At 43.5% G+C, this 60,948-nt stretch overlaps 1 protein-coding gene and 1 pseudogene across 2 annotated transcripts; one reads left to right on the plus strand and one right to left on the minus strand.

Annotated features, from left to right (window-relative positions):
* Nucleotides 1-8,845: 8,845 nt before the first annotated feature.
* On the minus strand, nucleotides 8,846-9,002 carry LOC130277970 (U2 spliceosomal RNA; annotated as a pseudogene).
* Nucleotides 9,003-10,917: 1,915 nt separating this feature from the next.
* Nucleotides 10,918-59,415, plus strand: FADS1 (fatty acid desaturase 1). Of its 2 annotated transcripts, XM_056526794.1 has the most exons (13): nucleotides 10,918-11,079; nucleotides 11,225-11,439; nucleotides 18,956-19,066; nucleotides 19,146-19,343; nucleotides 29,480-29,581; nucleotides 30,407-30,535; nucleotides 46,555-46,615; nucleotides 46,702-46,778; nucleotides 51,391-51,488; nucleotides 52,959-53,055; nucleotides 57,169-57,248; nucleotides 57,326-57,451; nucleotides 59,115-59,415. In XM_056526794.1, the coding sequence occupies exons 2-13, from the start codon at nucleotides 11,251-11,253 to the stop codon at nucleotides 59,164-59,166; spliced, it is 1,320 nt and encodes a 439-aa protein (XP_056382769.1). In that variant the 5' UTR covers nucleotides 10,918-11,079; nucleotides 11,225-11,250; the 3' UTR covers nucleotides 59,167-59,415. The 2 variants fall into 2 exon arrangements, with proteins under 2 accessions (XP_056382769.1, XP_056382768.1); XM_056526793.1 differs by having other exon boundaries at nucleotides 10,919-11,439.
* Nucleotides 59,416-60,948: the final 1,533 nt, after the last annotated feature.

A 60,948-nucleotide genomic window follows, 5' to 3' on the forward strand; every position in this document is an offset into this window, starting at 1 on the left:
CCACTCATCCTCAACCGTTTTTCTCCCAAATCTGTTCCTCCCACTCCTGTTTCCGGCTCCTCGGACATCTTCTCTGTCAAAGAGATCTTAGCCTCTAAAAAGGTCAGAGGGAAAACTTTTTTTTTAGTGGACTGGGAGGGTTGTGGTCCTGAAGAGAGATCCTGGGAACCTGAGGACAACATCCTAGATAAAAGTCTGCTCCTCAGGTTCTCAGGCCCTAAAAAGAGGGGGAGACCCAAGGGGGGGGGTACTGTTACGCCGAGCGCTCCGGGTCCCCGCTCCTCCCCGGAGCGCTCGCTACACTCTCTCCGCTGCAGCGCTCCGGTCAGATCCACTGACCCGGGGCGCTGCGATTCTGCTGCCAGCCGGGATGCGATTCGCGATGCGGGTAGCGCCCGCTCGCGATGCGCACCCCGGCTCCCGTACCTGACTCGCTCTCCCTCGGTCCTGTCCCGGCGCGCGCGGCCCCGCTCCCTAGGGCGCGCGCGCGCCGGGTCTTTGCGATTTAAAGGGCCACTGCGCCGCTGATTGGCGCAGTGATTCCAATTAGTGTCTTCACCTGTGCACTTCCCTATATCACCTCACTTCCCCTGCACTTCCCTGCCGGATCTTGTTGCCATTGTGCCAGTGAAAGCGTTCCTTGTATGTTCCTAGCCTGTGTTCCAGACCTCCTGCCGTTGCCCCTGACTACGATCCTTGCTGCCTGCCCCGACCTTCTGCTACGTCCGACCTTGCTTCTGTCTACTCCCTTGTACCGCGCCTATCTTCAGCAGCCAGAGAGGTTGAGCCGTTGCTAGTGGATACGACCTGGTCACTACCGCCGCAGCAAGACCATCCCGCTTTGCGGCGGGCTCTGGTGAAAACCAGTAGTGACTTAGAACCGATCCACTAGCACGGTCCACGCCAATCCCTCTCTGGCACAGAGGATCCACTACCTGCCAGCCGGCATCGTGACAGTGGGCACACTGCTTGCTAAAGTGCCCCCTGATTGTTGCCTTATGGGCATATCATAGGGTTATATCTGATACATCGTTATGAGTAAAATATTGTTGAATGTTATCTACTGTAGATTGGAGATAGACTATGTTGTGTAATACATGCGTATTTAAACACCATGTTGAGTCACATGAATATGGTACTTGTTCTTTAAAAGAAAGTAAAATGGGGCTATGATTAGACCAATATATGAGGCCAATTTCCATTGACTCCACCATATGAAGACACTGTCTTTCTACCAGATAGAAATCTACTCTAGAATACATCTCATGTAGTGGTGAATAAAATGTTTAATCTCTTTTGCCTGGGTGCTAAACCTGCCAGGGTTTAACATACAGGGTGGCCTCAGCAACCAGGCGTGGATTAGTGGAGTCCATGGAGGGTCACTGGGCTTTATTAAAATCCCCATTTATAATTAATATTCCTTTTATAATGTTGTTAATGGTTTTTAACATTTATGTTGTTTATGGTTTGGACTATACAATGAGACTAAAGTATACATTAGGTTATTGATTCTACAAAGTACTATTACATCCCGACTGTGGTGGCCCAGTACAGGAGTTGCACCCCTGTACCCTAGCTGCCCTGTCCAGCAGACTCCATACAGTGCCCCCTGCCCCGCCCCCTGCACCTGTTCCTTTGTATATCTGCTTCTATGCTTGTTATATAGAGTATTGTATATAAAATGTGTTATGCCTTTAAGACCTGTTGTCATGTGATTGGAACCCAATGAAGTACCAGTGAACATGTGACCTAAGGGTGACCTATGGGACCCCACCAGAGTCTCCCCCATATAAGCCCTGGGTGGAGCCTCCTCACTCTCTTTCTCTTTAAGTCTTTGCTGAGTTGCAGTAAGGTCAAGTCCTAGGTGTGTGTCTGGAGTCCTAAAGAACCCTAAAGTCTACCACACAGCCACAAATCCTAAAGTCCAGTACCCCACAATTCAAGTCAAAGCCTGGAAAGCTACAGAAGTCAGTCATAGTCTGCCATAGTCAAGTCAGTCCAAGTCAATCTGTCTTCAGTCAGCGTGGCTCTGCAGCAAATTGTCCCAGTCCACCATAAGTCCCAGCAAGCCCTGAGATATCTGAAGTCACTGGTCACTTCTGTGGGCCTAGCCAAGCTGTATAGACTGTTACACCTGTCTGACTCAGTAAAGCTGCCTGTGTTCCGTAACTTGGCGACGGAGTCATTATTTGCAACCGTGCCTAGCCCAGGATTCAGCGTTATTCCTTCAGGTGGTGTAGAGGATAAACCACGCCTTGGCGTCACGAACACAAGGGGTTCATGCTATCTGCCCCTAGGGTAATTCAATCTGCCCTCATCACACCCTCACCACACGACCTTCTGCATTCTCTCTCTGACCCATTGTTCTACTCAGATCAAGTGAAAACTAGAGCCACGACATACTTTGCATAGGTGACATGTCATAATAGGAGTGGAAAACCAAGGAGACCAGATCATTTTAATGTTGTGACTTAGAGACAGACACATGTATACCTTAACAATGTACTGGCATCTCAGGGTGTGGATACATATTCTATACACAGTTTTTATTGTAACTACTCAGATATTCATTGTTATCAGGAACTTTCCCTAATGGAAGGCTATAAGGCTATATATGACATACAATATGATATGGTATAGATAAACAAAGACACGTGATAACAGAGGTTAATATAGTCTATTCTATGTTCATTGGCTCTGGTCTGTGGTCATATTTAGTTCAAAGGCTACACCTAGACTCATATAATCATTTGCACCTTTCTTTGCAATGAATAGGGAAAATGGAAAGACACTATATTATATGCCGTGCATAGTGGAATAATCACTGCTCGTATATGATTGTCCGCGTATGCTGGGAGGTTTAGTTTTGCAACAGCTGGAGACACACTGTTTGGAAACCACTGCTGTAGATCTTAACCCCTTATGGACCCAGCCAATTTTCACTGCAGGACCCGGCCATTTTTTGCACATCTGACCACTGTCACTTTAAACATTAATTACTCTGGGATGCTTTTATCTTTCATCCTGATTCCGAGAAAGTTTTTTCGTGACATATTCTATTTTATGTTAGTAGTAAAATTTTGTCGATACTTGCATCATTTCTTGGTGAAAAATTCCAAAATTTCATGAAAAATGTGAAAATTTTGCATTTTTTTTTTTTACTTTGAAGCTCTCTGCTAATAAAGAAAATCAATATTCCAAATAAATTATATATTGATTCACATATACAATATGTCTACTTTATGTTTCCATCATAAAATTGACATGTTTTTACATTTGGAAGACATCAGATGGCTTCAAAGTATAGCAGCAATTTTCCAATTTTTCACAAAATTTTCAAAATCAAAATTTTTCAGGGACCATTTCTGTATTGAAGTGGATTTGAAGGGCCTTCATATTAGAAATACCCCATAAATGACCCCATTATAAAAACTGCACCCCCTCAGAGTATTCAAAATGACATTCAAGAGGTTTGTTAACCCTTTAGGTGTTTCACAGGAATAGCAGCAAATTTAAGGAGAAAATTCAAAATCTTCATTTTTTACACTGGCATGTTCTTGTAGACCCAGTTATTGAAATTTTCCTAAAATGTGTAACCCAGTTTCTCTTGCGTAAGAAAATACCTCATATCTGTATGTCAAGTGTTCGGTGGGCGCAGTAGAGGGCTCAGAAGGGAAGGAGTGACAGTGGGATTTTGCAGAGTGAGTTTTTCTGAAAAGGTTTTTGGGGGGCATGTCACATTTAGGAAGCCCCTATGGTGCCAGAACAGCAAAAAAATAAAATAAAATAAACACATGGCATACTATTTTGGAAACTACACCCCTCAAGCACGTAACAAGGGGTTCAGTGAGCCTTAACACCCCACTGGTGCTTGACGACTTTTCGTTAAAGTTGGTTGTGTAAATGATTTTTTTTCCCACTAAAATGCTAGTTTTCCCTCAAATTTAACATTTTTACAAGAGATTATAGCACAAAATGCCCCCCAAAATTTGTAACCCCATCTCTTCTGAGTATGGAAATACATGTTAGGACGTAAAATGCTCTGCGGGCAAACTACAATGCTCAGAAGAGAAGGAGTCATATTTGGCTTTTGAAAAGCAAATTTTGTTGAAATGGTTTTTGGGGGGCATGTCCCATTTAGGAAGCCCCTATGGTGCCAGGACAGCAAAAAAAAAAAAAACACATGGTATGCTATTTTGGAAACTACACCCCTCAAGACACGTAACAAGGGGTCCAGTGAGCCTTAACACCCCACAGGTGTTTGACAACTTTTCGTTAAAGTTGGATGTGTAAATTATTTTTTTTCCACTAAAGTGCTAGTTTTCCCTTAAATATAAAATTTTTACAAGGGATAATAGGACAAAATGCCCCTCAAAATTTGTAACCCCATCTCTTCTGTGTATGGAAATACCCCATGTGTGGACGTCAAGTGCTCTGCTGGTGCACTACAATGCTCAGAAGAGTAGGAGCGCCATTGAGCCTTTGGAAAAAAACATTTTTGGAATTGAAGTCAGGGGCCATGTGCGTTTACAAAGTCCCCCGTGCTGCCAGAACAGTGGACCCCCCCCCCACATGTGACCCTATTTTGAAAACTACACCCCTCACAGAATTTAATAAGGGGTGCAGTGAGTATTTACACCCCACACACCCATTTTTCATTTTCACGGACCACTGTTCCAAAAATCTGTCAGACACCTGTGGGGCGTAAATGCTCACTGTACCCCGTATTACATTACATGAGGGGTGTAGCTTCCAAAATGGGGTCACATGTGGGGGGGGGGGTCCATTGTTTTGGCACTATGGGGGCTTTGTAAACACAAGTGGCCTTCAATTTAAAAAAAAAAAAAAGCCCAATGGCACTCCTTCTCTTCTGAGCATTGTAGTTCACCCGCAGAGCACTTTACATCCATATATGGGGTATTTTCTTACTCAGAAGAAATGGGGTTACAAATTTTGGCGGACTTTTTTCCTATTTAACCTTGTGAAAATGAAAAATGTAGGGTAACATCAGCATTTTAGTGAAAACATTTTTTTTTTCATTCTTCCATCCAACTTTGAAGAATTTTCATTAAACACCTGTGGGGTGTTGAGGTGCACCATACCCCTTGTTATGTTCTGTGAGGGGGTGTGGTTTTCAAAATGGGGTCAAATGTGGGTATTTCTTTTTCTGCGTTTATGTCAGAACCGCTGTAAAATCAGCCACCCCTGTGCAAATCACCAATTTAGGCCTCAAATGTACATAGTGCGCTCTCACTCCTGAGCCTTGTTGTGCGCCCACAGAGCATTTTACGCCCACATATGGGGTATTTCCATACTCAGGAGAAATTGCGTTACAAATTTTGGGGGTCATTTTTCCCTTTAACACTTGTGAAAATAAAAAGTATGGGGCAACACCAGCATGTTAGTGTAAAATTTTTTATTTTTTTACACTAACAAACTGGTGTAGCCCCCAACTTTTCCTTTTCATAAGGGATAAAAGGAGAAAAAGTTTGTAGTGCAATTTCTCCCGAGTACGGAAATACCCCATATGTGGCCCTAAACTGTTTCCTTGAAATACGACAGGGCTGTGAAGTGAGAGAGCGCCATGCGCATTTGAGGACTAAATTTTGGATTGCATAGGGGTGGACATAGGGGTATTCTACACCAGTGATTCCCAAACAGGGTGCCTCCAGCTGTTGTTAAACTACCAGCATGCCTGGACAGTCAGTGGCTGACCAGAAATGCTGGGAGTTGTTGTTTTGCAACAGCTGGAGGCTCCGTTTTGGAAACACTGCCATACAATACGTTTTTCATTTTTATTGGGGGGGACAGTGTAATGGGGTGTATATGTACCCTTCATTTTGTGTTAGTGTAGTGTAGTGTTTTTAGGGTACATTCGCACTGGCGGGTTACTGTGAGTTTCCCGCTAGGAGTTTACGCTGCGGCGAAAAATTTGCTGCAGCTCAAACTTCAAGCAGGAGACTTACTGTAAACCTGCCCTGTACATTCACATGGGGGGGGGGGGGGGGGGGGCAAACCTCCAGCTGTTTAAAAAGTACAACTCCCAGCATGTACTGACAGACCGTGCATGCTGGGAGTTGTACTTTTGCAACAGCTGGAGGCACACTGGTTGGGAAACCTTCAGTTGGGTTCTGTTACCTAACTCTGTTACCTAACTGTATTTTCCAACCAGTGTGTCTCCAGCTGTTGCAAAACTACAACTCCCAGTATGTACTGATCGCCGAAGGGCATGCTGGGAGATGTAGTTACGCAACAGCTGGAGGTGCGCAACTACAACTCCCAGCATACCGAGACAGCTGTTTGGGCATGCTGGGATTTGCAGTTTTGCAACATCTGGAGGGCTACAGCTTAGAGTCCACTGCACAGTGATCTCCAAACTGTGGCCCTCCAGATGTTGCAAAACTACAAATACCAGCATGCACACACAGCAAACTGCTGTATGGGCATGCTAGGAGTTGTAGTTTTGCAAGATCTAGAGGGCTACAGTTTGGAGATGACTGTGCAGTGGTCTTTAAATTGTAGACCTCCAGCTGTTGCAAAACTACAACTCCCAGAATGCCCAAACAGCTCTCTGGGCATGCTGGTAGTTGTAGTTTTGCAACATCTGGAGGGCTACAGTTTAGAGACCACTGTATAGTGGTCTCAAACTGTAGCCCTCCAGATGTTGCTAGGCAACTCACTGGCTTCTGTAGGATCCAGGGAGCCAGCCACATGACATCGCCGCCCGCCGATCACCGTCGCCCACAGCCTCCGCAGATTGGTAAGTGACCTTCAACGCCGGTCCCTGTCGGTTTACCCATCCTGCCTCACCTATTGTGGGTGGGCAGAACGGGGAAACCGAAAGTAAACTCCCCCACCTCCGATCTGCTATTGGTCGTCGCGTCTATACGACCAATAGCAGGGATAGGAGGGGTGGCACCTCTGCCACCTCACTCCTATCCCTTCAAGGGGATTGTCGGTGTAGTGGACAACCGCGATCCCCCTTATATTCCGGGTCACCGGGTCACCATAGACCCGTAATGACCCGTAATCGCGGAAATCACAAGTGTGAATACACTTGCGATTTGCCGCCTTCGCCGACATGGGGGGGGGGGGGGCCCTGGGCGTTTGCACGAGAATGCCTGCTGAATGATTTCAGCAAGCATCCCGGTCCGATCCCCGCCCGGCGCACAGCAGGGACCGGAATTCTCCATGACGTACGCGTACATCATGGGTCCTTAAGTACCAGGGTGTCATGACGTACGCGTACGTCAAGGGTCCTTAAGAGGTTAAAGGGATACTCAGCCCCTAGACATCTTATCCCCTATTCAAAGGATATGGGATAAGATGTTTGATCGCGGGGGTCCCGCCTCTGGGGACCCCCGCGATCTCGGCTGCGGCACCCCAGACATCCGTTGCATGGACCGAACTTCACTCCATGCTGGATGACTGGCAATGCAGAGCAGAGGCTCGTGACGTCACGGCCATGCCCACTCAATGCAAGTCTATGGGAGAGGGCGTGTCGGCCTAGCGGCGAGACCCCCACGATCAGATATCTTATTCCCTATCCTTTGGATAGGGAATGTCTAGGGGTGGAGTACTCCTTTAACTAAAGAATAGCCATTTATCATCCTATCATTGGAACAATAAATGGCCCAGACAGGATGGGTTTAGGGAGATCAATGACTCTGTGATATAATTAGCATATTGTCTTTCTAAGGGAACATTATTCATATTCTTATTTTACTTTGACTGATGTGGAAATTGTCTAGAAGTGAAAAGTCCAAAGAGACCACACTATGTTACTGTGACTGTGGAATGGGGCTCATATGCATTATTGTGAGAATAAATGCATTATATCTGGAATATGTAATACAATATCTCCACATCATCCTATAAACCCAATAGTGAACACATTACATCACTCAGGAAACCATTTCTACCGTGATTACGGATCTGCTAAGTTCTGCCTAATGCTGCACATGGGACTCTATACAGCAGCTGTGAACTACACAGAAAAGAGGAACATTCTGCAGAACTCCATAGCAACCAAATCATGTGTCAATAGTCAAATGAAAGGATCGGTGAAAAGTGTCTTATCACTGGGATCCCCACCGGTCATAAGAACAATTTTTTTTTTTTAAGAGCCGAGGCAAGTGCTCTCTATCACCCAAAGTGCAAGAAAAAGTGCAAACGTGTCACACTAAAGAAAATGTGCACAAAGGATGCGGTCTATTGCTAATTCCTTCTCCAACAGGATAGAGGCCCCCAACAAACCTACCCTTCACCTCCGGGCCAAAAGGCACCTGCAAGGATCCAGGTTCGATGCCCCTTTTTGCAAAAGCTAATCAGGGGCCACAAATGCACCTGGCTTCAACCTAGGCGTTAACCAGGGTATCAGCCAAGGAGCCATATACTGGTGGCATCTCGACCAAAGCCAGGATGCCCAGGGGTTGCAGGGAGGTGAGGAACCTGATGGTCACACACACCTCCCCTAGACCACCAGGAGGGACAACCAGAAGGGCTACCGCATCCTGACAAATCCTGTGTACAAACAAACACGTAAAAGTGGCACAGTGACATACAAAGAAAAAAATAAGTGGATGAGTGCAGATATACAGCCCGGTCATCTGGACGGATCTATAAAAATGTACCTGATCCTAGCCAGAAGGCCGGGATACCAAGGGTGAGTGCCAAAGGTGAAGAGTATATGGTGCAGTGCATTCACTCAGTGAGCTATAACACCCAGTGAGTTTCAGCACCTCAGGGTCACCACTCCCCAGGCACAAAAGTACCTCGGCTCTACACCCCCCAACCTCATGGCGAGACCCGGAGGAAACAGGTCACATCAGGGCAGCCGTTGAGCTGGTGTTGTTGCACCAGCCCTGGAATGCCCCGGTACACCTGCCCCCTCCATGCAGCACCCATCCCCATCAGCCTCACACCGGCGTGTCTGGCCACCGGCATGAAACTGATAAGAACAGATAATACACTTGATCTTAGCCAGAACGCCGAGAAGCGAGAACCGGTCATAAGAACAATGGTCTTGTGTCTCTCATTTATATTCAAAGGTGGTTGGCCACATGCACTGCTGCTCCACCAATAAAGACATCTGACCACACAGCACTTTGCTATCACTTTACATGGACAAGTGGTGCACATGCCCGACCACTGGCCTGTTCTTGTGATCCCCAGAAATATTACATAGTCCACAATCCTGCAGAGATCAACAATGATCTGAGATGGTTGGCAATTCATATGTAACCATAAGGCAGCATAGACCAAGGAGAAAAAAACTTTTTTTTTGTTTTTGTTTACATATTATGTGGCACTATGTATGCAGGCACTCTGACTTTTTCCAATTAAGGAGAACTCGGACCCAACTTATGAGGGCATTCTGACTAGCTTCATTTATGTGGGTACTTTAATTTATGGGGGAACTTTCACTAGCTCCATTCATAGGGATGCTTTGACTAGCTCCATTTATGGGATCACTCTCACTTGCCCCATTTATGGGAAACCGCTGACTAGTTCCATTTATAGGGCATTCTAACTCTATTTATTGGGACATTCTGATTAGTTCCATTAGTTCCAGTGTCATTCTCATCTGTCACACTTTGACATTCTCAATTTACAGTGGCACTCTGACTAGCTTCCTTAAGAGAAGCACTCTGACCAGCTCCATTTATGGGGGGGTTGTGGGGGGAGGTGGTACAATGACTACCTTCATTTATAGGGACACTTTGAGTAGTTCTATTTAGGGGGACACGATGACCAACTCTAATAATGGGGTCACTCTGGCTAGCTCCATTTATAGGGGCACTCTGATTAGCTGTTTATTAAGGGCACCCTCATTAGATCAATGTAGGGGAAACTGACTGGCTCTATTAATGAGGCACTCTACATACTATTAATGAGGCACTCTAAATACTATTAATGAGGCACTCTAAATACTATTAATGAGGCACTCTAAATACTATTACTGAGGCACTCTAAATACTATTAATGAGGCACTCTAAATACTATTAATGAGGCACTCTAAATACTATTAATGAGGCACTCTAAATACTATTAATGAGGCACTCTAAATAGTTCAATTCATGGGGGCATGCTGATTCATGGGGAAACACTGACTATCTTAATTCATGGGGATCTCTGACTTGCATTTATGTGGGCACTCTGACTAACAATGCGAGCACTCTGATGAGTTCCATTTAAAGGGGCACTCTGACTGGCTTAATTAATAGGGGCACCCTCATTAGTACAATTTATGGGGACACTCCTATTCGTTTAATTTATGGTGGCATACTAAATATCTTAATTTATGGTGGCAGTCTGACTAGCTTCCTTTATGGGGAGACACTATCTTCATTTATCAGGGCACTTTGGCTGCATTTATGGGGGTAGCTGACTAGCTCCATTTATGAAAGCACTCTGACTGTGAAAAGCAATCACATATTGAATCATAGCCGTGACCTGTACCACAACCTGTAGCCTGGAGCTGAGGCAGACACTTGATGTTACTCTCTACAATGTGGGGGAGATTTATCAAAACCTGTCCAGAGAAAAAGTACCCAGTTGCCCATAGCAACCAATCAGCTTGCTGCTTTCATTTTGCAGAGGCCTTGTTAAAAATGAAAGAAGCGAGCTGGCTGGTTGCTATGGGCAACTGGGCAACTTTTCCTCTGGAAAGGTTTTGATAAATCTCCCCCTGTAATCACGCACGGTGAGACACACCGCCACCTGCCGGTCACATAATTCCATGTCATTGCCCGTATTAATAAAGTTTGAGTCATTCAGATTTGACATAACGGGTTTTCATGAATAATCGGGTCCTTACCTGTATGTGGATTGGTTGGAGCGGTAAAACAGTCATCCATATCTAGCCAATCACAGACGGGGGAGGGTATTAGAAAAAAAAGGGACTTTGAAAGGCTAATGCAGGAACCAATAGACGCCGAGCTGGGCGTGTCACTCCGCCGCAGTCCAAGAAGTGCTGGTGCTGAAGCTCAGAGCTCTATAGCCGGGCAGGGGGACGGGAGAGCTGCGTTACTGACGGCTGTAGGGGCCGCTGGGGGCGTGTATACGGGCCTTTATACGGTATGGGGGATTCCTAGACAGTGGGAGCGGATGCAGTGACGTGTATGGGGTCTGGGAGCATGTCATGTGACTGGTTTTGGGGTATGAGCAGTGTATACATGAATGCACTTGTAGTGGAGTCTGATCATTATACAGTGTCTTGTAGGGGGTAGAAGGTGCATAGACATAGTCATGGCCGATAATTCCTCGTGTCCCGGAGGAGAACTGAAGTACTATACCTGGGAAGATGTACAGAAGCGCTGCACACGTGACGAGAGATGGCTGGTCATCAAGCGCAAAGTCTATGACATCACAAGGTTCTGCTATCGACACCCCGGGGGACCCAGAGTCATCAGCCACTATGCTGGCCAAGACGCTACCGTAAGTGTTGTCATAGGGTCCTCATTGGCACATCACTCATGGAGTAAGTGCCTGTAGATCAGTGTTCCCCAACCTGTGGCTCTTTAGTTGTTGCAAATCTACAACTCCCATCGTGCCCCAACAGGCGTCACCTGGAGAGTCACAGGTTGGGGATCACTGCCATAGAAACCTTCAGCTGGAGGCCCCAGATGATGGGAGTTGTAGTCGCAACGTTAAGATCTCATTCACACTTTGGTGCTCTGATGTCCAAAAAAAGGAATCTCGGTCCAGCGTAAATTTTTATTACCATAGAAATGTGTTTCCCAACCAGGGTGCCTCCAGCTGTGGCAAAACTACAATACCCAGCGTGCCCGGACAGCTGAACTCTGGGCATGCTGGGAATTGTAGTTTTGCCACAGCTGGAGGCACCCTGTTTGGAAAACACTGTCATAGACAGTATGGCAGGATAAGGGCTGCCAGACACATCTACGAGGATAAGCAGATGTCAGAAACATCTGACACTACTGAATTTATTAAAGGGGTACTCCGGTGGAAAACTTTTTTTCTGTCTGGGCATGCTGGGAGTTGTAGTTGTAGTTTTGCAATTACTGGGAGCCCACAGGTTGGAGATCACTGCCTTATAACTACAGCCCTGCCATTCCTTAACCCCTTACATTTACGGTGCATGTCCTTAAGGGGTTAAAGGGGTACTCCGGTGGAAAACTTTTTTTTTTAATCAACTGGTGCCAGAAAGTTAAACAGATTTGTAAATGACTTCTATTTAAAAAAATCTTAATCCTTCCAGTGCATATTAGCTGCTGAATACTACAGAGGAAATGGTTTTCTTTTTGGAACACAGAGCTCTCTGCTGACATCATGACCACAGTGCTCTCTGCTGACATCTCTGTCCATTTTAGGAACTGTCCAGAGCAACATATGTTTTCTATGGGGATTTTCTCCTATTCTGGACAGTTCTTAAAATGGACAGAGGTGTCAGCAGAGAGCACTGTAGTCATGATGTCAGCAGAGAGCGCCGTGTTCCAAAAAGAAAATAATTTCCTCTGTAGTATTCAGCAGCTAATAAGTACTGGAAGGATTAAGATTTTTTTAATAGAAGTTATTTACAAATCTGTTTAACTTTCTGGCACCAGTTGATTAAAAAAAAAAAAAAAAGTTTTCCACCGGAGTTCCCCTTTAAGGAATGGCAGGGCTGTAGTTATAAGGCAGTGATCTACAACCTGTGGGCTCCCAGTAATTGCAAAACTACAACTCCCAGCATGCCCGGACAGCCGTTGGCTGTCCGGGTATGCGGGGAGTTGTAGTTTTGCAACAGCTGGAGGTCCACAGATTGAAAATAACTGTTATAGGGGGGTGCAGAGGTAGTGGTCACACCTTTGCCCATATCTGTGAGGGAGCCAATGAGCCAATGAGGAATTTGTTACAGATTTTGCATTGGAGCCTATGAGCATAAGGTCACACCCCCGAGGATCTGACAGTGTTTTCCCCAATAGCAGACATCAGTGGGCAGCCTCCCTGTGCCCATATATTTTTTTGTTGCTGGATCCTATCAGTTTCTTCCATCTTAAAGGGATTATCCCCATTTATTTATTAGGGGGAAGGGCTGCTGGGACCCCATTTGGGTCACAAGACTGAAGGTCCCTTGTCTTCTGAATAAATGGAGTATGAATACCCAATCACATTACCTAAAATAGCTGATCGCTGGTATTAGTTACTACCCTGATCTAGCCCTCTGGGCCCCTGCATTCTTCTTTAGTGCAGAGAACAGTTGTTGGATCAGTGGGAATATATCAGTGTAGCCCAACAAAGGTGCCTCCAGCTGTTGCAAAACTACAACGCGCAGCATGCTGGAAGTTGTGGTTTTGCAACAGCTAGAGGTGCACTGGTTGGGAAACACTGGAAGAGATTATCACTGAGAATGGATATATTTTATTTATTTCAAGGATCCAGATACTCTGACTGCACTTCACTGATCTACTAACAGTCATACCTGGAATATATATATATATATATATATATATATACATTTGTGTTTAAATATATACTCCAGGTATGACTGGTAGTAAATAAGTGAAGTGCAGTCATAGTATCTGGATCCTTGAAATAAATAAAATATATTGCGTATTACTATAGTCTTTTGTCTTTAAGTTTTGTCCCCTTTAAAAACCCTGCTGTAGAACAATATAGTGACAGAAAATCAGGGCGAGGATGATGGAAACAATGGGGGAGATTTATCAAAACCTGTGCAGAGGAAAAGTTGTCCAGTTGCCCATAGCAACCAATCAGATCGCTTCTTTCATTTTTCACAGGCCTTCATGAAAATAAAAGAAGCAAGCTGATTGGTTGCTATGGGCAACTGGGCAAGTTTTCCTCTGCACAGGTTTTGATAAATCTCCCCCATTGTGTTTAAATGACATATAACGTAATGGACCTGACAGTAGTCACCATAGAGACAAGTGCAGCTTCAGTGTTCTTCTTGTTTACAGATAGATATATATATATATATATATATATAGATAGATAGATAGATAGATAGATAGATATTAGATAGATAGATAGATGGATAGATACATATATATGAGATAGATACTAAATAGATATTAGAAAGGTTGTTTAAAGGTAGATATGAGATAGATAGATATGAGATAGATAGATATGCGATAGATAGATATGAGATAGATAGATATGTGATAGATAGATATGAGATAGATAGATATGCGATAGATATGAGATAGATATGAGATAGATAGATAGATATGAGATAGATAGATAGATATGAGATAGATAGATAGATATGCGATAGATAGATATGAGATAGATAGATATGTGATAGATAGATATGAGATAGATAGATATGCGATAGATATGAGATAGATAGATAGATATGAGATAGATAGATAGATAGATATGCGATAGATAGATATGAGATAGATAGATATGTGATAGATAGATATGAGATAGATAGATATGCGATAGATATGAGATAGATATGAGATAGATAGATAGATATGAGATAGATAGATATGAGATAGATATGAGAGATAGATAGATAGATATGAGATAGATAGATATGAGATAGATATGAGATAGATATGAGAGATAGCTAGATATAAGATAGATAGATATGAGATAGCTAGATATAAGATAGATAGATAGATATGCGATAGATATATGATAGATAGATAGATAATAGATAGATAAGATATGAGATAGATAGATGATAGATAGATAGATAATAGATAGATAAGATATGAGATATATAGATGGATATGAGATAGATAAATATTAGAAAGATGGTTTAAAGGTAGATATAAGATAGATATGAGATAGATATATACGGTAGGTAGATAGATAGATATTAGATTTATAGAAAGATGTGAGATGGATATATAAATATAAGATAGATAGATGTGAGATAGATAGATAACCAAACAGAAAAAATCTGCAGCACTCCAAGATAAGGTGCAAAAATGGTGGATTTATTAGCCTGACAGACTAATACAGTAAATCCACCATTTTTGCACCTTGTCTTGGAGTGCTGCAGATTTTTTCTGTTTGGTTATTCACACCTGACCCGTAACCTGGGACAACGACCTGCTGGCACCCATCATCACCTCATTTTTTGGGTTGTGCTGCTTCAATTTCTCCTTTAGATAGATAGATAGATAGATATGAGGTAGATAGATATGAGATAGATAGATAGATATGAGATAGATATGAGATAGATAGATAGATAGATATGAGATAGATTGATAGATATGAGATAGATAGATAGGAGATAGATAGATAGATAGATATGAGATAGATTGATAGATATGAGATAGATAGATAGATATGAGATAGATAGATAGGAGATATATAGATAGATATGAGATAGATAGATATGAGGTAGATAGATATGAGATAGATAGATAGATAGATATGAGATAGATAGATAGATAGATATGAGATAGATTGATAGATATGAGATAGATAGATAGATATATAGGAGATAGATAGATATGAGATAGATATGAGATAGATTGATAGATATGAGATAGATAGATAGATATATAGGAGATAGATAGATATGAGATAGATATGAGATAGATTGATAGATATGAGATAGATAGATAGGAGATAGATAGATAGATATGAGATAGATTGATAGATATGAGATAGATAGGAGATATATAGATAGATATGAGATAGATAGATAGATATGAGATAGATAGATATGAGATAGATAGATAGATAGATAGATATGAGGTAGATAGATATGAGATAGATAGATAGATAGATATGAGGTAGATAGATATGAGATAGATAGATATGAGATAGATAGATATGAGATAGATAGATAGATAGATAGATATGAGGTAGATAGATAGATATGAGATAGATAGATAGATATGAGATAGATAGATAGATATGAGATAGATAGGAGATATATAGATAGATATGAGATAGATAGATAGATAGATAGATAGATAGATATGAGATAGATAGATATGTCATAGATAAATAGACAGTATAGGATAGCAAAATATATAGATAGATACACAGATGTGAAATGAATAGTAGGTGGATAGATACAATCCAATAGATGAATAAATGAATAGTTTATAGGTAGTAATAGGTAGATAGCTCCTGTGGGAAATAAGTGCACAAACTGCTCCTCATGTATAAAGATAAGCTGTTGCCCATAGCAACAAACCTGTTCACTAAAACAATGAAAGCTAGACTTTGATTGGTTGCCCCGGGCAGTTCTCTCCTGTGTTTTCTTATTTTTAGGAATATAATGTCATTTACCCTGCAGATCATCGAGATCATTTTGCTTAATCTTTCTACCTATGAATGAGTAGTTTGTAATGATTTCCTGTAGTGACTGTTTCCATCTATCCGTATGACATGTGTACAGTATTTGTTATATTCATAGCCCTGTATTAGGATGTTTCCGTTCCCCCTGCTCTATACAGAGGCTGCCCTGTATTAACCCCTTTCTGCCCCATATCCTGTGCGTACACTAAGCCTAGCTAGTACATTGTGCACAGTGTCAGGTGGCTGTAGTATCCATGCTCAGGATTGGTGCAGCGCTGTGGCTCCACTGTCTGCTCAGCCCACTCCCTTCTGCCATCAGCTTCTCCTCTGTATCCCCCAGAGGTGGGGCCTGCGTTCTGTGACCGCTTAACCTCTGCTGTGCTGGAGAAGAATGCTGCTAGGGAGGAAACATACTGCCTGGAGCGCAAAAACCCAAAGAACAATAAAAAATATGACTAAATATTCTTTGTGTCCAAATATAAAGCAGTACTTTATGTAATATGTGGTAAAGGACAACTCCCTCCCTAAAGGCTAATATGTGGCTCTGTACATGCCCTATGACAGATTAAGCGTTATACAATGCCCAAAAAAGTCCATGAGGCCATATTGTACTTTAACTTCATACTAAATACAATAGAAATTGATGTTGCATGTTATATATATATATATATATATATATATATGTGTGTGTGTCTAAGGGGGCCTAGGGACCTTCTTCTACACTGCTCAAAAAAATAAAGGGAACACTAAGATCACACATCCTAGATCTGAATGAATGAACTAATCGTATGAAATACTTTCCTCTTTACATAGTCGAATGCGCTGACAACAAAATCACACAAAAATTATCAATGGAAATCAAATTTATCAACCCATGGATGTCTGGATACAGGCTGAACCAACTTTGATGTAATGTCCTTAAAACAAGTCAAAATGAGGCTCAGTAGTGTGTGTGGCCTCCACGTGCCTCTATGACCTCCCTACAATGCCTTCTCCTGATGAGTTGGCGGACTCCTGGACAGTCTTTGGTGCAATGTGGCATTGGTGGTGACATGAGACATGATGTCCCAGATGTGCTCAATCGGATTCAGGTCTGGGGAATGGGCGGACCACTCCATAGCATCAATGCCTTCCTCTTGCAGGAACTGCTGACACACTCCAGCCACATGAGGTCTAGCATTGTCTTACATTAGGAGGAACCCAGGGCCAACCGCACCAGCATATGGTCTCACAAGGGGTCTGAGGATCTCATCTCGGTACCTAATGGCAGTCAGGCTACCTCTGGCAAGCACATGGAGGGCTGTGCAGCCCCCCAAAGAAATGCCGCCCCACACCATTACTGACCCACCGCCAAACCGGTCATGCTGGAGGATGTTTCAGGCAGCAGAACATTCTCTAAGGCGTCTCCAGACTCTGTCATGTCTGTCACATGTGCTTAGTGTGAACCTGCTTTCATCTGTGAAGTGCACAGGGCGCCAGTGGCAAATTTGCCAATCTTGGTGTTCTCTGGCAAATGCCAAACATCCTGCACGGTGTTGGGCTGTAAGCACAACCCCCCACCTGTGGACGTCGGGCTCTCATACCACCCTCATGTAGTCTGTTTCTGACCGTTTGAGTGGACACATGCACATTTGTGGCCTGCTGGAGGTCATTTTGCAGGGCTCTGGCAGTGCTCCTCCTGCTCCTCCTTGCACATAGACAGAGGTAGTTGTCCTGCTGCTGGGTTGTTGCCCTCCTACGGCCTCCACCACGTCTCCTGTTGTACTGGCCTGTCTCCTGGTAGCGCCTCCATGCTCTGGAGACTACGCTAACAGAAACAGCAAACCTTCTTGCCACAGCTCGCATTGATGTGCCATCCTGGATGAGCTGCACTACCTGAGCCACTTGTGTGGGTTGTAGACTCCGTCTCATGCTACCACTAGAGTGACCAAAACATCAGACAGGAAGCATAGGAACTGAGAAGTGGTCTGTGGTCACCACCTGCAGGACCACGCCTTTATTGAGGGTGTCTTGCTAATTGCCTATAATTTCCAACTGTTGTCTGTTCCATTTGCACAACAGCATGTGAAATTGATTGTCAATCAGTGTTGCTTCCTGAGTGGACAGTGTGATTTCACAGAAGTGTCATTGACTTGCAGTTACATTGTGTTGTTTAAGTGTTCCCTATTTTTTTGAGCAGTGTATACATATAGATACCAGTATTATAAATGGCATAGAAAAGGTGGGGGCCTATATCTGTAGCTCTCCCTTTTAGCTTATAGATGTGGTCTCATGAAGGAGACTTCACTATATGATATCTATATACCACAATAAGGATGGTAGTTATACATGTGGTATGGTAGGGTCAAAAGTGGCAGACATTAAACCCATTTTAGAATATTATAGACCAGTGTTTCCCAACCGGCATGCCTCCAGGTGTTGCAAAACTATAATTCCTAGCATGACCAGCCAAAGGCTGTCTGAGCATGCTGGGAGTTGTAGTTTTGCAACAGCTGGAGGCACCCTGGTTGGAAACACTGCTATAGTCACTATCTCTCAGGCCTGAAATTGACAATAACAGGAAACATGCACAGCAAATAGAGATAAGATAGATTTTAAATTCATTGCCCCTTTAAGGCCATTTTCGCATGGGCATAAAACGGCGGCATGGATAATAAAATATGAGTTTTATCTGTGTATTTGTGTAGGATCTAAACATTTCTGTCTGTCTCCTGCCTAGGATGCGTTCACTGCATTCCACATTGATAAGGAGTTGGTACAGAAGCACATGAAGTGTCTTCTGATCGGGGAGTTGGCGCCCGGGCAGCCTTGTGTGGAGCCCAAAAAGAATGTAAGTCTCCCACATGATTCCGTGCCCTGTAATTACCCCTTCTTTACCCATAATTGCTGGTGTTTTCTCTCTCCCGTAGGCTGCTCTAGTAGAAGATTTCCGGGCCCTGCGCTCCACCGTGGAGCAGATGGGTCTCCTCAAACCCAATAAGTTATTTTTCTTTGGCGTACTCCTGCACATCCTGTTCATAGATGTCCTCGCCTGGCTGAATCTTTATTATTTTGGGGCGTCTCTTATTCCATATCTCATCACAGTTTTACTTCTTGGCACGGTCCAGGTAGGTCAAAGACCAGGTAATACAGCACATTGTAGACTGAGGAGCGAGGGCTCCGTTTCGCGGCAATTACCGCTTGATCACGCTTGTTAAGCGTTATCAAGCGGTAATTGCCGCGAAATGGAGCCATCGCTCCGCATGCTCTTCCTGAGTGTGTTAGTTTTGTCTGTCCTGATGTTCTGCACCTTACTATGAAATAAAGCCTCCAAGTTTGCACCGGTCACCAGGTGAGTGCTACGTTCTTTCTACATACCTGCTATATCAGTTTTGGTTTCAATACGGGAGCACCTCCATACTGACTACCTTGATTATACCTGCTGTTCCAAGTCACACCCCAAATTACACCTCTTTAGTGCCGAGACAGCTTGCCCCTTTTTTACATTGTAAACTGAAATGTGTCTGTGGTTGGAAGGCCCCTTTAGATTTTGGTCACATGTATTACACAGACAAAATTGTTTGTACCCTTCTGTTAAAGACAGAAAACCTAACAATACTCCCTGGAATAACAAAAAAACAACTGACAAAGTAATAATGAGTAAAAATGTACTGAACATTAGCCATTAAAAATCAGCCATTGCTTTGGAATTGTGGGTTAACAGAAGCATTTCAAAAAACAGAATAAAAAAACTGGTTTGGACAGAAATGATGGCCCCTAAAAGTTAGATTTTGTTGCACAACCTTTTGGGGCAGTCACTGCGATCTGAGACTTCTGCACTTGTCTCCAGGTATCTTGGCCCACTCCTCATAAGATCCTGCTTTAGATGTTTTAGGTGTGAAGGTGTCTTCTCCAAACTGCAGGTATCTTGGCCCACTCCTCATAAGATCCTGCTCCAGATGTCTCAGGTGTGAAGGTGTCTTCTCCAGACTGCAGGTATCTTGGCCCACTCCTCATAAGATCCTGCTCCAGATGTCTCAGGTGTGAAGGTGTCTTCTCCAGACTGTAGGTATCTTGGCCCACTCCTCATAAAATACTGCTCCATATGTCTCAGGTGTGAAGGTGTCTTCTCCAGACTGCAGGTATCTTGGCCCACTCCTCATAAGATACTGCTCCATAAGTCTCAGGTGTGAAGGCGTCTCCTCCAGACTGAAGGTATCTTGGCCCACTCCTCATAATATACTAATCCAGCTGTCTCAGGTGTGAAGGTGTCTTCTCCAGACTGCAGGTATCTTGGCTAACTCCTCATAAGATCCTTCTCCAGCTGTCTCAGGTGTAAAGGTGTCTTCTCCAGACTGTAGGTGTCTTGCCCCACTCCTCATAAGATACTGCTCCATATGTCTCAGGTGTGAAGGTGTCTCCTCCAGACTGAAGGTATCTTGGCCCACTCCTCATAAGATCCTGCTCCAGCTGTCTCAGGTGTGAAGGTGTCTTCTCCAGACTGCAGGTATCTTGGCCCACTCCTCATAAGATACTGCTCCAGCTGTCTCAGGTGTGAAGGTGTCTTCTCCAGAATGCAGGTATCTTGGCCCATTCCTCATAAGATCCTGCTCCAGATGTCTCAGGTGTGAAGGTGTCTTCTCCAGACTGCAGGAATCTTGGCCCACTCCTCATAAGATCCTGCTCCAGCTGTCTCAGGTGTGAAGGTGTCTTCTCCAGACTGCAGGTATCTTGGCCCACTCCTCATAAGATCCTGCTCCAGATGTCTCAGGTGTGAAGGTGTCTTCTCCAGACTCCGGGTGTCTTTACCCACTCCTCATAAGATCCTGCTCCAGATGTCTCAGGTGTGAAGGTGTCTTCTCCAGACTGCAGGTATCTTGGCCCACTCCTCATAAGATCCTGCTCCAGCTGTCTCAGGTGTAAAGGTGGCTTCTCCAGACTGCAGGTATCTTGGCCCACTCCTCATAAGATACTGCTCCAGATGTCTCAGGTGTGAAGGTGTCTTCTCCATACTGCAGGAATCTTGGCCCATTCCTCATAAGATCCTGCTCCAGCTGTCTCAGGTGTGAAGGTGTCTCCTCCAGACTGAAGGTATCTTGGCCCACTCCTCATAAGATCCTGCTCCAGCTGTCTCAGGTGTAAAGGTGTCTTCTCCAGACTGCAGGCATCTTGGCCCACTCCTCATAAGATCCTACTTTAGATGTTTTAGGTGTGAAGGTGTCTTCTCCAGACTGCAGGTATCTTGGCCCACTCCTCATAAGATCCTGCTCCAGCTGTCTCAGGTGTGAAGGTGTCTTCTCCAGACTGCAGGTATCTTGGCCCACTCCTCATAAGATACTGCTCCAGCTGTCTCAGGTGTGAAGGTGTCTTCTCCAGAATGCAGGTATCTTGACCCACTCCTCATAAGATCCTGCTCCAGATGTCTCAGGTGTGAAGGTGTCTTCTCCAGACTGCAGGTATCTTGACCCACTCCTCATAAGATCCTGCTCCAGATGTCTCAGGTGTGAAGGTGTCTTCTCCAGACTGCAGGAATCTTGGCCCACTCCTCATAAGATCCTGCTTCAGCTGTCTCAGGTATGAAGGTGTCTTCTCCAGACTGCAGGTATCTTGGCCCCCTCATAAGATCCTGCTCCAGATGTCTCAGGTGTGAAGGTGTCTTCTCCAGACTCCGGGTGTCTTTACCCACTCCTCATAAGATCCTGCTCTAGATGTCTCAGGTGTGAAGGTGTCTTCTCCAGACTGCAGGTATCTTGGCCCACTCCTCATAAGATCCTGCTCCAGCTGTCTCAGGTGTAAAGGTGGCTTCTCCAGACTGCAGGTATCTTGGCCCACTCCTCATAAGATACTGCTCCAGATGTCTCAGGTGTGAAGGTGTCTTCTCCAGACTGCAGGAATCTTGTCCCATTCCTCATAAGATCCTGCTCCAGCTGTCTCAGGTGTGAAGGTGTCTTCTCCAGACTGTAGGTGTCTTGCCCCACTCCTCATAAGATACTGCTCCATATGTCTCAGGTGTGAAGGTGTCTCCTCCAGACTGAAGGTATCTTGGCCCACTCCTCATAAGATCCTGCTCCAGCTGTCTCAGGTGTAAAGGTGTCTTCTCCAGACTGCAGGCATCTTGGCCCACTCTTCATAAGATCCTACTTTAGATGTTTTAGGTGTGAAGGTGTCTTCTCCAGACTGCAGGTATCTTGGCCCACTCCTCATAAGATACTGCTCCAGATGTCTCAGGTGTGAAGGTGTCTTCTCCAGACTGCAGGAATCTTGGCCCATTCCTCATAAGATCCTGCTCCAGCTGTCTCAGGTGTGAAGGTGTCTTCTCCAGACTGTAGGTGTCTTGCCCCACTCCTCATAAGATACTGTTCCATATGTCTCAGGTGTGAAGGTGTCTCCTCCAGACTGAAGGTATCTTGGCCCACTCCTCATAAGATCCTGCTCCAGCTGTCTCAGGTGTAAAGGTGTCTTCTCCAGACTGCAGGCATCTTGGCCCACTCCTCATAAGATCCTACTTTAGATGTTTTAGGTGTGAAGGTGTCTTCTCCAGACTGCAGGTATCTTGGCTCACTCCTCATAAGATCCTGCTCCAGCTGTCTCAGGTGTGAAGGTGTCTTCTCCAGACTGCAGGTATCTTGGCCAACTCCTCATAAGATCCTGCTTCAGGTGTGAAGGTGTCTTCTCCAGACTCCAGGTATCTTGGCCCACTCCTCATAAGATACTGCTCCAGATGTCTCAGGTGTGAAGGTGTCTTCTCCAGACTGCAGGTATCTTGGCCAACTCCTCATAAGATCCTGCTCCAGCTGTCTCAGGTGTGAAGGTGTCTTCTCCAGACTGCAGTTATCTTGGCCCATTCCTCATAAGATCCTGCTCCAGCTGTCTCAGGTGTGAAGGTGTCTTCTCCAGACTGCAGGTATCTTGGCCCATTCCTCATAAGATCCTGCTCCAGCTGTCTCAGGTGTGAAGGTGTCTTCTCCAGACTGCAGGAATCTTGGCCCATTCCTCATAAGATCCTGCTCCAGCTGTCTCAGGTGTGAAGGTGTCTTCTCCAGACTGCAGGAATCTTGGCCCATTCCTCATAAGATCCTGCTCCAGCTGTCTCAGGTGTGAAGGTGTCTTCTCCAGACTGCAGGTATCTTGACCCACTCCTCATAAGATCCTGCTCCAGATGTCTCAGGTGTGAAGGTGTCTTCTCCAGACTGCAGGTATCTTGACCCACTCCTCATAAGATCCTGCTCCAGATGTCTCAGGTGTGAAGGTGTCTTCTCCAGACTGCAGGAATCTTGGCCCACTCCTCATAAGATCCTGCTTCAGCTGTCTCAGGTATGAAGGTGTCTTCTCCAGACTGCAGGTATCTTGGCCCCCTCATAAGATCCTGCTCCAGATGTCTCAGGTGTGAAGGTGTCTTCTCCAGACTCCGGGTGTCTTTACCCACTCCTCATAAGATCCTGCTCTAGATGTCTCAGGTGTGAAGGTGTCTTCTCCAGACTGCAGGTATCTTGGCCCACTCCTCATAAGATCCTGCTCCAGCTGTCTCAGGTGTAAAGGTGGCTTCTCCAGACTGCAGGTATCTTGGCCCACTCCTCATAAGATACTGCTCCAGATGTCTCAGGTGTGAAGGTGTCTTCTCCAGACTGCAGGAATCTTGTCCCATTCCTCATAAGATCCTGCTCCAGCTGTCTCAGGTGTGAAGGTGTCTTCTCCAGACTGTAGGTGTCTTGCCCCACTCCTCATAAGATACTGCTCCATATGTCTCAGGTGTGAAGGTGTCTCCTCCAGACTGAAGGTATCTTGGCCCACTCCTCATAAGATCCTGCTCCAGCTGTCTCAGGTGTAAAGGTGTCTTCTCCAGACTGCAGGCATCTTGGCCCACTCTTCATAAGATCCTACTTTAGATGTTTTAGGTGTGAAGGTGTCTTCTCCAGACTGCAGGTATCTTGGCCCACTCCTCATAAGATACTGCTCCAGATGTCTCAGGTGTGAAGGTGTCTTCTCCAGACTGCAGGAATCTTGGCCCATTCCTCATAAGATCCTGCTCCAGCTGTCTCAGGTGTGAAGGTGTCTTCTCCAGACTGTAGGTGTCTTGCCCCACTCCTCATAAGATACTGTTCCATATGTCTCAGGTGTGAAGGTGTCTCCTCCAGACTGAAGGTATCTTGGCCCACTCCTCATAAGATCCTGCTCCAGCTGTCTCAGGTGTAAAGGTGTCTTCTCCAGACTGCAGGCATCTTGGCCCACTCCTCATAAGATCCTACTTTAGATGTTTTAGGTGTGAAGGTGTCTTCTCCAGACTGCAGGTATCTTGGCTCACTCCTCATAAGATCCTGCTCCAGCTGTCTCAGGTGTGAAGGTGTCTTCTCCAGACTGCAGGTATCTTGGCCAACTCCTCATAAGATCCTGCTTCAGGTGTGAAGGTGTCTTCTCCAGACTCCAGGTATCTTGGCCCACTCCTCATAAGATACTGCTCCAGATGTCTCAGGTGTGAAGGTGTCTTCTCCAGACTGCAGGTATCTTGGCCAACTCCTCATAAGATCCTGCTCCAGCTGTCTCAGGTGTGAAGGTGTCTTCTCCAGACTGCAGTTATCTTGGCCCATTCCTCATAAGATCCTGCTCCAGCTGTCTCAGGTGTGAAGGTGTCTTCTCCAGACTGCAGGTATCTTGGCCCATTCCTCATAAGATCCTGCTCCAGCTGTCTCAGGTGTGAAGGTGTCTTCTCCAGACTGCAGGAATCTTGGCCCATTCCTCATAAGATCCTGCTCCAGCTGTCTCAGGTGTGAAGGTGTCTTCTCCAGACTGCAGGAATCTTGGCCCATTCCTCATAAGATCCTGCTCCAGCTGTCTCAGGTGTGAAGGTGTCTTCTCCAGACTGCAGGAATCTTGGCCCACTCCTCATAAGATCCTGCTCCAGCTGTCTCAGGTGTAAAGGTGTCTTCTCCAGACTGCAGGAATCTTGGCCCACTCCTCATAAGATCCTGCTCCAGCTGTCTCAGGTGTGAAGGTGTCTTCTCCAGACTCCAGGTATCTTGGCCCACTCCTCATAAGATACTGCTCCAGATGTCTCAGGTGTGAAGGTGTCTTCTCCAGACTGCAGGTATCTTGGCCAACTCCTCATAAGATCCTGCTCCAGCTGTCTCAGGTGTAAAGGTGTCTTCTCCAGACTGCAGGAATCTTGGCCCACTCCTCATAAGATCCTGCTCCAGCTGTCTCAGGTGTCAAGGTGTCTTCTCCAGACTGCAGGAATCTTGGCCCACTCCTCATAAGATACTGCTCCAGATGTCTCGGGTGTAAAGGTGTCTTCTCCAGACTGCAGGAATCTTGGCCCACTCCTCATAAGATCCTGCTCCAGCTGTCTCAGGTGTGAAGGTGTCTTCTCCAGACTCCAGGTATCTTGGCCCACTCCTCATAAGATACTGCTCCAGATGTCTCAGGTGTGAAGGTGTCTTCTCCAGACTGCAGGTATCTTGGCCAACTCCTCATAAGATCCTGCTCCAGCTGTCTCAGGTGTGAAGGTGTCTTCTCCAGACTGCAGGTATCTTGGCCCATTCCTCATAAGATCTTGCTCCAGCTGTCTCAGGTGTGAAGGTGTCTTCTCCAGACTGCAGGTATCTTGGCCCATTCCTCATAAGATCCTGCTCCAGCTGTCTCAGGTGTGAAGGTGTCTTCTCCAGACTGCAGGAATCTTGGCCCATTCCTCATAAGATCCTGCTCCAGCTGTCTCAGGTGTGAAGGTGTCTTCTCCAGACTGCAGGAATCTTGGCCCACTCCTCATAAGATCCTGCTCCAGCTGTCTCAGGTGTAAAGGTGGCTTCTCCAGACTGCAGGAATCTTGGCCCACTCCTCATAAGATACTGCTCCAGATGTCTCGGGTGTAAAGGTGTCTTCTCCAGACTGCAGGAATCTTGGCCCACTCCTCATAAGATCCTGCTCCAGCTGTCTCAGGTGTGAAGGTGTCTTCTCCAGACTGTAGGTATCTTGGCCCACTCCTCATAAGATCCTGCTCCAGCTGTCTCAGGTGTGAAGGTGTCTTCTCCAGACTGCAGGTATCTTGGCCCATTCCTCATAAAATCCTGCTCCAGCTGTCTCAGGTGTAAAGGTGGCTTCTCCAGACTGCAGGAATCTTGGCCCACTCCTCATAAGATACTGCTCCAGATGTCTCAGGTGTGAAGGTGCCTTCTCCAGACTGCAGGATCAGCTCCTTCCATAGATGATCAAACGGATTCAGATCAGGGCTAATATTTTGCTATTAGCCATCCCTGAGCATTTTTAGCTGGGTTTTGGGGCATTATCCTGCTGTTTTGACCCAGGACCCACAATTGAGACCAAACTCCCTGACACTGGGCAGCATATTTCACTCCAGAATGCCTGGATAGTCTTGAGATTTCATTGTACCCTGTACAGATAATTCAACACAGCAAAGCAGCCCCAAGACATTTTTTCTTCTTTGTAGGCTTTATTTTTGCTTCTGTGAATATAGAGCTGATGTGACCTGCCAAAAACCTCCAGTTTTGTCTTCCAGAAACTTTGTGGCTTGTCTTTTGGACAAATGAGAGAGAACTGGAGCTTTTTGGCAAGTTACATTAACAAAGAAAAGAACAAAGGTGGGGGTTGGATTTATCATTGTATTTTGAGCTGTTTTTGTGTGTATATTTGGTGCCCATTTGGTGCAGCGCTGCACCTCAGGCTATTTTTTGCAGCTTTTTGGTTTACTTCTTCTTAAAAAGTGTGTACAAACTAGGTGTGGTAAGGAATTTATCAACTGCCACTTAAAAAAAAAAAATAAAAAAAAAAATAAAAAAAAAAAGCTAATTTCTGCTCAAGAACTACAAAAAAGGCGCAAAAATACACCAGCCCAGACTTATCTTAGCTTTTTGGTGTATATGAAGAGTGAAATTTATGAAAATTTGCACCTGCACAAAATTCATCAAATGCCCTGTGACCATACAGAAATGCTTCACCTACAATGATGTTTTCCCCCCACGGTACCTACTGTGTAGCATGGAGGATGCTTGGTTATGTTTCCGGGAGCATTATGTTTTTTTTTTTGTCTTTAACTGAAGGGTACCAAGAATTTTAACCACATCTGTAAATGCTGCAGTTTTTCTGCTGGTAGGACAATAATAAAATCTGCAGCATATATAGTATGTGTGAACATATCCTTACTAGGTTGATCTATTAGATTGTACAAAATCTCCCTACTTTAGCAAGATATCCCTGTCTGTATATGCCCAGCTTGGACATTGGAGATGTTTTATTAAAGGGGTACTCCACCCCTAGACATTGTTTCCCCTATCCAAAGGATAGGGGATAAGAGGTATGATAGAGGGGGTCCCGCCGATGGGGACCCCGCGATCTCTCTGCGGCACCCCAGACATCCTGTGCACAGAGCGACTGGCGATGCGGGGTGACATGACATCACTCCCCTCCCATAGACTTGCATTGAGGGGGCGTGGCCATGATGTCACAAGCCTCCGGAGCTGCACGCGACGCTCTAAACAAATGCCTTGTGCAGCAGGGAGATCGCGGGGGTCCCCAATATCGTGTCCCCTATCCTTTTGTATAGGGGATAAGATGTCTAGGGGCGGAGTACCCCTTTAAAACCTGTATAGATAAAGAGTGGAGCAGTTGCCCATAGAAACCAATAAGATCACGTCTTTCCTTTTTAAAAAGTTCTAGGAGAAACTAAAGAAACAATCTGTTTCTATGGCAACTGCAAAGGCTTTGATAAATCTCCCCCATTGTCCGCAGAGATGAAGGGTAAATTCTGTACATGGAAACGTCTTATGCCTATCCAGAATTAGGCGCACCAAACTTCTTCCTACAATGACAGCAACCTCACATGAAAATCGTCAAAGATTGTACGGCTTGTTTACTTATAGGATCTTTTATCTCTGTTAACTTTAATCCTTCAAGGCTGGTGTGTAGCACATAACCTTTTAGGAAATATGCTATGTTTTTGGTGGTGTTTTAGAGGCATTTCTGTGAGATAAAAAAAACTAAAAGTAAAAAGTGCAGCCTAATAAAGTTTCTTAATACAGTGACCCCCCCGACCTACGATGGCCCCGACATACGATAATTTCAACATGCGATGGCATCTCAGAGGCCATCGCATGTTGAAGGCAGCATCAACATACGATGCTTTTTTATGTCGAGGCCATCGCATAAACGGCTATCCGGTAGCGCAGACTGCTTCAGCTGCCATTGGATAGCCATTTACGGTGCCCCGTGAGCTCCGGTGATGGTCACTTACCTGTCCTCAGGGCTCCGGCGCGTCCTCTTCGGGATCCCCTGCATCGTCGGCGCTCTCCATCGTCGTCATCACGTCGCTGCGCACGCCGTCCCGTCATCCAATAGGAGCGGCATGCGTAGCGACGTGATTGTGGCGACGGAGAGCACGGTTGCCGTGGAAGCAGAGGTGGGGGACACCTCGGGGACGCGGCGACAGCGATGGACGGCGACATCCCGGGCAGCGGTGACGGTCCGGAGCGTCGGGGACAGGTGAGTACAACTTTCTCTAACAGTGGTCTACAACCTGCGGACCTCCAGATGTTGCAAAACTACAACACCAACGGCTGTCCGGGCATGCTGGGTGTTGTAGTTTTGCAACATCTGGAGGTCCGCAGGTTGTAGACCACTGTCCTATTCTTTACATTGCTCGGATCCCTCAACATACGATGGTTTCAACAAACGATGGTCCGTTTTGAACGGATTACCATCGTATGTTGAGGGACCACTGTATATCTAGGCATATGATGGTTATATGGCTTTGTTTAGGCCTGCTTCAAACAAGGTTTACTATAGAGGCCATTTATGAAGCCAGCTATGTGCATGACCCCGACCACTAAAACAGGTTTACACATTTTATTTTTTGATCAGTATTTTTATCCATAACCAGGAGTGGAATCAACTAAGAAAAAATATAATGGAAAGATTTGCACCTTTTTCCGTGCTTTTGGACCCACTCCTGGTTCTTCTAAAAAATACTGAGCAAAACAACGGGTAAGAATATAGCATTAAACAATTAAAAGGGGTTATCCAGGATTAGAAAAAACTGTTGGTTTCTTCCAAAAACAGCACCACTGCTGTCATCAGGTTGTACGTGGTATTACAACCTGACTGCGTACACTTCAATGGAACTGAGCTACAATACCACACACAAACTGAGGACAAGAGTGGAGCTGTTTTTGGAAGAAACCAGCAATGTTTTACTAATCCCAGATAACCCCTTTAATACTTTATTTAGTCTTACTTAAAATCACATTTTCCTTTCCCTCAGGCCCAAGCCGGGTGGTTGCAGCACGACTTTGGCCACTTATCAGTTTTCGGTAAATCGAAATGGAATCACCTGGTGCATAAATTTGTGATTGGACACCTAAAGGTAAGAACTAAAGGGCCATTCACATCATGATTTTGACAATTAATTTATGATATACAATCGCGTCCTGTCAAAAAGTACATGTACTGTTAGTGGGTCCATTGAGTATAGTGGACCCACTAATAGTGGTATGCAGTCATTTTTTGTTATTATGCATTAAAGTGCTGTATTTAGGCGCTGTACAAATGGAGCTCGTATAGAGATCTAATACTTCATGAGGATAAACCCTTATTTACACCTAGGCCCTGTTGTAGTCATGTCTAACAACCCAAATTATTAATGTGTCAGATGAGCGAATTTACAGTAAATTCGATTCGTCAAGAACTTCTCGGCTCGGCAGTTGATGACTTTTCCTGCATAAATTAGTTCAGCCTTCAGGTGCTCCGGTGGGCTGGAAAAGGTGGATACAGTCATAGGAAAGAGTCTCCTAGGACTGTATCCACCTTTTCCATCCCACGGGAGCACCTGAAAGATGAACTAATTTATGCAGGAAAAGTCATCAACTGCCGAGCCGAGAAGTTTGTGACGAATCGAATTTACTGTAAATTCGCTCATCTCTATTTGCAGCGATTTCTGTGATCACTATGGGTCGGTGTTCGCAACAGTATTTTTGTATATTCTAAGAAGAATCTCTATTTGTATTCATCTATTTATCTCTTGTATGGAGGAATATTATTACAATAATTGCTGGGTTTGTCTATTATCCCATGTTGATCATTATATTTATATATGTGCCTATGAGAATTGTCATCTTTATATATCTTCCTCTGGGAGTTCTTATATATCTACTTACTGCCTAATTTACATCCCATCTGTTTCCACACTCAGGGCGCTCCTGCCAGCTGGTGGAATCACTTACACTTCCAGCATCATGCCAAACCTAACTGTTTCCGTAAGGACCCTGATATTAACATGCACCCTCTTTTATTTGCATTGGGAAAGAAGCTTTCAGTGGAGGTGAGTGCATATTGTATCATTATCTGCATATTTATGGAAAATTAGGGGGTCACGGTCTACGGGCGTCCTCAAGGGGTTATCCCAGAGAGTAACTTTCACTTAAAATTACTTTGCATAATTCAATAGTATGTGAATATAAGACTGCAATGTATTTCTTATTAGAGAAAAATGCCTTGATTAAGGAGGGGCAGATGAGGGAGAGTGGGATGAGGAAGAAAGTGAGGGAGTACAGGAACAGAGTTAAAAAAAAAACTGACAGGGGCACTGCAAGCTTGTCTAACCTCAGATTTACCTCAGATTTACATCTTAGACTAAAAAAGTACTCCTCTATTATTTCCTCCATGCTGCTGCTACATCTGAGGGTTTTCTACAGAGAGGTAGGGTAGCAGTATCATAGAGGCATCCACTCTGGAGCTGAGCTCAGGAAAACTAAGGGAGAGAAATACATATACAAGTTATTGGATTGACAGAAATATACACATACATGACAACGTATCTTGAAAAGTTACCTTAAATAATTTTTTTTATCTTCTCCCCAATCCACAGGAGGATAAGTATGTAAAATATACTAACACATTTAGCATTTTAATTAACCTTAATAATATAAAGGACCATAAATAATCATTGGTATAGGCCTAGGCATAGTTATAGTGTACTTATATAAGAAGATATACATAAAATCAAGGATTAGAAGGGGATTCTATCCTTTACATTTAAAAGCTCATGTGGGATGAAAGAATTTGCTATTCAAAACCAGGTTAATATATATCCAAAAGCTAAGCTATATGTAACTTTTTTTTTTCCATACCTAGATTGTATATTTGAAAGGACATAACATTATGCTTATTAGTTAAAACGATAAATAGGGTTTGGACATTTCTCTCCATGTAAGGAGATTTCTATGCATGTTTAAACTTCTAATCATATAAAGACCAATAGCTTACTTTAAGGATCTAAATGATAAGCTAAAAGTCCTTTTCATATAGAGGGATAACGGAGCTACCCCCAATCAAGTAACACTAATATCTGAGTCCTTTCAAGCCTAGACACTCTCCCTCGCACCCTGCTGCACACAAGGCACAGTTGGACCCCCACTGATCAGATACTTAGCACCTATATTAATCACAAATACCTACTATCTGTTGCTCACTTGCTTTGGCATTCTGTGCTTTGGAGTGGGTGTGTTCTCACATCAGCCAATCACTGCAGGCTGCTCTGTACCCCCTCCTCCCATTTTTGCAAGCTGCAGCCTCAGAGGACAGGAGTGAGTACAGAAGAGTGCCAGTCCCACCCTCACTTACTGGACTTTGTCCATACCTATGCTTCAGATGAGGCTGCAGCCAGACAGGATTGTGTTCTGGATGGTATGGGGTGCATCATTTCTATAAAAAGGATGAAAAATATATACTTTTTATGAAGTGTGTGGACAGGGGTTGCACAAAGATCTTTGGGGTCCAAGTGGCCGGATCCACCAGCGATCAGACCTCTTATCCCCTATCCTTTGCATAGGGGACAAGATGTCTGTGGGTGAAATACCCCTTTAATCACATCGGTGCAGGTTTTTTCCAATGTCATGAAACCCACATATATGTATTCCAATTCTATAAAAAAAAATCTCTGATTTTTGTTCATTTGTAAAAGGATCTAAAAATCCTTTTGCATGCAGGCTTATATTTACAGCCTTGTGATACTTGATAGACACTGCTCTAATATGTATACATTGAATTGCTATGGATCAAGCATTTCTTTTGATAGAACCTTGTACACATGGAACAGCTTTTTCATAGTTTTAGATTTAGTGTGGGAAAGTCTATTGCTGGCATAATGATATTATTCTGATACAGTGGGGATCAAAAGTTTGGGCACCCCAGGTAAAAATTTGTATTAATGTGCATAAAGAAGCCAAGGAAAGATGGAAAAATCTCCAAAAGGCATCAAATTACAGATTAGACATTCTTATAATATGTCAACAAAAGTTAGATTTTATTTCCATCATTTACACTAAAGGTATGTTCACACTGAGGAATTGGGGCGGAAATCAAGCAGAAATTTTCTGCCTCAAAATATTGTTACTTTTCCACAAGAACGCGTGGAATTTCGCGCGGAATTGGTGCGGAATTCGAGCGGAATTCCACACGTGGAAATGAAAATTTCAAGCGGAGGAGGAGAAGAGTATAATATATATATATATATATATATATATATATATTATCTTCTTTTTTTTTTTTTTTTTTCTTCATGCGGAAATTCTGACTGAAAAAAAAAAATATTAACATTGATCTCTATGGGAGTAAGATGCTGATTCTGCCTGAAAGAAAGAACATGTTCTTTCTTCAAGCGGCACAGACTTCCTCGTCAGAATTCTGCTTGAGGAAATTCCTCAGTGTGAACTGAGGGGCAGAAATTCTGCACAGCTCTATGGGGATTTTCACTGCTGAATGAATTGGAGAGGAAATTCCTCTCCAATTCCTCAGTGTGAACATACCCTAAAATGGCGTCTGCAAACGTTTGGGCACCCTTCAGAATTTATAGCATGCACTGCCCCCTTTGCAAAGCTGAGACCTGCCAGTGTCATGGATTGTTCTCAATCATCATCTGGGAAGACCAGGTGATGCCAATCTCAAAGGTTTTAAATGCCCAGACTCATCTGACCTTTCCCCAACAATCAGCACCATGGGTTCTTCTTAGCAGTTGTCTAGAAATCTGAAACTGAAAATAGTTGATGCTCACTAAGCTGGAGAAGGCTATAAGAAGATAGCAAAAAGTTTTTAGCTATCAATATCCTCTGTTCGGAATGTAATTAAGAAATGGCAGTCATCAGGAACAGTGGAAGTTAAAGCGAGATCTGGAAGACCAAGAAAAAGACAGAACAACTCGCAGGATTGTGAGAAAAACAATTCAAAACACGTTTGACTGCACAATTCCTCCAGAAAGATCTGGCAGACACTGGAGTTGTGGTACACTATTCCACTATAAAGAGAAACTTGTAAAAATATAGTCTTCATGGAAGAGTCATCAGAAGAAAACCTCTTCTACGTCCTCACCACAAAAATCAGCGTTCGAACTTTGCAAATGAACATATAGATAAGCCTGATGCATTTTGGAAACAAGTTCTGTGGGCCGATGAGGTTAAAATTGAACTTTTTGGCCGGAATGAGCAAAGGTACGTTTGGAGAAGAAGGGGAACAGAATTAAATGAAAAGAACCTCTTTCCAACTGTTAAGCATGGGGGTGGATCAATCATGCTTTGGGGTTGTATTGCAGCCAGTGGCACAGGGAACATCTCACGAGTAGAAGGAAAAATGGAATCAATAAAATTTTCGATGCTAACTTGATCCCATCTGTGAAAAAGCTGAAGTTAAAGAGAGGATGGCTTCTACAAATGGATAATGATCCTAAACACACCTCAAAATCCACGGGGGATTACATCAAGAGGCGTAAACTGAAGGCTTTGCCATGGCTTTCACAATCTCCTGACCCCAACATAATTGAAAATCTATGGATAGACCTTAAAAGAGCAGTGCGTGACAGACAGCCCAGAAAACTCAAAGAACTGGAAGACTTTTGTAAGGAAGAATGGGCAAAGATACCTCAAACAAGAATTGAAAGACTCTTGCCTGGCTACAAAAAGTGTTTACAAGCTGTGAGACTTGCCAAAGGGGGCAGTACAAGATATTAACTCTGCAGGGTGCCCAAACTTTTGCAGATGCCATTTTTTTGTTTTCTGTTATTTTGAAAGTGTAAATGATGGAAATAAAATCTAACTTTTGTTGACATATTATAAGAATGTCTAATCTGTAATTTGATGCCTTTTGGAGATTTTTCCATCTTTCCTTGGCTTCTTTATGCACATTAATACAAATGTGCCCAAACTTTTCATCCCCACTGTACTCGTGATTACATCTATCATGGATCACGTCAGCTGCCAGCTTGTGTGTTTTTATTAATTAAACAGTCTTTTAGACATGTGATAGCACTTTTGTTTACAATTCTTCACGTCTTGATGGGTTTTATGTATTTTACTTACATACTTTATCACATGGTGTGTAAGCCTGCTATAGGTTGTTTTTTTTTGCAGGTGGTTACTGTCAGGTGATGATTATTTTCTGCTCAGTGTAGCAGATTTGAAAGGGTTGGATTCCCACAATATATGATGTCCATGATTAAAGGGGTATTCCAGGCCAAAACTTTTTTTTTATATATCAGCTGGCTCCGGAAAGTTAAACAGATTTGTAAATTACTTCTATTAAAAAATCTGAATCCTTCCAATAGTTATTAGCTTCTGAAGTTGAGTTGTTGCTTTCGGTCTAACTGCTCTCTGATCACTCACGTCCCGGGAGCTTTGCAGTTCCTATGGGGATATTCTCCCATCATGCACAGCTCCCGGGACGTGACATCATCATTGAGCAGTTAGACAGAAAACTTCAGAAGCTAATAACTATTGGAAGGATTAAGATTTTTTTAATAGAAGTAATTTACAAATCTGTTTAACTTTCCGGAGCCAGTTGATATATATAAAAAAAGGTTTTGCCTGGAATACCCCTTTAAGGACATCTGCCAGAAATGTGTTGGGTGTAAGCAGTGACTATTCAGTTTTGGTCTGAACCCTGTCCTTGCAGAAGTGTGTTTGGGAGCCATGGTAAGCTGGACATACTTACCTGTTTCAGTGTGACGGCCATTGGGGGAGGCGGGGAGAATAGCGGGAGATAGCGGCAAAAAACAACGGCACCTGGTGACCCCCATAATAGTAAATGGGAGCCGTCAGGACCCAATGTTGTCCATTGCTCCTCGTCATGAGAACGACTGTTAAAGTCACATGCAAAAAAAAAAAGAGATTTTAACGGCCGTTCCTGACGGGGAGCAACGGCAGTGTGAAAGGGGCCTAAACAGAATACACTAAGGTTACTACAGTGCCTGCATTGCCATATACCATACTGCTTTAGAACTAAGAATGCAGCATATCAAAGCAAGATGGAGCCTAGCAACTGGTACTATAATGTCTTGATGCCATGCCATTTGGTTTTCAATAAAGTCTTACCACTACTACTTGTCTCAGTTATATATTGTATTCCAGATTTCCCAGTTTATAGTTATTTTCGCCCCTAGTAATGTCTTTGCACAAGAATAATGCGCATAAGGAGTCACTATAAAAAAAAAGTGCATAAGCAAAGGTTTGGAAAAGTCTTGTATCATATACATAGTAATGTCATAGTACAAACATAATGCCCACAATAATGTCACATTATTGGTATGTTTATATCAAAGTACAAGAATAATGGACACAGTGATAGCACATACAGATATATAGATGTACTGTGACATCAGCCCACTGCACAGGAGAAATGCACATAGTGATGTCACAGTGCAGGAAAGAAAACACAGGGCAGAATTAGGCACATCATGATATCATAAAAGGTCCTACTGTGAATAATGTACAGTGGGGCAAAAAAGTATTTAGTCAGCCACCAATTGTGCAAGTTTTCCCACTTAATAAGATGAGAGAGGCCTGTAATTTTCATCATAGGTATACCTCAACTATGAAAGACAGAATGAGGAAAAAAAATCCATAAAATCGCATTGTCTGATTTTTAAAGAATTTATTAGCAAATTACGATGGAAAATAAGTATTTTGTCAATAGCAAAAGTTCATCTCAATACTTTGTTATATACCCTTTGTTGGCAATGACAGAGGTCAAACTTTTTCTGTAAGTCTTCACAAGGTTTTCACACACTGTTGCTGGTATTTTGGCCCATTCCCCCATGCAGATCTCCTCTAGAGCAGTGATGTTTTGGGGCTGTCACTGGGCAACACATACTTTTAACTCCCTCCAAAGATTTTTTCCTTTACATGGATCAGTCGTCCTGGTCCCTTAGCAGAAAAACAGCCCACAGCATGATGTTTCCACCCCCATGCTTCACAGTAGGTATGTTGTTCTTTGGATGCAACTCAGCATTCTTTCTTCTCCAAACACAAGTTGAGTTGTTACCAAAATGTTCTTCTTTGGTTTCATCGGACCATATGACATTCTCCCAATACTCTTCTGGATCATCCAAATGCTCTCTAGCAAACTTCAGAATGGCCCGGACATGTACTGGCTTAAGCGGGGGGACACGTCTGGCACTGCATGATTTGAGTCCCTGGTGGCGTAGTGTGTTACTGATGGTAGGCTTTGTTACTTTGGTCCCAGCTCTCTGCAGGTCATTCACTAGGTCCCCTCGTGTGGTTCTGGGATTTTTGCTCACCGTTCTTGTGATCATTTTGACACCACGGGGTGAGATCTTGTGTGGAGCCCCAGAACGAAGGAGATTATCAATGGTCTTGTATGTTTTTCTTTTTCTAATAATTGCTCCCACAGTTGATTTCTTCACACCAAGCTGCTTGCCTTTTGTAGATTCAGTCTTCCCAGCCTGGTGCAGGTCTACAATTTTGTTTCTGGTGTCCTTCGACAGCTCTTTGGTCTAAGCCATAGTGGAGTTTGGAGTGTGACTGTTTGAGGTCATGGATAGGTGTCTTTTATACTGATATCAAGTTCAAACAGGAGCCATTAATACAAGTAACAAGTATAATTTTACCGAGTAATTTACCAATTAATTCGTTAGAAATCCTACAATGTGATTTCCTGTATTCTTTCCCCCCCCCCCATTCTGTCTCTCATAGTTGAGGTATACCTATGATGAAAATTACAGGCCTCTCTCATCTTTTAAAGTGGGAGAACTTGCTCAATTGGTGGCTGACTAAATATTCTTTTGCCCCACTGTATATAGTGATGTCAGAGAACAGTAATATTACACAGTGATATCATAATATAGAAATAATGCAGACAGTTAAGTCATAGCACAGGAATAATGTAAACTGTGATGCCATACTTCATATAAAATGCACACAGTGATGTCACAGTATAAGAGCAATATAAGTGATGAACTATTGAAATAATGGACACCATCATGTCACAGCTCAGGGGTAATGGGAATTGTAAAGGGATAATGTACACAGTGATCTTGTAGTACAAGGTTAAAGCTCACAGCGAGGACAGCAAAAAGTGTTCCACCCTACCGTAAGGCATAGAAAATAGAAAATACTATAAAATTGTACTCTAGATTATCCTTATCTTTTATTGACCCATAGCAATTGGAGATTTTCCTTGTCCCTTATGACGGAAAATATGGATTTTATTAAAGACAGGAGACAAACATTATGCTTAAAATTTTTCATTTACTACTCCAGCAGCAAAATGGTTAATATACAGTTAACAAAAAACATTTTTCAAACATGCAAATTAGGAAGGAGTGACAGCCAATCATAAGGAAGAAGGTGATATTGAGTCTGAATAGGTAAAGTGATTCCTCTTTGATTGGTGCGAACTGGAAATCACAATAAAGGTAACATCTGTAGAACAAGACCGGAATGAAGATCAACAGGAAAACTTCAGAAGCAGATGAATCCCATCATGCAAGGATGAAGAAGTGGTTTCAGCAATGAGGTTTCATTAAACTGCAATAAAAAGAAACAGGTAAATAGAACAGGGAACGGATATCGGGAGGGATAGTGTTCTTCTCATGTCTTTAATAAAAATCCATATTTTCCGTCATAAGGGACTAGGAAAATCTCCAATTTTATTATGAGAGCAGGAGACTTCACAGTATGTATGTTCAAAGCTTGCATAAAAATATGTACAAATAACAAGTACAGGGTGGGCCATTTACCGTATATACTCGAGTATAAGCCGAGTTTTTCAGCACGATATTTTGTGCTGAAAACGCCCCCTCGGCTTATACTCGAGTGAACTCTCCACCTGTCAATCCCTTCTCAGTGGTCTTCAACCTGCAGATCTCCAGATGTTGCAAAACTACAACTCCCAGCATGCCCGGACAGCTGTCTAGGCATGCTGGGTGTTGTAGTTTTGAAACCTCTGGAGGTCTGCAGGTTGAAGACCACTGCAGCCTTCGTCATCATCCAACCCCCCTCCTTTTGTTTTGTACTCACCTCCCCTCGGCGGGAAGTTAGGGTGAGCTGGTCCGGGGCATCTATGCTGCGGGGACCCTCTTCTCCGCGCTTCGGGCCCGGAGCGTCGTCGTCAAGGCAACGTCACTAGTCCGGGGGCCGGGCCCGAAGCGCGGAGAAGAGGGCCCCCCGCTGAAAATGGACAGCCCGCAATGACTAACCCTCCCCACCGGACGGTCCCTGCAGCATAGATGGCCCGGACCAGCTCACCCTAACTTCCCGCCGAGGGGAGGTGAGTACAAAACAAAAGGGGGGAGGGCATGCTGGGAGTTGTAGTTTTGCAACATCTGGAGGTCCGCAGGTTGAAGACCACTGATGAAGGGATTGACAGGCGGTGATGATGAAGGGGGGCGGCGGGATAATGACGGGGGTCTTGATGATTACATGGGGGGATGATGTATTTCCCACCCTAGGCTTATAGTCGAGTCAATAACTTTTCCTGGGTTTTTGGGGTGAAACTAGGGGCCTTGGCTTATATTCGGGTCGGCTTATACTCGAGTATATACGGTATATGGATACACCTTAATAAAATGGGAATGGTTGGTGATATTAACTTCCTGTTTGTGGCACATTAGTATATGTGAAGGGGGAAACATTCCAAGATGGGTGGTGACCATGGCGGCCATTTTGAAGTCAGCCATTTTGAATCCAACTTTTGTTTTTTCAATAGGAAGAGGGTCATGTGACACATCAAAGTTATTGGGAATTTCACAAGAAAAACAATGATGTGCTTGGTTTTAACGTAACCTTATTCTTTCATGAGTTATTTACAAGTTTCTGGCCATTTATAAAATGTGTTGAATGTGCTGCCCATTGTGTTGGATTGTCAATGCAACCCTCTTCTCCCACTCTTCACACACTGATAGCAACACCGCAGGAGAAATGCTAGCACAGGCTTCCAGTATCCGTAGTTTCAGGTGCTGCACATCTTGTATCTTCACAGCATAGACAATTGCCTTCAGAAGATTTTGTTCAGTGATGAGGCAAACTTTTATGTGAATGGTGAATTTAGCAAACAAAACCACCGCTATTGGTCTGACACTAACCAACATTGGATAGATCCCTCCAAGACTGTTGGAACACGAAAATTGATGGTATGGTGTGGTATATGGGGTACAAAGATAGTGGGGCCATTCTTCATCAATGGAAACCTCAAGGCCACTGGATATGCGAAATTGCTACATGATGATGTGTTTCCCTCTTTATGCACTGAAGCTGGCACGTTCCCTGAGTTTTTCCAGCAATATGGTGCACCACCACATTATGGGTGTCAGGTCCGAGCATTCCTAGATGAACAGTTTCTTGGAAAGTGGATTGGTCGTCGTGGGCCAGTTGAATGGCCCCCAAGGTCTCCCGATCTGACCCCCTTAGACTTTTATCTTTGCGGTCATCTGAAGGCAATTGTCTATGTTGTGAAGATACGAGATGTGCAGCACCTGAAACTACGCATACTGGAAGCCTGTGCTAGCATTTCTCCTGCGGTGTTGCTATCAGTGTGTGAAGAGTGGGAGAAGAGGGTTGCATTGACATTCCAACACAATGGGCAGCACATTGAACACATTTTATAAGTGGTTGGAAACTTGTAAATAACTCATGAAATAATAAAGTTACGTTAAAGCCAAGCACATCATTGTTTTTCTTGTGGAATTCCCAATAAGTTTGATGTGTCAGATGACCCTTTTCCTATTGAAAAACCAAAAGTTGGATTCAAAATGGCCAACTTCAAAATGGCCGCCATGGTCACCACCCATCTTGAAAAGTTTCCCCCCTCACATATACTAATGTGCCACAAACAGGAAGTTAATATCACCAACCAATCCCATTTTATTAAGGCATATCCATATAAATGGCCCACCCTGTACAAATATATATACACATGCAAGTAAAGGAATAGTCCAGTGCGGACTACTCTTATTCTATTCTGCCCGGGCTGCAAAAAAAGTGAAAATAAACTTTCACTTACCTTCCTACGTTCCCCGCAGCTCCGCTACAGATGATCGGTCGGCAGGGCTGTCTTCTTCCTACTTCCCTTAGCCTAGAATGTCACACAGCGCTTCAGCCTATCACCGACCGATGCGATACATCGCTGCGGCCGGTAATAGGCTGAAGCCCCGTGTGACGTTCCCGGCTAAGGGAAGTAGGAAGTAGACAGCTCGGCCGACCAATCAGCTGTAGCGGAGCTTCGGGGGAGCGTAGGAAGGTAAGTGAAAGTTTAAGAAGATAGAATAAGAATAGTCCGTACCGGATTATTCCTTTAAAATTAAACCATAGATACATGAGGATCAGGTCTAAAATAGAGAGTTTTAAATGTGGATTTGGAAGACCAATTAGTAGCTTTTAATGTATCTGATAGAGATCCACGTGCCTGTCTAACTTTAATGGACATAGCCCCTCTGGTTGAATGAGCTCCAAAAATATTAGTGTCTATACCTGCTAAAGACATGGTTTGACTAACCCATCTGGCAAGGGTTGTAGAAAAAAACAGGTAAATGAGGTTTGCGAAAGGAATTTAGGAATTGAGAAGCTGAAGAAGGTCTAAGGGATTCTGTTTTGCGTTCATAAGTCTGTAAACATCTAACTACACAGAGTTTTTCTTTATGGGGGAAAAATGGGTAAAAAAATGGATGTTAGTCTTGGTTCGACGGTGAATGAAAAAGGTCACACGTTGAGGAGAGAGCTGTCTACGAGAGGTATCTAGGGCTCGGATATCTGCAACTCTCTTAAAGGAAATAAGGCATAGAATTACGGTCAGTTTGAATGATAACAACTTTAAAGGAAGAAGATCATTATCGTCACAGGTTAAGAAGTTAAGAAGATTAAAAATTTAAGTAATATCCCAGGTAGATTGATACTTGGGTAAAGGAGGTCTTCTAAATTTAATACCTCTCATTAATTTACAAATCAATGGACGTTTTCTTATGGGTAAAGCATGAATAGGTGTGTGATAAAAGGATATACCTGAGCCTTACCTGAGTCAAAAGAATGGAACAGAAAATTAATAACCTGAGTTATAGGTGCATGTATGGGATCCAATTCCGGTTGAATGCACCAATTAGACCATAATCTTCAGGCTGATCCGTAAGCAAATCTGGTACACAGAGCCCATGCATCTGATAGGATGTCTTGAGCTGATTGTGAAAGTTCAAGACCAGATTCTGTTGACCTGAAATTAACCAGGCTATCAGGCCTGACCTGACTAACAGATAAGGGTTCCCAGGATCCAGGGGATCCAGGATAATGGATTGATGGATAGGAAGGATCCATGGAAAATCATTTGTCATTCCTAAAACTTGGGGAAACCAAGTCTGTAATGGCCAAAGAGGAGTTATGAGGACTAGAGTCAATCTCTGAGATTTGGTCAACAATAGAACTCTCGGTATCAAAGCAAAAGGTGGAAATGCATACAGAGTATGAGGGGGCCAGGATTGGAGGAGAGCATCTATTCCTTGAGATTCTGGATCTGGACACCAAGTGAGGAATTGGGGAAGTTGACAATTCAATCGGGATGCAAACAGATCTAGATGTAGAGGACCCCAGAGAATGTTTTGTTGATGAAAAATGGCAGGGTCTAGTTTCCAATCGCTGGAATCTTTTAGATAACGGGAATTCCAATCTGCAGTGGAATTGGATAGACCTGGGAGATATTCCGCTTTCAGAGCTTTCAAAGTTTGGGTTTGGTGCCCCCTAGCCAATTGATGTATTGCACGGCTGAAATGTTGTCCATCCGAAGTAGGACACAACAGTGGGATCTGTCTTTCACGAAACTCTTGAGAGCAAAGGACCCTGCTAAGAATTCTAGACAATTTATATGAAGAGAGGATTCCTCCCTGACCATTTCCCTCCTGTGGAAAGTGGACCACAGCGAGCACCCCATCCTGTACGGCTGGCATCTGATTCTATGATCAGATCTGGATGGAAGTGGGTTGAAGATGGCTTTCCCATTCCATGTCTGAATATGGTGTAACCACCAAAGAAGTTCCTCTTTGTTTACTGAAGTGAGGGATATTTTTGTTGAAATATCCCAAGCCGTTTCCTAAATGTTGGGATTTTAGGAGCTGAAGAGCTCTGTAATGGAGGGGAGTTGGGAATATCGCCTGGATGGATGCTGATAAAAGGCCTACTATGCGAGCGATAGCTAAGAGAGACCAATTGTTGTTTAAGATGTATCGAATCTCTCTGCGGATTGTCTTTAGTTTCCTGGAAGGAAGACTCAATATGGCTGATCGTGTATTGATCATAAATCCTAGGAATTCTAGTTCCTTTGAGGAAATCAGTACTGAATTCTAGAGATTGATCAAAAATCCCAGATTGGAAAGTAATGTCAGAGTCCAATGAATATGTAGATGAATGAGCTCCAGAGATTGGGCCATTAATAGAATGTTGTCCAAGTATATAATTAGATGAACACCACTGGTTTGAGGAGCTTTGTAAAGCACCATGGAGCTGAAGATAGACCGAAAGATAGGCTGGTAAATTGCCATTTTTGTCCCTTCCATAAAAATTGGAGGTATGGTTGAGAGTTTTGGTGTATAGGCACCGTGAGATAGGCATATTTGAGGACTATCTTTGCTAGCCAATCGTTTGGAGTAATAGGTCTCTGAGGAGATGGATACCATCCATTTTGAAGTGCTGGTAATGCAAAGAATTGTTGAGGATTCTTAGATTTATTACAGGTCTGTGACCTCCATCTCTCTTCTTTACCAAGAACAGGTTGCTCAGAAAACCTTGTGAGTTTAGAGGAACCTGACCTGAAGACCTTGATCTGTCTGAGAAAAAACAATGTGATGAGGTAGTTGAATTTGATTTGGGGGATAGACAAATTCTATTTGATACCCCAAAATTGTATTGAGTATCCATGAGTCTGATGTTATCATAGACCAGTTCTGGAAAAAATGCAATAACCTTCCTCCCAAGGGAATGAGGGAAGATTACTGAGGAAGAGCACTTACCTGCAGCGGGTCTAGACCTAGGATATCCTCTGTGGCCTTTAGCCCTCCAGGGCCTTCCTCTTTTTGGGAAGAATAGTGTAAGGTTGAAAGAGACCAATGGTGGAGGGTATCTGGCTGAGCGAGGTGGTGGTGGCGGGCCCCTATATGATTGTCCCTCACGGGAGTATTGGCCAGGAAAATGTGACCTTGAAAGACTTTTCAATGAGGATGGGGCTTTGTCGAGAGTCGAGAAAAGCCCACATATTTATTGATCTCTTTGATAAAAGAGTCACCAAAAAGATAACCATAATTAGAATTAGACTTATTAGTGGCCAAATGGGCTAGTTGAGGGTCTAGCCTCATGAGAATGGATCTCTTACGTTCAGTGCATAGAGAGGAGTTGGCACTTCCAAAAAGGCATATAGCCCTTTGTTCCCAACCCCTAAGAACTGTAAGGTTAATAGGCTCTCCTGATAAGGAGGCTTCCTCCGTAAGATCCAGTATTTTTGTCAATGGGCCGAGAAGGTCAAGGTATATGTCTTGGAAAGTGCTTAATTACCTATCAACCCCTTTCTTAGGGTTTTTCTCAGATTTAGATAAAAATTTTACAATAGTTGGATCTAAGTCCGGAGTATTAGACAACTTGTTTGGAAGTGGGGATCTAGGGCATTCAGACTTAAGTTTACTTCTGGTAGCCCTATCCATGGATTTTTTAAGCCATAAAGAAATATATTTAGACACCTGTGGGTGAGGGATCCACTCTCCCAACCTTGGATGTTTTATTAATCCACGGTCAAAATACTGTGTTCCTTCACTGTCCAATATGACAGAATTGGGATCCTCCACACAAAAAAAATCATCATATTCTCCATCATTATCAGATATATCCTCGTAGGCTGAGTTATCATCTAGATCTGAGGATTCAGTCTCATCAGCGGAGGACTGATCCAGGGAAATAGGAATATTAATTGGCTTTGCTTTCGCTTTTTCTCCTCAGGGGCCGAGGGTAATGGATGTGACTTAGGTACATCAAATATTTTGCTTTGTGTCAAAGCGTTACATTTTTCCTGGCCCTCCAATTTTTTGGATTTTTTTTTTGGGTGTTTTGATAAAATCGGACCGGTAGTTATGAAGCGCCATTTATGGAAAGGTTTTCCCGGCTTCATACCTTCAGCCATATTAGATGTGAAGTCTTCAGGTCCGAGGGTGTGGAAGGACACATATGGGGGGAGTGTTGATTATTTGGATGGGTAAGGACCATAGCCATTGACTTAGCTATGAAGTCATGAACTGATGACATAGCGTAGCTAACAGCAGTCTGTACGGATTTGTTAACAGACTGGTCCACCATGCTCTGTAAAAGTCCTTCTTCCACCATTTCATAAGGTTGTGGAGAAACCATTTTATTTTGTTCTTCATTCGCCATTGTTATAACAAGTATATGGAAAATGTATTATGGAAAAATATTGTAAATATGTAAATAAATAATAGATAGCACAGATATTAGAAATTAATTATTAAATTGTGAATAATAAATTAATCAAGAGACTGTGTGTAAATATATGAAATGACTGATAAATAAATAATGAATTAATATATGTAAAACTCACGTTTCAGAATACAGGTACCCCGGTGGACGTGGATCCGCTGGACCTGTGTGGCAGATGACTCGGACCGTACCAGGGAGCGGAGTCTAAGGTGCCGCTGGTTTTCACCAGAGCCCGCCACAAAGCGGGATGGACTTGCTGCGGCAGGCGGCACCCAGGTCGCTACCCCTGGCACGGCTCGACCACACAGGTTGGTGAGGAGATGCAAGGCACAGGAGGGATAAGGCAGCTCGTAGTCTGGATAGCAGAAAGTCAGGGCAGGCAGCACAGTAGCGTAGTCAGGACGTAGCAGGAGGTCGCGCGCGCCGGAGCAGTGAGGCAGAGGCTGGGGCAAGAGAAGCACCAGGTGAGTGACAGACTGGGGCTCGCATGCAGGTGCATCCCGCGATGCGAGTCCCAGCCCCGCCGGTAGCAGCAGGTAACGGGACCATGAGCTCACGGCAAGCATGTGCGGCCGGAACGCATAACGTAACAATATATATCAACTATGATTTTTTTTTTATAAATTAAAATTAGTATTAATGATGAATAAATTATGAAAATAATTAATTATGAATAAATTATGACTAAAATGTATGAATTAATAAATAAATAAATTCAGCTAATGATATATATAGACAATGAATGTATGAACTACAAGATAATGATGATGACAGAACAAAGGAAGATAATACTAAGGGAGATATGAAGAATATATATATATATATATATATATATATATATATATATATATATACGCACACACACAATATACTATAAGGAAATAAAGGATATTAGAGACGTGTAAGAGCTGTATTGGAACAGTAGGTGGCGACACAGGACTGTATGACGAGACCGGCAGTCAGGTGCATGAGCTGCGTCACCAACCGCGATGTCTGCTGACAGGAACAGTGAGCAGCAGCGTGGTGTGAGGTAAATTACAGGGCGGGAAAACAGCTGATCATCTGCTGCGACATCAGCCCTCAGAAACGCGGCGGGAGCCACGGCTGAGGGAATACCTGAATCTAATGACGGTAAGCCACTAGATACCAGGGATGGATTAATAGGTGAAAAAAATATATATATTATATATATATATATATATATTAAAAAAGGGATATAAGGAATTATAATATACTAGAAGACAAGGAGTATAACGGAATATGAAATATAAAATAAGGAAGTGAAAACAAGGGAATATAGAGGAGATAAAAGAGAATAAAGTATATTTATTAATATGAGGTAATATATAACAATATAATGCACATATAAGGAATGTAGGAATAACACTTATATCTCTGCAAGAGCAGCAATGAAAGAGGAATCAGTTTACCTGTTGAGACTCTATATCACCTATACTGCCTTATGATTGGCTGTCACTCCTACCTAATTTGTACGTTTGAAAAAAGTTTTTTTTAACTGTATATTTACCCTTTTGCTGCTGGAGTAGTAAATGAAAGATTTAAAGCAAAATGTGAATTCCTGTCTGTCTTTTTTCTACAGCTTGGAATTAAAAAGAAGAAATACATGCCATACAATCACCAGCACAAGTATTTCTTCCTGAGTGAGTATCCCACTTTGGGGACCTGAAGATGTGGAGATTACCGTCCATACTTTGATGCGTTACACTGTCATTTCTTTTTCCTTTAGTTGGTCCTCCAGCACTTATCCCGCTCTATTTCCAGTGGTATATCTTCTACTTTGTTGTACAACGCAAGCAGTGGGCGGTATGTGTTCATTGTGGTTAGTAGATGTTTTGTGAATGAGTTTGCCGTTATGTAAAAGTCACCTTAAGACTTACTTAAAAGGAACCAATCATCAGATTTTACCATACATTACGTGTGGCAATGCGTCATGTATGGTAAAATCTTCTTCCTCGCCATCTCTGGGAGACATTCCTGCCTGCAGGGATGGTGAGTATAAGTAGTTAGAAAACGTCTCCCGGCAGCCTGGTAAGTAGTTCCCTGGGCGGAGAGCTATACTTACCTAGTCCTGTCTTCTCCGGCCATAATCACACCTCCTCAGCATGATTGACAGCCCCGGCATGGCCGCATCACATGCATGGTAAAATATCATGATTGGTTTCCTTTAAAGGCTTATGCTGCCCTATCTGGGGAGCTGATCACTGTCATTATGTAATGCAGCTGTTCCTCTGATATCTGCCCCCACTGATGACTGACAGCTATCTGTTTATACACACTAAGACTATTGATGACTACTGAGCACGCTCATAATGGGAAAAACTGCTTCTCTGCACTCTGTGTCCTCGACATTAGTAAAGATATCTGGGGATCAGCTGCATTATACATTGTACACATCAATCAGCTTCTCTGTCACTAGTTTATGTTGCCCTCAGACACCATAAACCTAGTCACAGAGTCTCTTTACAATGTAAGTAACTGTCCAAGTGCCCTATTAGAGTAAATGGACATTATATAAGGCAGTGTTTTCCACCAGGGTGCCTCCAGCTGTTGCAAAACTACAACTCACATCATGCCCGGACAGCCAAAGGCTGTCCGGGCATGATGTGAATTGTAGTTTTGCAACAGCTGGAGGCACCCTGGTTGGGATATAAAGGTATGGGTTCCTCTGGTGGACCTGTCACTTTACTGAATGGCCAACATGTAAAGCTACAGATTCCCTGCAGTGATATGGTGAGATGGTGTTTCTTCCCTAGCAAAAACAACTAATTTACAGTTATCGAAGGGAAAAAGGCGAGACAACCCCATCAGACTGAAAATAGACACAGTGGTTTTGTTAAAAAATGGTTAAAAAAAATTTTTTGGGGGGGGGGGCGTAAAGGGGTGGGGGTTATATGGGTGTTACGCTGTGGCCTGATGTTAGCTGGTAAGGCCCATTTCACACTATAAAAACACTTCCGTTATGAACGCCCGTTAGGAAATCGTCAGTTATATGGCCGGTACTAAATCATTAACGGCCGTTAGAAAATCCCATAATAGTCTATAGGATTTTTCTAATATCCGTTTTAACCTGTTATCGCCTGTTATTAATAACTTCCGTTATTTTGTGATGGGCGATAGTAACGGGAGAATTAGTTCATGCACTATTTCTCCCGTTCATTCGCCCGTCACAAAATAACGGAAGTTATTAATAACGGGCGATAACGGGTTAAAACGGCTATTATAAAAATCCCATAGACTATAATGGGATTTTCTAACGGCCGTTAGTGATTTAGTACCGGCCGCATAACTGCCGATTTCCTAACGGGCGTTGGTAACAGGAGTGATTTTATAGTGTGAAAGGGGCCTATTTTATAGGGAAATATAAAATGCATTGACATGTAACTTATTTCTTATTTCTGGAGTCTTCTATTAGCCTGAAAAAGAAAACAATACACTAAAACTGCCTGCGCTTTGGCGTTTCATTCTGTGACTTGTGTCATTGTGGCATTTTCTGGCGTATTTTTCATGTTAGCTGAAATTGCTTTTTTTTTTGAGCATTTGCACGTTTTTTCTGCTTCCAGACTAGCGTCTTTCATGTAAATAAAAGTGAAAAGAGTAGACAAAATCCCCCCCCCCCCCCCCCCCCCACACACAAAAAAAAATGCCAAACCAACATTATGTTTTTCTTGTATTCTTTCTTCCCATAGAAATCTATGGGAGAAAAATGCCGATCTGCACAGAAAAAATGCCGATCTGCACAGAAAAAATGCCATAGTCTCAGCATGCTGCAATTTTGTAAAACTGCCACTAAGCCAAAAAAACGGCAATAAGGAGTGAAAAAAACGCCAAAGGAAAAAGATGCTAAGTGATCCCCAGCTAACATCTTGCCGCAGTGTTTCTTTTGCTTTAAAAAAAAAAAGAAAAAGAAAAAATAAGGCCAAGTGTCGAATGTGTCGTTTTTTGGGGTTCAGGGGCAGTTCTTCACAGCATCATCTGGCTATGGGGTTTTTTTTTGTGGCACTTTTTCTTGCATAGACCTCTATAGGTGGGGAAAAAAACTGAAAAACATGCAGGTGTACATGTATGTGGGCATTTTTTTCCTTTAGTCACATGACTTTTAATAAAAAGAATTCAGGGGAAAATACTAATACAGACAATTTTAGGAGAAAAAAAAACTACACGAAAACTGTATTAGGCTGGGTTCACATCACGTTTTCTCCCATACGGGAGCGCATACGGCAAGGGGGAGACAAAACCTTGCGCTCCCGTATGCCTTTCTATGCGCTCCCGTATGTAATTCATTTCAATGAGCCGGCCGGAGTGAAACGTTCGGTCCGGTCGGCTCATTTTTGCTGTATGCGCTTTTTCCCTGGACCTAAAACTGTGGTCAACCACAGTTTTAGGTCCAGTTGTAAAAGCGCATATGGCGCAAAAATGAGCCAACCGGACCGAACGTTTCACTCCGGCCGGCTCATTGAAATGAATTACATTCGGGAGCGCATACGAAAGCACAAGGTTTTAGTTCCCCCCTGCCGTATGCGCTCCCGTATGGGAGAAAACGTGATGTGAACCCAGCCCTTATTGTGGTGCTTTTTCATGCCAAAAAGGCCAAATAAAATTGGGAGAGATTTATCAAACGTTGTGCAGAGGAATGGTGGAGCAGTCACCCATAACAACCAATCAGATTAGATCCAGCTTTCATTTTTCAGAGACCATGTTAAAAATAAAAGAAGCAATCTGATTGGTTGCTATGGGCAACTGCTCCATCGTTCTGTTCAACCATCATGTTTTGGCCTTCCATCAGAGGTACACGTATACACAGAAGGTAACAGCGTAAGGATAATCTTACATGGACTGTTGATATGGTGCTTTATTAATTCTTGTAGTCACAATAAAATACAGAGCAGGTAGTCACTTGACGCGTTTCGGGTACGCAAACCCTTTGTCAACAGTGCATATTTGCTCTAAATGAAGCTCAACACTTTAAAATAGTAATACACCTCATAACGTGATTGTGACGTTAGAAGAAAGACAATCACCTATAAAACACAAAATGGAGTATGCACAAGCATCCTCATGCCACCCAAAGCATGTGATACAAAACATCTGCAGATTGAAGCGGAACTTCACGAATGGAGAGGTATTTGCTAGGGAATGGCATGCCCTGATGGAAAGACTGGAACAAAGAGGCTATTCTAAGAAGTGTTTGACCGAAGCTTGTGAAAAAGTCTTTCAATTAGACCGCTCTAATCTTATTGCCCATAGAAGCAATGGCCGACACTGATTCTGGGCCATCACGCCCCCTCCCATAGACTTGCATTGAGGGGCCGTGGTCGTAACGTGACAAAGTGTTCCAAATACTGGGGCAGTGGAGTACCCCTTTAAGAAATGTGGTTATGGGAGATGCATTTCATGGTGGTGAAGGATAGTTTTAAATCATACAGAAGAGGTTTGTCATATCAGGTAAAATATAACATCAGTTGTACTGTAATACCTCAGCAGTAGTGAACCTGGCGTCCGGTCAGTTGTTGAGTTACAGCACAAGGAGTGCACATCTCTAGGTCCGAAAACGAGAATTTGTAGACGGATATCAGACATTAGGAGGGGCAATATATCTACCTTAGCCCAACATTTTCAGGACTATGACAGAGGGGGCATTGTGTCCCTTTCTGCCATAGGTATAGAGATGGTAATATGTTGCATGCTAGAAGAAGGGATCGCTATAAGTTATTTACGCAATAGAGAAACATTTTGGATGTTTAGATTAGACACACGACAACCTAAGGGAAGGAATCTGCATCAGGATTTGATTCTTTGATACAGACATGTATTTGAAATATTCTATTTTCTGCAATATCGGTTTATCTGTGGTTTTCTATTTAGTAGATTTAGAGGATGTGGATTTGCGCATGCATATGTATCTGCATATCTATATTGGCCTCGAGTATGCAAAGTATATTCGTCTCCCAGCAAAATGTCATACATATTAGAATGTTATATTTTTGTAGCATCAAATACAAATGACAATTTGTTTTGTACATATTTTGTTCATAGTTACATAGTTAGTACGGTTAAAAAAAAAGACATATGTCCATCGAGTGCAACCAAGTACCGTAGTTGAAGGGAAGGGGTTTTGTATATACGCAATGGGGGAGATTTATCAAAACCTGTCCAGAGGAAAAATTGCTGAGTTGCCCATAGCAACCAATCAGATCGCTTCTTTCATTTTTAACAAGGTCTCTGCAAAATGAAAGAAGCGATCTGATTGGTTGCTATGGGCAACTTTTCCTCTAAACAGGTTTAGATAAATCTCCCCCAATGTCATGTTTTCACCTTGCACTACAGTCAGGGGGGAAAGATTTTGGAGGACACTAAAGTAAAACACTTCTCCCCAAAAAGCAATTTGATAATTTCTCTGTTTCAACTTTCTGCTCAGGATCTGGCCTGGATGATCTCATTCTATGTAAGATTATTCCTGACATATGTTCCTATGGTTGGAATTGGTGGCACCATCACTCTCTTCTTCTTAGTTCGGTAAGTTAGTGTACATTTCACCTTCCATATCATTGGCGTTTTCGTAGATCCTTAGGTTTCCATTTATAAAATCTATACGAAGGAAATTTATCATTTTCACACGTATGGCTTTTATAGGACAATTTTTTTTAACTTACTTTTGCTTACATGTGACCTATTTATCAAATAGTCGCACGACCTTGATAAATAAATCGCAAAACCCGGGAAACTCGCTTACAAAAGCATTTTTTAAAGCAGAAAAGTTTTCCCTTATGTTAATGGCCGAAGTTCCTTATCTACCCTTTATTACCAGTAGCGTTGCTAGAGAGTGAAGGGGGGGGGGGGGGTGTACCGCATCGGGTGTCCTTTTCTGCAGACGTATGCACTTTTTTTTCTTAATAAATAGCGACTATTGCATTTGATAAATACATGACCACTGCAAGGTAAAAAAAATAATAATAATTACTATGGGGGAGATTTATCAAAACCTGTGCAGAGGAAGAGTGGTGCAGTTGCCCATAGCAACCAATCAGATCGCTTCTTTCATTTTCCACAGGCCTCTAAAGAGGCCTGTGGAAAATGAAAGAAGCAATCTGATTGGTTGCTATGGGCAACTGCACCACTCTTCCTCTGCACAGGTTTTGATAAATATCCCCATATGTGAGCAGATTTCAGAAATGTGCTTTTGAATAAGCAAAAATCTAAAAAGTCGCAGCATGTATAGAAAAGTCGCATGTGTGCAACTTTTTTTTACGCCAAAAATATATTCCATGGAGCTTGATAAATCTCCTTCTATAGGGTTCAGGATTTAAATGCTGAACTCTGAGCTTAGACTCCAGAAAGCTATGATAATAACCAGCATCAAGTTTAAAGGGGTACTCCGCCCCTAGATTGTGGGGGTCTGATTGTGGGGGTCCCGTCACTGGGGACCCCGGCGATCTCCCTACTGCACCCGGCGTTTGTATAGAGCGTCGGGTGCAGTGCCGGAGGCTCGTGACATCACTCATGTAGTCACAGCCACACCCCCTCGATGCAAGTCTATGGGCGGGGGCGTGACGGCCATCACGCCCCCTCCCATAGACTTGCATTGAGGGGGCATGGCCAGTCATCTGGCACGGAACGAAGTCCGCTCCGTGCACCCAATGTCTGGGGTGCCGCAGCTGAGATTGCATGTGCACCGCGATCAGACATCTTACCCCCTATACTTTGGATAGGGGATAAGATATCTAGGGGCATCATACCCCTTTATGTTGGATGAGATAATTTCAGAGCGGGGGTAGTGCCTAAAGGGTTTCCCGAGAACTTTCCAGCATTTTAAAGCATTTACCATCTTTTGTGATGTGCTATCATATTACTAAAGGTCTCGTAGAGTGAGGTTGAATTTAGAGCAGCTCAGGGCGATGTCAAGTTCTGAAATAAAATGTTGAAGAATATGAGTTTACTAGTGAGTGACGCTTATATGACCCTTCTTGTTATCTCTCTTTGTTTTAGATTCGTGGAAAGTAACTGGTTCGTTTGGGTGACACAAATGAACCATATTCCAATGCATATAGACTATGATGACAACAAAGATTGGCTGTCTACACAGGTAGTTATTATTATGTCATTTACTACTTTTCAGTCCTAGCAGTGTTATATATATATATATATATATATATATATATATATATATATTTGACCTTGTACACACTTTACATAGCATATAATGCTAACTCTTCAGCACGTTGCATGCAGTTTCATTCCAGCTGAGTTGAATTCATATGTATTGAGCCCTTTACTATTTGTAGCTGTGTCCTGTGTGGCCGACATCCTGTGAACTAAAGGATTACGTCTTCTATCAGATCTTTTCTGGAAGCTCAGACCTCATTGAGAGACCTCTCACAATTTCTGCTGTGGGCACAATCTCAAGTGTAGCCTACAAGATGCAGCCTGGCATTGCTCTCCCTGAGGACAGAGAAAAACAGGCTGAAGCTGCATAACATAGGAATACACCGACACTGCAGTGTGAATTAGGGGACACAAGTTTTATGCCACTGATGTATTAATCGTTTCAGTGATGAGACTCTGCCCTCACTGTCTCTACAAAGACAGAGGCACCATGGGACATTAAAGGGGTGTTCCAGGAAAAAACTTTTTTTATATCAACTGGCTCCAGCAAGTTAAACAGATTACTTATTTTAAAAAATCTTAATCCTTCCAATAATTATCAGCTGCTGAAGTTGAGTTCTTCTTTTCCGTCTGGCAACAGTGCTCTCTGCTGACCTCTCTGCTTGTCTTGGGAACTGCACAGAGTAGAAGAGGTTTGCTATGGGGTTTGCTTCTACTCTGGACAGTTCCCGAGACAGGTGTCATCAGAGAGCACTTAGGGTGTGTTCACACTGCGGAATCTCCGCTCGCTGAATTCCGCAAGCAGAGATTGTGCCTGGCGGCCACCGACGATGATACTTCGGCGCTAGGGCTGCGGGGCACTGAGCCGTCACCATTGACGGCTATGCAGTGCTTGCGGAATCCACGCAAAGAATGAACATGTTCTTTCTTTGCATGGAACAATGTCAGCGGTGGAATTCACACTAATGTTAAGTTCACACCGCTGAATTCCGCTCATGGAGTTCCGCTCGTGGAATTCCCGTAGTGTAAACGCACCCTTAGACAGAAAAGAACAACTCATCTTCAGCAGCTCATAAGTACTGAAAGGATTAAGATTTTTTAAATAGAAGTAATTTACAAATCTGTTTAACTTTCTGGAGCCAGTTGATATATAAAAAAAGTTTTTTCTTCCTGGATAACCCCTTTAAGGCTGAATTCGGAGAGTTGTTTTTTAGGGAAGAGGGAATCAAGATGGCAGACATGCCGTAGATGACACATAAACTAATAATAATCATAATAACACTCACATCCACAGAGTTTACATATCATCACTTTCTAGCAAAGCAAAACATTTTTCTTTTGAATGAATCTTAGCGTCTATTTACATGTACAGATATATTGACTGGTATGGAGCACTGATCAAGGGCAGCATGAAAGTGATGACAGATTCCCTTTAACCACATAGGGACCCAGGGCGTACAGGTACACATTTGGTCCCTGGTACTTAAGGACCCAGGGCGTACCTATGGATCAGCAGGCACCCCGCGCAAATGCCCAGGGGGTCATCAGCCCCCCATGTCGGTGATCGGCGCAAATCGCAACTGAATTCACAGCTGGGATTTGCGCCGATTCCGGGTCATACGGGTCTATGGTGACCCGGAATATAAGGGGGATCGCGGTTGTCTAAGACACCTACGATCCCCCTGTAGGCATAGGAGTGAGGTGGCAGGGGTGCCACCCCTCCTATCCCTGCTATTGGTCGTCAGAAGCGACGACCAATAGCAGATCGGGGGCGGGGGGTTAACTTTCGTTTTCCCCATCCCCGACCGACAGGGACCGGGCGCCGAAGTCCACTTACCCATCGGCGACGGCTGCGATCTGGACAGGAATCGGTGGAAGAAGAGGACGGCAATGCGACTCCCTGGATCCTACGGAAGCCGGTGAGTTGCCTAGCAACATCCGGAGGGCTACAGTCTGAGACCACTATACAGTGGTCTCTGTACTGTAGCCCTCCAGATGCTGCAAAACTACAACTCCCAGCAAGCCCAGACAGCTATTTGCTGTGTGGGCATGCTGGGATTTGCAGTTTTGCAACAGCTGGAAGGCTACAGTTTGAAGATCACCTGCGGTGATCCAACTGTGGCCCTCTAGATCTTGCAAAACTACAACTCCTAGCATGCCCACACAGCAAATAGCTGTGTGGGCATACTGGGAGTTGTAGTTTTGCAACATCTGGAGGGCTACAGTAGAGAGACTACTGTATAGCGGTCTCAGAATGTAGCCTTCAGATGTAGCAAAACTGCAAATCCCAGCATGCCTACACAGCAAACAGCTGTCTCGGTATGCTGGGAGTTGTAGTTGAGTACCTCCAGCTGTTGCATAACTACATCTCCCAGCATGCCCTTCGGCGATCAGTACATGCTGGGAGCTGAAGTTTTGCAACAGCTGGAGGCACACTGGTTGGAAAATACTGAGTTAGATAACTGAAGGTTTTCCAACCAGTGTGCCTCCAGCTGTTGCAAAAGTACAACTCCCAGCATGCACGGTCTGTCAGTAATGCTGGGAGTTGTAGTTTTGAAACAGCTTCAAAGTTCGAAAAATGCAAAATTTTAAATTTTTTCATCAAAGAAATGATTCAAGTATTAGCAAAATTTTCCCACTAACATAAAGTAGAATATGTCACGAAAAAACTATCTCAGAATCAGAATGAAAGGTAAAAGCATCCCAGAGTTATTAATGCTTAAAGTGACAGTGGTCAGATGTTCAAAAAATGGCTGGGTCCTTAAGGGGTTAAAGGGGTACTCCACTGGCCAGCGTTCGGGAGTAAATGTTCCGAACGCTGTTTACGCGCTGCGTGATGTCATGGTCACGCCCCTCAATGCACGTCTATGGAAGGGGGCGTGACTGCCGTCACACCCCCTCCCATTGACTTGCATTGAGGGGGCATGGCCATGATGTCACAATGGGCGTGACCGACCCCCGTAGCGCGAAAACACAGTTCGGAACATTCACTTCCGAACGCTGGCCAGTGGAGTACCCTTTTATAATCATATGTCTTGTAACAGATAAAGCACAAGTAGCATTGCTTTTTCCCGATAGGACTACCCCTATTAAAACATGTACACATTATAAAGGGATGGAGGATTATTGCAAAGATTGTCTTCCGCTTATGAGGGACATTTATCAAAACCTGTGTAGAGGAAAAGTTGACCAGTTGCCCATAGCAACCAATCAGATCGCTTCTTTCATTTTTGAACAGGCCTCTGAAAAATAAAAGAAGAGATCTGATTGGTTGCTATGGGCAACTCAGCAACTTTTCTCCCCACAGGTTTTCATAAATCTCCCCCATAGATCTGTAATACCACACTTCTCCTGTAGTGGCCACTAGCAGCTTCCAGTTACAGATTGTCAGGTAGACAACACGTAGCAGTTGATCTCTCATTTAGAGACAGGGTTTTCCTCATATGAAAAGCCCTTTTAATATTTTTGTAGTTTAAAGGGGTATTCTATGGAAAAACTTTTTTTTATATATCAACTGGCTCCAGAAAGTGAAACAGATTTGTAAATCACTTCTATTAAAAAATCTTAATCCTTTCAGTACTTATGAGCTTCTGAAGTTAAGGTTGTTCTTTTCTGTCTAAGTGCTCTCTGATGACACGTGTCCAGTTTAGAAGAGGTTTGCTATAGGGATTTGCTTCTAAACTGGGCGGTTCCCGAGACATGTGTCATCAGAGAGCACTTAGACAGAAAAGAACAACCTTAACTTCAGAAGCTCATAAGTACTGAAAGGATTACGATTTTTTAATAGAAGTAATTTACAAATCTGTTTAACTTTCTGGAGCCAGTTGATATATAAAAAAAAAAGTTTTTTTCCTGGATAACCCCTTTAAGGTAAGTGACTCATGATTTTACTGGCAAACTGCAGTGTTACCACTAAAACGGTGCATCCATTGGTCAGCGCGTGTTGGCAGAGTTTATTCTCACTACAGTGTCAGGACCCAGCCTTATAGACTCTTAGAAGCAAGGCCTACATAGTATGTGGACTACATCTTACAGTGATCTGTATCCTATCAGCTTCTTGTGTATTTACACGTCTCCGTTCTCTCTCTCACAGCTACAAGCCACGTGTAACGTGGACCAGTCTTTATTCAATGACTGGTTTAGTGGACATCTCAATTTTCAGATCGAGCATCAGTAAGTAAACCACATCAGAAGCTACTAAAATGTAAAAGTCTTTTTCATCCTAATATTTTACCATTTTCTGTCTCCAGTTTGTTCCCCACAATGCCAAGACATAACTACCCAAAAACAGCTCCTCTAGTCCGCTCACTCTGCAAAAAGTATGGCATCGACTACCAGTCCAAACCACTGTTTACTGCATTCGCTGACATAGTCCAGTAAGTGTCTTTGTAGGGGTTTCTACTAATATGACAATTCTCTCCCCTGAAAGTCTTAAAGGGGTACTCCCGTGGAAAACTTTTTTTTTAAATCAACTGGTGCCAGAAAGTTAAACAGATTTGTAAATCACTTCTATTAAAAAATCTTAATCCTTCCGGTACTTTTTAGGGGCTGTATACTACAGAGGAAATTATTTTATTTTTGGATTTTTCTGATGTCATGACCACAGTGCTCTCTGCTGACCTCTGCTGTCCATTTTTGGAACTGTGGACAGTTCCTAAAATGGACAGCAGAGGTCAGCAGAGAGCACTGTGGTCATGACATCAGAGAAATCCAAAAAGTAAAGCATTTCCTCTGCAGTATACAGCCCATAAAATGTATTGGAAGGATTAAGATTTTTTTAATACAAGTAATTTACAATCTGTTTAACTTTCTGGCACCAGTTAAAAAAATAAAAATAAAAAAAAAGTTTTCCAGAGGAGTACCCCTTTAAAATGTTACTAATATACAACACTCAACACCTCACTTATTGTCTGCAGGATAGGTGATGGGTGTCTATTTGGGGAAGGGGTTTTAAAGGGGAACTCTGCTGCTCAGCATTTGGAAACTGTTCCGAACGCTGGAGTCGGGAGCTGGTGACATCATAGCCCCACCTCCTCATGAACACACGCCCCGCCCCCTCAATGCAAGTCTATGGGAGGGGGCGTGACAGCCGTCACGCCCCCTCCCAAAGACTTGCATTGAGGGGGTGGGGGCGTGACATAAAAAGTCATTTATTTTACATTTAATTTTTTTAACTTAAATTTCCCTGTTAAAATGGGGGTGCGTGTTATACGCCAATAAATACGGTATCGTCTTCTAGAATTGAATAGAGCAGCAGCATGCATGTCTAACCAGCACTTTATTCAACCAGGGTTGACATAGAGCTCCTGTTCTTGTGATCATGGGGGTCTCAGTGGTTGGACCATCACCAATCTGCTGATAAGTAATGAGTGTTACCCCTGTGGATGTACTGCAGGGAATCCTGCAGAATTTCTACAGCTGCACGGTCATAGCGCCGATTCATTACAGAAGCACCAGCTACACACAGAAAATGTTAAAGGAGTACTCTCCCCCCCCCTTGACATCTTATCCCCTATCCAAAGGATCTCGGCTGCGGCACTCCAGACATCCAGTACACGGAGCGAACTGATGCGGGACCCTGCTCGTGACATCACGGCCACACACCCTCAATGCAAGTCTATGGGAGGGGGCGGAACATCCGTCACGCCCCCTCCCATAGACTTGCATTGAGGGGGGCATGGCCGTGATGTCGCGAGCCTCCGGCACTGCACCCGACGCTCTAAACCAGGGGATAAGATGTCTAGGAGCGGAGTACCCCATTAACCCCTTAAAGACCAGGACAATTTTATTTTTGCGTTTTCGTTTTTTCCATTTTGTAATGAAACCTTTTAATTTTACCATAAAATGTACGGCGAACCCAAAATAAATTTTTTTTAGGGAGGGAATTTAAATGAAAACCACAATTTTGCACATTTTGGAGGGTTTCGTTTTCACACTTTACGGCAAAAATGACGTGTTCTTTATTCTGTGGGTCAATACGATTAAAATGATACCCATGGCTGGATACCACCTACACCGCCATCTTTCTGTTTTCTGCAGCTCTCTACAAGAGTCTGGTGAACTCTGGCTGGATGCGTATCTACACAAGTAAGAAGAGCGCCCTCTGTCTAATACTGCAGGAGTTACCCGGACCATCTACAGCAGATAAAGCAGACTGGATACTTTCTGAACATTCCTCCAGTGTCTGGTCCGCAGTGTGACTGACCGCCTTCTTTTTTAAGCCCTTCAGGACTGAAGCTCATCAAATCAATGACAACTGAAAGAATTTCATCCCAGATATTAACCATTTTGTACCCTGCATTTGTGTCACTTTGGCTATAAAAATAACAATGAAAGCGGAGTGTTTTATAATTGTGTGCAGTGATTATAGTGGAGCTAAACACATTACTAATACAAATCCCTTAGGGGGACATTTAGCAAAGCATTTAGTAGGTTTTTTTTTGTTGTGCTTAAAATTGTCGCAAAAATGTCACATGTGCGACCACTCTAGTTTTTTGTGCAACTTTTTGATTGTGCAGAATCCTAAGCAAAAAAATAAGAATCTTGCTTACTGAAGCAAAAGGTGATTTTTGACTTGCAACGGTCAGAGATTTATCAAGTGCGAAAGTCGCAAAAAAAAGTCGCATCGCATGAAAAAAACTACTAAATTTACTCCAGCTCAGACATGGAGCAGAAAAAGCTACTACCAAAATAAAAATTTGCTTACGTAAAAGAAATTTATCAACAGGCGGAAACCATTTGATAAATAAGTCGCACATAAGCAAAAAAAATTGTAAGAAAAAAAACAAACTAAAAAAAAGGAATACATAAGCAAACCTTGATAAATGTCCCCCTTAGAGAGGATGAAGGCTGCATTGTGTGTGTAGAGATCTGTGGTCCCTCAGGGACCGTATTCTCCTTCACACTGTATTATTGAGGTACATGAAGCATGCTGCGCTGTACAGACATCAGATGGTAGATGGATTGCCCCCCGCCCTGGAATGTGTACTTGAGATCTTCTGTGTCCATGAATAAGTGGATCAGTTTTTGTTGAACAGGAACTATACTGTCCTTTTCTGATAGGAAAAACCTTGGAGGAACAAGAAACATTGGAAGGATAGGCTTTTAGAATCCAGAAAACAGATACAGTAACCCCCCCCCCGACCTACGATGTCCCCGAAATACGATCATTTCAGCATACGATCACTCTCAGAGGCCATCGCATGTTGAAGGAAACATCATCATACGATGCTTTTGTATGTCGGGGCCATCGCATAAACGGCTATCCGGCAGCGCAGACTGCTTCAGCTGCCACCGGATAGCCGTTTACGGTGCCCCATGTGGTCCGCTGACGATCACTTACCTGTCCTCGGGGCTCCGGCGCGTCCTCTTCGGGATCCCCTGCATCGTCGGCGCTCTCCATCTGTGTCATCACTTCGCTGTGCACGTCATCCCATGATCCAATAGGAGCGGCGTGCGTAGTGACGTGATGGCGGCGACGGATAGCGCGGATGCCGGGGTAGCAGAGGTCTTGCCAGAGCATCGGGGACACACCGGGGACGCGGCGACAGTGATGGAAGGCGACATCCCAGGCAGCGGTGACGGTCCAGAGCGGCGGGGACAGCTGAGTACAACTTCCTCTAACAGTGGTCTACAACCTGTGGACCTCCAGATGTTGCTAAACTACAACACCCAGCATGCCCGGACAGCCGTTGGCGCTGGGTGTTGTAGTTTTGCAACATCTGGAGGTCCGCAGGTTGTAGACCACTGTCCTATACTTTACATTGCACGGATCCCTCAACATGCGATGGTTTCAACAAACGATGGTCCGTTTTGTACGGATTACCATCGTATGTTGAGGGACCACTGTATAGTTAAAAACTGCACAATCGTG

The sequence above is a fragment of the Hyla sarda genome, chromosome 6 (assembly GCF_029499605.1).
Source record: "Hyla sarda isolate aHylSar1 chromosome 6, aHylSar1.hap1, whole genome shotgun sequence".
NCBI classification, from domain to species: Eukaryota; Metazoa; Chordata; class Amphibia; order Anura; family Hylidae; genus Hyla; species Hyla sarda.

What these genes read in the sequence shown, in the direction of transcription:
- FADS1 (XM_056526794.1), top strand. Translation starts at nt 11,251, where the DNA reads ATGGCCGATAATTCCTCGTGTCCCGGAGGAGAACTGAAGTACTATACC. An exon ending in GTGTGGAGCCCAAAAAGAAT is followed by an intron (nt 19,067 to 19,145) that starts GTAAGTCTCCCA and finishes TCTCTCCCGTAG; the next exon opens with GCTGCTCTAGTAGAAGATTT. An exon ending in TACTTCTTGGCACGGTCCAG is followed by an intron (nt 19,344 to 29,479) that starts GTAGGTCAAAGA and finishes CCTTTCCCTCAG; the next exon opens with GCCCAAGCCGGGTGGTTGCA.